This window comes from Lepidochelys kempii, chromosome 14 (assembly GCF_965140285.1).
Source record: "Lepidochelys kempii isolate rLepKem1 chromosome 14, rLepKem1.hap1, whole genome shotgun sequence".
Lineage (NCBI taxonomy): Eukaryota > Metazoa > Chordata > Testudines > Cheloniidae > Lepidochelys > Lepidochelys kempii.
In genome coordinates this window covers 916,983-983,927 of record NC_136393.1, presented here as the reverse complement: position 1 = coordinate 983,927, position 66,945 = coordinate 916,983, and the positions used below count along the sequence as shown (strand labels likewise).

Below are 66,945 nucleotides of genomic sequence, written 5' to 3'. Positions count from 1 at the left end.
TTTTCTCCAGACTACGCAGGCCCAGGGTTGTAACCTTTCCTCACAGGCTCTCTAAACCTTTGATCATTTTTGTTGCTCTCCTCTGAGCTCTCTCCTTTTTGTCCACATCGTTCCTAAAGTGCAGTTCCCAGAACTGGGCACAGGACCCAGCTCAAACCTCACCAGTGCCAAGGAGAGCGGGACAATCACCTCCCATGCCTTAGATACACCACTCCAGTTAATACACCCTAGAATAAATTAGCCTTTTGCACAACCGCAACACATTGACTCATAGTCTATCTGTGATCCACTATAACCCCCAGATCCTTTTCAACAGGACGACCACCTAGCCCAGTGGTCTCCAACCTTTTTAAGCCCAAGATAACTTTTTTTGAATTTAAGGGCAATCCAGGATCTTCCCTGCCCCACTCACTCCACCCCCCACCCCGCATCACTTGCTCTTCCCCCACCCTCATTCACTTTCCCCGGTCTGGGGCAGGGGGTTGGGGTTAGGGAGGGGGTGCAGGCTCTGGGCTGGGGCCAAGAGGTTTGCAGTGTGGGAGGGGGCTCCGGGCTGAGCCTGGGGCAGGGGTGCAGGAGGGGGCATGGGGTGCTGGCTCTGAGAGGGGGCTGGGGCAGGGGCTTAAGGTGCAGGAGAGGGGTTGGGGTGCGGGCTTCTGCTGGGCGGCACTTACCTCGGGCGTCTCCCAGTTGGCGGCACAGTGGAGCTAAGGCAGCCTCCCTGCCTGCCGCAGCCCCACACCACTCCTGGAAGGGGCCAACATGCCCCTGTGGCCCCTGGGGGAAGCGGGGGAGCACATGGCTCTGTGTGCTGCCCCTCTCTGCAGGCATCGCTCCCGCAGCTCCTATTGGCCACAGTTCCCCGTTCCCAGCCGATGGGAGCTGCAGGGGTGGTGCTTGCAGGCAGGAGCAGCATGTGGAAACCCCCCCGCCCCCGCCCAAGCCGCGCTGTGACGAGGGGCCAGAGCAGGCAGGGGCCTGCCTTGGCAGCAGCCCCGCTGCACCACCAAAGATCGCGAGCGACCGGTTGGTGATCACTGACTGAGCCCGTACTCCCTGTTTTGTAATAGTGCATTTGATTTTTCCTTCCTGAGTGTAGTACTTTACACTTGTCCTTATTGAATTTCATCTTGATTTCAGACTAATTCTCTAATCTGGCAAGGTCGTTTTGAGTACTAATCCTGTTCTCCAAAGTGTTTGCAACCCCTCCCAGTTTGGTGTCATCTGCAAATTATATAAGGATACTCTCCGCACCAGGAGTAATCAATTAGTTTTTGTCAAGGTCCAAATTTCTTGGCCAAGGTATAGTCATGATCCACACTCCAGAGAAAATAATACAAAAATAATAAAAATAATGATAATAAATAAATAAAAAATATTTCTCAGTCAGTTCAAAAGTGTCTGGTGGTCCGGATTTGGCCCGTGTTCTGCCTATTGCCTACTCCTGCTCCACACCATTATCCAAGCCATCAGTTAAAATGTTCAGTAATACCAGACCCAGGACAGAGCCCAGTGGACGCCCACTAGCTATGCCCTCCCAGTCTGACAATGAAACATTGACAATGACTCTGAGTATGGTCTTTGAACCAGTTATGTACTCACCTTATAGCAACTTAATCTAGAGTATATTTCTCTGGTTTGCTGATAAGAATGCCATGTGGGACCATGTCAAAAGCCTTACTAAAATCAAGATTTATCATATCTACCACTTTCTCTCATCCACTAGGCCAGTAACCTGTCAAAGAAGGAAATTAAGTTGATTTGTCATGATCCATGGATGGTGCCTGATCCCCCCACATTTGGGGAGGCTGGGCATGCCTAGACTGTGACCACGCCCCCATTCAGTGTCCTCCCCCCTGAGGCCTCGCCCATGCTCCATCCCTGTTCTACCCAAGACCCTGCTCCAGCTCGTCCCCCTTCCCCCATGGCGCCCCCCGACACTACTCGCAGCTCTCTGCCTCCTACCCTGAAGCCCCCACTGCTCATGCCTTTTCACCCTCTCCCAAGCCACAGGAAATGGGGGGAGCACATGACCCTGGGAAGCCATAGGGGGTGTGCATGGCCCCGACTGCAGAAGCCACAGGGCAGGGGCACACAGCCCCGGATGCAGCCCCTGCTGCAACCTGGGGCTGGAACCTGGACTTCTATCATATCCTCCCTTAGTAGTTTCTTTTCCAAGCTGAACAGTCCTGGTCTCATTAATCTCTCCTCATACAGAAGCTGTTCCATACCCCTCATCATTTTAGTTGCCCTTTTCTGTATCTTTTTCAATTCCAATATATCTTTTTTGAGATGGGGCGACCAGATTGACCTGCAGATACAAGATGCGGGGATAGCATGGATTTATCTAGAGGCATCTATTATTATCTATCCCTTTCCTAATGATTCCCAACATTGTTAGCTTTTTTGTTCCTTGGTCAGGAACAAGTCTAAAATGGCTGTCCCTGGTTCCTGTCTCCTCTTTCTGAAACCAAGAGCTGTGCTCTGTATGTTCCAAGAACTTACTGGACGTTTTGTGTCCTGAGAATGGGACAAGGTGGCTGTGCCTGGAGTGGCGAGGGAACTCGCCAGCACAGTCGCACATGCAGGAGAGCAGTGAGAATCCGACGGAAGAGCAAGAGGGACTGGAGAGCAACTGCAGACAGGCAGGGACAGGATCTCTCTGCACACATTGCATTAGTGTTCGCTCCATCCATCCTTTCCTGCTGTTTCTTTTGCATTTGAGCGACGGCTGGGGAGGCCATGGGGACATTATGGGATCATGACTGTGGGAGGGGAGGTGGGCTGCTGTGTCACCAATGGGAGGGGCATGCGTCCACCAGAATCCTGTTCCAGAGTCCATCTCTACTTTTTACCAGATGCTGCACGCGATATTCTTCTTCGGACAAATACATGTGACTCCCATAGAGCCCAGAGAGTTTTTACCTGAGTCTCATCAAGATACATTCAGATGTCTCTACCTAGCACCATTTCAGCAGTGTACAACTCACCTTCCCACCAAAACACCTTACTCCATCCTTCTTGATTACGTACGTATTCTCTCCCCATCTCTGTGTGTGTCCTGTGTTTGTGCTAGGCACCTGAGATACAGGGCCAGATCCTCTGCTGGTGTCATTAGCACAGCTCCATTGAAATCAGCGTAGCAGATGGGAGCCGGGCCTTGACTTCAGGCTGAAGCAGTGGCTGTGAGAGGAGAGTCAGTGAATGAGGATGGGTATGGTGTGGCTGTAAGGACCTGAACAGCCTGGTTCCAAGTGTAAGTTCATGAGCATATTGGCACCAGGGGAATGGCCAAACTGGCTCAGATCCTTTGTCTCCGAATGGGGCCAGCACAAGCCAGAACCCCCAGAATGGATAATTAAAGGAATAGCCTGGCCCCCAGCAGAAGTTCTTTCCTGACCTCTAGCAGCTCATGGCTGCTTGCATGCTGAAGCAGGAGTGTTACTATATAGGAATGTGTTTCCTAGCTAATGTAACGGAGTGTTCTCATTATCGATATCTTTGAATCCTACTAACCTCCTGGCCTCAGTGAGATCCTGTGGCAGTAAGTTCCACAGGCTAATTATATGATGTGTAAAGAAGTTTCCTTTTGTCAGTTTGCATTTTACTGACTTTTCATGCAGTTAGGGTAGGTCCCTCAGAAACGCTTCAGTCTTCAATAACTGAAAAGTTCTGGCTCCTCCGCAAATGCTGCCCCCTCATTGCTCTTCTGTATCGATTAGTGTTACAAACAGCACCGATACGACTCTTGAATCTGGGGCCCTGCTGATGGCCTGAAAGTTGATTTATTCCTACTGCTCTGCAGAACTACTGACTGTGGTCTGTAACCTCTCATTGAAATCAGCTTCTGTACCCGACGACTGGAGGACAGCTAATGTGACACCAATTTTTAAAACAGGCTCTAGAGGCGAGCCCAGCAATTACAGGCCTTAAGCCTAACTCCAGTACCAGGCAAATTGGTTGAGGGCTTTTCTTCACTAACGCGCTAAATCAGCACCGCTGCCCTCAGTGCAGCAGCACTGATTTGGCAGGTCTGGTGAAGACGTGCTAAGCTGATGGGAGAGCACTCTCCCTTTGACTTCTGTACTCCATCTCAACAAGAGGCGGAAGTTACATCGACTTAAGTTACTAAACTTATGTAACTTAACCAGTGTAATTTACACTGACTTTCAGTGGCAGTGTAGACCAGCCCTTAGACTACAGTAAAGAACAGAATTATCAGACACATAGATGAACACAATATGTTGGGGGGAAGAGTTTTTTGTAAAGGGAAATCCTGCCTCACTAATCTACTAGAATTCTTTGAGAGGGTCAACAAGTATATGGACAAGGGTGATCCAGTGGATATAGTGAACTTAGATTTTCAGAAAGCCTTTGACAAGGTGGCTCACCAAAGGCTTATCTTAAGCAAAGTAAGTAGTCATGGGGTAAGAGGGAAGGTCCTTGCATGGATCAGTAACTGGATAACAGATAGGAAACAAAGGGTAGGGATAAATGGTCAGTTTTCAGAATGGAGAGAGAGAGAAATAGCAGCGTCACCCAGGGGTCTGTACTGGGACTAGTGCTGTTCAACATATTCAGAAATTATCTGGAGAAAGGGGTAAACAGTGAGTTGGCAAAAGTTGAAGACAATACAAAATTATTCAAGATAGTTAAGTCCCAGGCAGACTGCGAAGAGTTACCAAGGGATCTCACAAAATTGAGTGACTGGGCAACAAAATGGCAGATGAAATTCAATGTTAATAAATGCAAAGTAATGCACATTGGAAAACATAATCCCAACTATACATATAAAATGATGGGGTCTAAATTAGCTGTTACCGCTCAAGAAGGATCTTGGAGTCTTTGTGATAGTTCTCTTAAAACATCCACTCAATGTGCAGCAGCAGTCAAAAAAGCAAACAACTTTGGGAATCATTAGGAAAGGGATAGATAAGACACAAAATATCACGTTGCCTCTACATAAATCCATGGTATGCCCACATCTTGAATACTGCAGGCAGATCTGGTTGCCCCATCTCAAAAAAAAAAAAAAAAAAATTGGAATTGGAAAAGGTACAGAAAAGGGCAACAAAAAGGATTAGGGGTATGAAACTGCTTCCATATGAGGAGAGATTAATGAGACTGGAACTTTTCATCTTGGAAAAGAGACGGCTAAGGGGAGATATGATTGAGGATATTGTGAAGGCCAAGACTATAACAGAGTTAAAAAAAGAACTAGATAAGTTCATGGAGGATAGGTCCATCAATGGCATCCCTAGCCTTTGTTTGCCAGAAGCTGGGAATGGGTGACAGGGGATGGATCACTTGATGATTCCCTGTTCTGTTCATTCCCTCTGGGGCACCTGGCATTGGCCACTGTCAGGATACTGTCACGTTACAGACAGGATACTGGGCTAGATGGGCCATTGGTCTGACCCAGTATGGCCACTCTTATATTCTTAGGTTTCTGTTTTGTAGCCAATCTGTGCCCCAAGACAGCACTTTCCCTCTCGCCCCGACGACTACATCATGTCTTTAAATGACTCCTATGAGGGACTTTGTCACAGACTTCTTGAGAGTTCCCACCGATATAGTGACCAGCTGCTGTTTAACTACTCTGTGCCTGACACAGGCGCAACATTCTGGTTTTCAAGAGGTGCTAGTTCGTCCTGCTGCTTTGGTAGTTTTCTTCTGCTGAAGAATGATGTCATCCCCTGGGGAGTGGAACATGGACCAAATACTGGATGCAGAATCTTAGTGACTAATGATGTATGTTCCAGGTGACAGAAGTGAAACGATTCACTACCCCCCAGGAGCTAATGAGCTTTCTGCAGAGCTTTAATGCGCAACTGTGGAATCAATTACCGGAGGGACCTCATGCACTGAATGCCACTGAATTCACATTTACAGCCTCAGTTATCGCTTGCTGCTTCTATAGTGATCCGTAGGGTGGCACTGACCTCCACCACTTCTATGGCGCTTCCCTCTCATGTAAGGGGGCTCCACGAAAGACGCATCATGATTGAGTTGTCCTCTATAAAAACATGGCACAAGGCCATGGCCTATGCAGTGCATCATGGGGACACTGGCCTGGCCATCACCTTCCCTGAGGGGGTGTGGAGCCAGGCCTTTCAGTTTAATGTTGAAGAACAAAAGTATCAGGAGAAGTCCCCCTGTGGGAAGTGTCAGCAAATGTTTAGGAATGTGAACTTTTGGCCCCCTCCCAACACCCCCGCAACCGGGGACAAGTGGCAGTATGGGAACTGCGCTGAGGTGGAGTCCTTGAGCAAGCTCCTGCTGGGGACCAGAGTGGTGGAGGAGGGGGTTTGGTCAACAAGGACACCCCCTCTGCCAAACAGCTATGAAGCCATAGAGAGGGACTTCACAAATAGCATTGAGGAAGACATTAAAAAAAGTCTTATTAACAGGCTGCGGTCAAGACAGTTCAAGGCCAAGACATTACAGTTTTTCAATCTCCAGTGACTGCGCATGGCAGTGATGGGGGAGTCAGGCTGACATTCTGTGCAGCTCCGGCACCCTCCTGATTGGGGGTTGTTGCAGGGAATCATAGAATCATAGAATATCAGGGTTGGAAGGGACCCCAGAAGGTCATCTAGTCCAACCCCCTGCTCAAAGCAGGACCAATTCCCAGTTAAATCATCCCAGCCAGGGCTTTGTCAAGCCTGACCTTAAAAACCTCTAAGGAAGGAGATTCTACCACCTCCCTAGGTAACGCATTCCAGTGTTTCACCACCCTCTTAGTGAAAAAGTTTTTCCTAATATCCAATCTAAACCTCCCCCACTGCAACTTGAGACCATTACTCCTCGTTCTGTCATCTGCTACCATTGAGAACAGTCTAGAGCCATCCTCTTTGGAACCCCCTTTCAGGTAGTTGAAAGCAGCTATCAAATCCCCCCTCATTCTTCTCTTCTGCAGGCTAAACAATCCCAGCTCCCTCAGCCTCTCCTCGTAACTCATGTGTTCCAGTCCCCTAATCATTTTTGTTGCCCTTCGCTGGACTCTCTCCAATTTATCCACATCCTTCTTGAAGTGTGGGGCCCAAAACTGGACACAGTACTCCAGATGAGGCCTCACCAATGTCGAATAGAGGGGAACGATCACGTCCCTCGATCTGCTCGCTATGCCCCTACTTATACATCCCAAAATGCCATTGGCCTTCTTGGCAACAAGGGCACACTGCTGACTCATATCCAGCTTCTCGTCCACTGTCACCCCTAGGTCCTTTTCTGCAGAACTGCTGCCTAGCCATTCGGTCCCTAGTCTGTAGCTGTGCATTGGGTTCTTCCGTCCTAAGTGCAGGACCCTGCACTTATCCTTATTGAACCTCATCAGATTCCTTTTGGCCCAATCTTCCAATTGGTCTAGGTCCTTCTGTATCCTATCCCTCCCCTCCAGCGTATCTACCACTCCTCCCAGTTTAGTATCATCCGCAAATTTGCTGAGAGTGCAATCCACACCATCCTCCAGATCATTTATGAAGATATTGAACAAAACCGGCCCCAGGACCAACCCTTGGGGCACTCCACTTGATACCGGCTGCCAACTAGACATGGAGCCATTGATCACTACCCGTTGAGCCCGACAATTTAGCCAGCTTTCTACCCACCTTATAGTGCATTCATCCAGCCCATACTTCCTTAACTTGCTGACAAGAATACTATGGGAGACCGTGTCAAAAGCTTTGCTAAAGTCAAGAAACAATACATCCACTGCTTTCCCTTCATCCACAGAACCAGTAATCTCATCATAAAAGGCGATTAGATTAGTCAGGCATGACCTTCCCTTGGTGAATCCATGCTGGCTGTTCCTGATCACTTTCCTCTCATGCAAGTGCTTCAGGATTGGTCACAGGCTGCTCTGGTTCTACTTCCCCCTCCAACACAGACCACAACAGCAGAGACTGCCCAGAGTGCATATGCTATACCTTCAGCCCTGCCCCTCCCTGGTGCTTAAGCTTGCATCTGGTGTACAGGGTCTGTGTGCTGGAGGGAGCATGCCCCCCAGAGACTAACTGGATAAGGATTGTGGTAGAGGGGGGCACAGCTCATGGGTCTCTGAAGCTGTTTGACTGGTAATTCAGCCTACGCCACCTCCTGATCCTCTAGGAGAAAAGAGAAACAAGGTGGACTTGCTAAGGCTTTAATGCAGCTCCTGGGTCCAGGCTCTCCACTGAGACCCCAGTTACTAGCCTATCACACTAACACTGGCAGCTGCATTTTCTATGGAGCCTGTCAGTGCTTGTGGGAGGCTCCATTTAGAACTGGTCCCTTCCTGCAATAGAGCTGCAATCTTGGACCCCATCTAGTCCATCCCCAAGGCCCAATACACGACTGCTTCTTATTGCACATTCTCTAGTGCTTCAACCAGCCCTTTGCTTGGGGAGGGGGCTATTCCACAGCCTGAATAATTTCCCTGGCAAGAACCTTTCTCCCAACTTTCCCTTTTCTTAATATCATCTCCTTCCCCGGTGTTTATTCTGCATGGGTCCCCTGGGCACAATTCTGCTCCCTCCCAGATGTTCACACCCTTCAGACATTTAGCTGGTGATGCTGCTTCGCACCTAATCTAACACTCACAGCTCTCACTTGGCCAGCGGCACTCTCTGAGGATACCGTAGCTAACAGAGCCATGGGGGGACAGAGTTCAGAGACGGTCAGTGAATGACACCCAACTGTGAATTCCCCATTACCAGAAACTGTCATGAGCCTGGAGTGAGACCTCCTCTCTTTGCACAAACTGTCCCTTGGGCTGCAGAGTGTCCAAGCCCCACCTCCCTGGACAAGATCACCAAGTATAGTACACCCTCACTATAACACCCTTCGCAATAGCAAACCTGGTCCCTGGATCCCACCTCCAGCCCCGCCCAGGGGGCAGAGAGCTCCACTTGCCCTGGGGTCACAGCAGGGCAGATTGCTCCTCCAGCCTCAGAGCCCCAGGTGTGGTTCCGGGACCAGAGGAGCTCTCAGCAATGCTGCAGGGCTTGAGGTGTCAGCCCCTTCCAGCAGGGCTCTTCCCCTATAACAAACCCCTAGCTATAACGACCAAATGGCTTGGATTCCCAGGGGTTCATTATAGCAAGGGTGTACTGTATGCTCCCACTTAAGACCAGGCTCTTCCTCCTCACTTGGTGGATGATGCTTCCCCTTCTTACACAGAAACAGAGCTCTTGTGTGTCTGGCATCTCGGGACTGCAGCCGGCTGTACTGGAAATGCAGGTGGTGGGCATGAAGGTGGCTTTATATTAGACTGTAAACTCTTCTGCTGAGGGACCTGTTCTTCTGAGCTGTCGGTACAGCACCCAGCCCTTAGGTGCCAATGCAATGCAAACAGTACAAGTTTGGTCTATCGGATATGGGTTTGGAGTCCTGTGCAGATTGAATGTTTTTGCGTATGTAAATAAACTCACCTGGTTCTACCTAACCTATCTGAAGTTTTGGGGCAGGGACCTGTGCATCTGGGAAGCCCCTCACACACCTTCTGGGGCATTATAACAACAGTTTTGTATTTGTGGCCTGCCTTAAAGTGGCCTGCCCTCGGAAGACACAGCATTAAACCAGAGGGAGAAGGAACTACATTCTGCTCTTTAATAAACAGATAGCAATGTTTAGTCACTAACAAACCCCTCCCCAGAGCTCCTGCCTGCAGATGGGCTCCAGTGGGCAGGCCCATTACCTCCTAGCCTAGGAGCAGCAGCCCAGGGCCAGCAGTCAAAGCGGAAAAGGATGGGGCAGGGGTGCTCTATCAGCAAGGCTTCCAAGGACAGGGGAGTCATGGGACAAAGGTACCCTAGTAAACACAAGGCTGTGGTCTCTGCACATCCCAGCCCCCACCTCGGCAATATGCTCCTCCCACCCCAGGGGGCAAGCAGGCTGACTGACAGTCTGGAACGAATGGGAGAAAGTCCTGAGTTCATAGTTTACTTTGCAATTCAAGGTTCCAAAAGTCTGGGGCAGCTCCATTCCTACCACCAACCTGATAGGGGCACACTCTGGCTTGCTGCTGCCCCCCTGCTCTCATTCCCCGATGGAGGGCTGATGAGACTGCTGCTCAGCTATCTCTACTGCTCCTGGATCCTAGTCTTGGTGACAGAGTAGGTATGAGCTGCCTGGAATCAGAGTCAGCCCCGTCAGCTGGCAGAATACACCAAAGCTGGACACAGCAAATTCAACTGGGATCCTTGAGGGTGGAGCGAAGCCATTGCAGCACGTCGGGCAGCCCCGTGCCATCACGGGCGCTGGTCTCCACCACAGTGATGGGCCGGTTAGCACAGGAAATGATGTCTTGAATCCGGAACAGCGATTTCATCTCCACCAGGGACATGTAGCAGGGCAGGTCACTGGAGCCACATTTGGGGATGGGAAGAAAGGGAGAGAGAGAGAGATTGTGTTAAACCATCAGTGACCCAACTTAGAGCAACTGGAATTTGCCATTCCTGTTGAGCCATCCCAGCAAGGGGCTGCACAGGGTGACTGGCCTTTTAGAGAGTATTAGGGCCAATTTACCCACAACTAAGACTGGTCAGCCAGCCTTGGGGTTAACTGATTGCTCATGTGGTTGATTAGTCTTCAATTAGGGTTGCACCTGTCTGTAATAAAATAACCAGAATTCAGTAAGGAAGGGAACACAGCAAGGTGATCAGGGGGGAGGCTCCTGGACAGAGGAGACCCCAGGCGAGAAACAAGGGGAGCATTCCTAATACAATCATGGGGAAACGGATGAGAGCCGAATCCCAGCTACAGGGAGTAGAACTGGGTGAGATCTTTATGCTATGTTAGCCAAGGGACTGGTGAGAGTACTGCCCAGCTCTGGGGAGGACTGGGAAGGCCTTGAGGTAGTATTTCATGTTAAGGGCAGAAGGACCAGTGAGACCGATACTCCAGATCTGGGGAGGAGAGATGCGGGGATGGAAGTTGTGAACAAGGAAGATACAGAAACCATGTAAGAGACTCTGGAGCTAGGAGTGGGACCCAGGACCTGAGTGGAAGCTCTTTCCTTGTTTGGGATTTGTTCTGTTAATTAAAGGGATATTCTTCAATGCAAGTTTGTTTAGACTTAATTACAAAGAGGTTGGGGAAACTGAAGCAGCACCTCTAGTGCTGCAGCTGGTCACAGTGGGATGGCCAGAGGCCCTCAGTGGAACCAGATGAAATGGATAGTCTGAAACGGGCAGCGTATTCCCCCCCAGCCTACCTGCCTCTCAGGAACTTATTTGGCTGCAGATGATGATATAGGCAAGAAACAACTGCACCAGGAGTCCCAGATTTCCTCCCTTTGCCCTACCCCATGGATACTGATCACTTTCAGCCTGGAGGAATCCTTGCCTTACATCTTATTGAACAATATCAGGACGGATGCCGAGGCAAGCTGCTCTGCGGAGAGGAGTGACAGGAGCTGGACACAGGATGAAGAGATCTGCGTGGGGTTAGCCGCATCAATCATGAACTGGGAAGAAGCAGAGTGAAAGATCCAGGTTGGAAATTAATTAAAATGTAAGACAGTCACTTGGGAGATGTGGGTTACGCCACAGACCTGCTCCAGAACAGGGAGTGGGAGGAGATTAAAACACGAGGGAAATGAAATGAACCCCCATAAGTGAGAGACCCTGGTGTAGAGTTCTGGGGCCTGGAGGCCCTTCCCTGGATTTGGAGCCTCACTCCACAGGCCACTTGATGGTGATGTGTCCCCCAGCCATGCCTATAAACACACAGGGTGCCAGTTGCTCACGAGTAGCACAGCTCGAGATGATGGAGTCACCCTGCTGTAAAATGGGTGAGTGAGTTTAGAATCAAGCCCACAAGGTGGCCCAGAGGGATCTCATGAGCCCTGAGTGATAAGTTGCAGGGAGGAGCTGAGGCATGAAAAATGGAAGGCCAGTGAAGTCTGGCCCTGAGGTGAGGCGTTCCCTCACTCCATGGCCATTTCCATTCATGTGAGGGCTTTTGGCAGGGAGAGTAGGACACTGCTACTGTTGAGGATTAGATTTTTCAATAAGTGTCAAATGTCGATTTCACTGTACACACAAACGGGTGAAAAATTATTTCCATTGATAAGTCAAATTTACAGATAGACAAAGTAAGAAAAATGTTGTTTGAGAATGTGAGACTCAGAATTGTCTGACCCCACCCCCCTGCATTTAAACCAATAAAAATGTGAAAAAATGCTTAAAAATAAACAGTGATATTATCTGCTGAAATTATTTTAAAAAGTCAACTTCTGTCAGGCCTAATTATGTCTAAACACCCATGATTTCCCCTTAAGTGAGAGTGACAATGCAGAGACCTTTACACAAGAGGCAGCATGGTCTGAACATGGCCAGGACTCCTGGGTTCTATTTCATTCTGCCAGTGACTTGCTGTGTGGTCTTTGGGGAAAGTCACTTCCTCTCTCTCTCTACCCAGCTGTACAATGGGATGTATCTCCCTCCCCCAAAGGGAGCTGTTACCATTACTCGTACATGGTGGATCACTCAGCCCTCCACATGCAGTGCAAGGCAGTTCCAATGTAGCCTGAGCCAATGGAACGTTGGGTTAGATGTTGGTGATGGGCCAGGAAAAGGTCACATTCAGAATCCAGACCCAAGGGATGTGCGCTCACCAGGACAGAGCTGCAGTCTCCATAGTAACTAGACCAGATAGGGCCCATGCAGCCCCCCAGCTCCCGAATTGTGATCTTCTTCTGGATCAGAAGGTCAGTCAGATTTGTGCCCACCTGCAAGGTTAGAAGACAACAACAGCCAGAGTCAGTCTCTGTAGGGACATTTGTGTTCCTCACAACCGAGTCCATCTCCTGTTAGTACACCACTGAGCTGCTAGTTAGAAGTGACCCTTTGGGGGCTGTCTACACTACGAAAGAGCACCACTGCGTGGGGGTAGTTGTGCTGTAAATGACTCTGTTCTATTCATAAGGGAGAACCCTCAAAAGCAAGGGGATTGCATTGGACTACTAAGGCTGCAGTCAATCAAAGAACAGCGGAAGCTATGGGAAAAAACTTCCCAGAAGTTCAGTCAGCAGTCACCTGTAGGGGACCCACCCACCATTCAGGGTTTAAGCTGGTGTCACATAGGAATGGGATTCCCTGGGACTGACCAAGTGGAGCAACATTGGCTGAACTGGTATCAGAAGGTTTCTGCTGATGTCTTCTGACACGTGCGGCTTCCTCAGGGACAACCTTTTGTTCTGTGTAGCTGCTAGCCAGGCTGAGTCTCCCTGGTTCTGTTAACACCTTACTAACAGGTTTCAGAGTGGTAATCGTGTTAGTCTGTATCAGCAAAAAAAAAAAAAAAAAAAAAGGGGTGGGGGGAGGACTTGTGGCACCTTAGAGACTAACAAATTTATCTGGGCATAAGCTTTCGTGGGCTAAAATCCACTTAATTGGATGCATGCAGTGGAAAATACAGTAGGAAGATATATATATATATAAATATAATCTTCCTACTGCCCACGAAAGCTTATGCCCAAATAAATGTTAGTGTCTAAGGTGCCACAAGTCCTCCTCGTTTTTTTAACCTTACTAACACAAATGCAACAGAATCCTGGCCACACTGACCCACCCACCCAAAGAGCAGCAGCCTGGCCCCTCATAAGGTTGATCTACAACTAGCTGAGTGATGCTGGACAGAAGTCCTGGTCTCGCCTGAGCACTCAGCCGTGGCCGCATCGGGCCAGCAAACGGCACTGAACACGTTGACCCTGTGAAATGCGGACAGGCCCAGTGAGCCAGAGCGTTGCCCCGGCCATACCGTGGGCAGTGTGGGGGGAGGCTCCCCAAGCTCTCTGGACCCATCCTTGGAGCACAGCTGTGCAGGAAGCTGTTAAGGAGCATGGGGGGAAGGAATAATATCACCAGACACCCCCAGGCGCATAGGGACTGGAGCTTGGAGTGCTGTGCCCCCCCGGCTTGAGGTGGTTTCCATGTATACAGGGTTTGCAGTCTGGTTCAATGGCTCTCAGCCCCCCACATCCCGCATTGCTCCAGCGCCTACCCAGGGGACCCCACAGCGACAGCCAGAGACTAGAGCCGGGCATCGCCGCCCCCCAACCCCGCTTCGCGCACCCCTGGGAACAAGCTCCCTCTGCCCCCCCCCCCGGCTCCGCCCCTCCCCCCCCCGGGAACAAGCTCCCTCTGCCCCCCCCGGCTCCGCCCCTCCCCTGCTCTGGGCACCCCCCGGGAACAAGCTCCCTCTGCCCCCCCCGCTCCGCCCCTCCCCCGCTCTGGGCACCCCCCGGGAACAAGCTCCCTCTGCCCCCCCCAGCTACCCCCCGGCTCCGCTCCCGGCACCCCCCGGGAACAAGCTCCCTCTGCCCCCCCCCGGCTCCGCCCCTCCCCCCCGGCTACCCCCCGGGAACAAGCTCCCTCTGCCCCCCCCGGCTCCGCCCCTCCCCCCCGGCTACCTCCCGGGAACAAGCTCCCTCTGCCCCCCCCGGCTACCCCCCGGCTCCGCTCCCGGCACCCCCCGGGAACAAGCTCCCTCTGCCCCCCCCCCCGGCTCCGCCCCTCCCCCCCGGCTACCCCCCCGGGAACAAGCTCCCTCTGCCTCCCCCGGCTCCGCCCCTCCCCCCCCCGGGAACAAGCTCCCTCTGCCCCCCCCCGGCTCCGCCCCTCCCCCGCTCTGGGCACCCCCCGGGAACAAGCTCCCTCTGCCCCCCCCCGGCTCCGCCCCTCCCCCCCGGCTACCCCCCGGGAACAAGCTCCCTCTGCCCCCCCCGGCTCCGCCCCTCCCCCCCCCGGGAACAAGCTCCCTCTGCCCCCCCCCGGCTCCGGGCACCCCCCGGGAACAAGCTCCCTCTGCCCCCCCCGGCTCCGCCCCTCCCCCCCGGCTAACCCCCGGGAACAAGCTCCCTCTGCCCCCCCCCGATACCCCCCCCGATACCCCCCCCGGCTCCGCTCCCGGCACCCCCCGGGAACAAGCTCCCTCTGCCCCCCCCCGATACCCCCCCCGGCTCCGCTCCCGGCACCCCCCGGGAACAAGCTCCCTCTGCCCCCCCCGGCCCCGCCCCTGCGGCCGAGGCAGGGTCTCCCCGGGCGGGGCCAGGATATTCTGCAGCCGCTTCACCAGCAGCGTCTTGCCCACGCCCGAGGCCCCGAGCAGCAGGTACATGGCGGCGGGGCCCGGGCCCGCAGCGCCCGCCCATTGCCATGGAGATGCGCTGCCCCGCTTCCATTGGCGGATGCAGCCGCGGAGCTGAGCGCTCACTGGCTGGCTGTCCTGTCTCTCTGACCCTCTGGGATCCAACCACGACCCGTTCGGAGGAAGCCCCGCCCCAGCGGAAGGCGGAAGCGGAAGTGCGGCCTGTGGCGATCTGAGGCGGAGCGGAGCCGGGGCGGCGGGTTCCGGGGGCACCATGGGCAGAGGCGGCGGCACCTTCGAGCGGCTCCTAGGTACCGGGGGCGCGCGCGCGCGCGAGTCGGGGCACTTGACCTCTGACCCTCGACCCCGGGGGATTCCAACCCCCCCGGCGCCGATGCCCCCGCAGGCCCGGGGCCCGGGAGCCCGCGCGGCGCTCGGGGCTGGGCCCGGCCGCGTTCGGAGCCCGGGGCCAGCGAGTCCGGCTGGCGCCGCGATGAGCTTCCCCGGGGCAGCCGGCGAGGGCGTCGGCCTTGGTCACCCAGAGCCTCCGGCGGGCGGGGGGCCGCAGACCCGAGTCCAGCGGCTCCGGCAGCCGCCCTGGGGGCGGGCCCCGAAGGGCCGCCGGGCTGGAGCCGGCGGGACTGAGCTGGGGGTGAATTACAGCGGCCGGGCCCGAGGGACCCCTCCCCCGTCTCGGGGGCCTGGGCCTGGCCTCTCCCTGTGAGAGGGGCCGGTACCGGGCCCGAGGGCACAGCGCGAACCCAGCTCTCTAGCCTGAGCCCGGCCAAGGTGGGGTGAACTCTGTGCCGGCTTCTTCCTCCTCTCCCCGCGCCGTCCTCCAGCTCTGGGGACAGCCCTCTGCACAGGGAATCACTGTTTCCCTCGAAGCCCCGTGACCGTGATTTAAAGATCAACATCCATCATTTCACTGCTCTTCATAACCGACGTCTCCAGCCCATGCATCAGGGTGGGCAGCGCTCGTGTATCTCGCCATTCTGCCCCACCGCCGAGCCTGACGCCTGACTCCCACGCTACCTGTGAGCAGGTGTATGGGTATTCCAATACAGGGCTCCCGATGCTCACGGCAGAATGGGACCTCTGGTTTCTGGCCCCTTTGTTCTCCCTTACCTTGCAAAACCCACCTTGCTCAAGATCAGGTTCCGCTATGTGACTAACAGCCTGGTGGCAGGGTGGGCCGAGAGGTTCAAAACTGTGTCAGGGAGCGTGACGCACTCAGGAAGCATAAAATATTGTTAACTAGAAAAACGGGTGTAGCTGTCATGGGATGAACAGAGTCTTGGTGTGGTGTCTAAATCATTCTTTTGACAAACCTGAAAATAACAATTATGACTGAAAGATTGAGAGTGTGGGTTATGGACATCAGCTTGGACAGCTGCAGTGACAGGGTGGTAAGACTGCCGCATAGAAACCTGGATAGGTACAGAAAATAGAAATCCTGAGTTATGCTAGCAGTACCTAGGAACCTCTTTCTGCAGCTTCATAGCCCTAGCTGTGGGGGTCATAACTTGTTCCTAAAAACTTACTGCAGACTGAAATGTAACAAGTTTGGGGATTGAGTCCTTACATTTTCAGAGGAGCAGGTTAATTTTGGTGAGGGAGCACCATAAAAACCCTGTACTCACCCACAGTGCATCCACACTGAGTGGATGTGTAAGAACAACCTTTGTTTTGCTTTATGGGTTTTGAAACCTGTGGTACCTTGAAACCTCAAGGGACTTGGAGGGAGCCAAGCAGTTCTGATTAGCAGCACAAAAATACCAAGGATTGTGAAGAATCTGTGCAGTTACAGAGCATCTCAGGGTCTGAATGACTGATGGGGAGTCACTTCTCATCTGAGGGAGATCTCCTATGTGAATATAACTGAGAGGGTGGAACAGGGGCAGGCCAGTTCCAAACTAGCTAATGGGTATTTCAATTCCTGCAGATAAAGCTACCAGTCAGCTTCTGCTGGAGACAGACTGGGAATCCATTCTACAGATTTGTGATATGATTCGTCAGGGAGACACTCAGTAAGTGCCATATCGCTTCCTGATATGTTCTAAGCATTGACATCCTTTTCTGCCCTGCTCACTGAATGAAGGCTAAGAACATAGGACTAGGTGCCCTGGGTCAGCCCACTGGTCCACCCAGGCTGTTACTTTGTGGTACAAGTGACAATGCAATTCAGCATCTTGAGATAATGTTTCTGACCAGGGAAGCTGCAGCTCATGATCTGCCTCGGATCCTGAGAGAAAGTGGGCCTTGATCATCACTGTTCTTCCTCTTTTTCTGCTGGGCCTCTGGAGTTGCCCATGCAATAAATTGTGTTCTTTCCCACTGCAAGGATGGGGTTAGTGGACTGTTAAGAGACAGCTGGACTCTTCCTGCAGGTTCTCATCTGCCTGAAAAATGTACATGCTCTCTCTCTTTTTCCAGAGCTAAATATGCAGTTGGTGCTATCAAGAAGAAAGTCAATGACAAGAACCCCCATGTGGCTCTCTACGCACTAGAGGTAACCTGAAGCCAACCCAGCAAAGTGAAGTCTCTCCAGGCCTCTAGTAACATGTAGCCCAGGTGGACACTCGCTCTTTCACAGACTTTTCTCTGAGGAATGAAGTCTATGCAAACTGTCCCCCCAGGAGTGCAGCTGACAGCTGTGCAGCGCTCACCCTCCTCTGATGTTGTAGCTTAGAGGGCCTCAACCCATGTCCTGTGATCTGCTGACCATGTTTCTTTATTTCCAGCTGCCATACTGAATTAAACCTTTAAAAAAAGACATGAAATCCTGTCTTGCTGTTGTTCTACCAAGCAGGTGGTTGCTTTAACTGCAATTGGAACGTTATGGGATCCTAAATTGCAGGGAGGCAAAGGCCACCAGTAAGTTTAGGGGATGTTTCCTGTTATATCTCTACATTAAAGTGTGACCCTACTCTTACCAAAAAGTCAAGACCCCCAGTTCAAGATGCTGCAGGGCTTTTGGAAGTATCAGATGTTTCTCTGACTGAAGTTGGCACGAAGTGCCCTGGGTTAGGTGGTGCCCCCTGGCTTGTGTGCAGGTGACAGGGCCCTGCAGCCAGGCGCAGTCCATGCTGTGACTCTGCTCTCATGCTTGACTCTGTAGGGTATTATTCTAATCTACTTCTTTTTCCTTGCAGGTCATGGAGTCTGTGGTCAAGAATTGTGGCCAGACAGTCCATGATGAGGTGGCCAATAAACAGACTATGGAGGAGCTGAAAGAGCTGTTCAAGGTAGAAGCACCTTGCTCCTTGTTTCCCTCTGGATGGGGTTGAGAGAGAAAGGTGGAGGCATTGAAACTTAAATGCAGCATCTTTCTAGGTCGCTATTAACACACAGATCCTTGGGGATTTGGAAATGGGGCAGCAGGAGGACATGGGAGAAGCAGAGTGGGGAGCCCCTGTGTAGAAATCCACGTCAGAAGGAACGAGCTGAACTGCTCAGTTGCACCACAGGATCTGTGTGGAATTTCTCATGAAGCATCATGGGCAGCTCCAGGAACCAGCTGCTGGGGAGGGAGTATCATGAGAGCAAAGCTGCTGTCAGACTGTGGAAGGAATGATGGCTCACGCTGCAGCACATACTACACTGCTCTTTGGGGCCATTTGATGGCAAGTCCTCACCTTGCTATTGGGCTTGGTTTAGCCAGAGCCAGCGAAGGCAAATGAAAATACCCATCTGTGGGGGTGGACACGCAAGGTGGGGGGGCTGGTAGGGAGAGGTGCTGGAGGGGGATGTGGGCTCTCTTCCCATAACCCAAGATGAGATGGAAAGTTTAAAATGGATAGAAACCCCTTTACTCTGAGTGCATAACTAATCTATGGGACGAGCTGCTGCAGGATGTTGCCATCAAGCCAATAGCTGAGCAAAATTCAGAACTAAGCTTCAATCAGGTATGAACGAGAACACCACGTTCAGTGACACCGGTGGGATGATGCTCACTTTCCAGGGCACAGGTGCCTCTCCAGCTGGGTGGAGGCAGGAAGATGTTCTCCTCCTGCTCCATCTCCAAGGCACACAGGAGTACGCAGTTGAGTTCAGTAAAGGGATTTTTACTCCTTCCTCTGTAGCATCTACCACAGGCTGCTATCCAAGGCAGGTGACTGGCCATGTCTAGCAGCACCTGTATGAGCTTTGCTAATTCTGTCATCTCAAACACTGAAGCAGGGTCTCTTCTCCTACTATCCTCTTCCTAGGAAGAGGCTGGCCTAGTTCAACTATAGATGTGGCCTGACATAGTAACTGCTGCCTTGAGCCTGGCTTCTCTTGATTTACAATGGCAGACGCTAAGTTAAGTGGCGGGGGCTGGTTTTCTGACAGTCCTGGTATCCCCGAGTTCAGTGCGGCTTGAGTGTACCTTCTATGCTGCAGGGGAGGGTGTGTGCTTATGCGCTTGGGGTTCCCCAGACCTGTGCAGATGCGGGGCTCTGAGTCGGTCCATTTGAGCCCTGGGGCAGCCTCTCCTCAAGGGTGCTTTCTGTCTGGCTAAGCACTTAGTGTGTACCCCGGGCTCCGTGAATTGCTAATGCAAAGCATCTGTTATGTCACAGTCACTGCCTCTCTTGTGACTGACACCATACTGAACACAGGCTCATGGACTGCTCAGAGGAGCTTTGGGGTAGGTATTGAGCTTCCCAAATATAGGATCAGATCAACATCTCTGATTCTGCTCAGGTTCTTATGTGAGCAGTGCTCAGAGCTCCCTATATGCCCAAGGTGCGTTCTTGCTCATTACTTTAGGGACTTTCACTCTTCTGAATCCCTTGGCTGTGGGGGTTCTGTTGTCCCTCTCTTTGTGGTGCAGGCTCCTCTCAGGTCTGTCTGAGTTTGGAGCTGCAGATGTCCCTACAAACCTATGCTGAACTCTCCCACAATTGAATGTGAAGCTTGAGAGTGCTTGGAATCTGCTTCTCAGCTTGCTGAGGGAATTTCCGGAACAGTCAGTCATGTGATTTGGTGATGACATGATCAGCTGATGGCCAGGCCCCTCCTGCTTGCTGAAGGTCAGGAATTCCTCCTGTTGCTGGGGTATGTTTGGAGTGTTCCTGGCAGGGTAGGGTTGTGAACTGGAGTTAGTGTCTGTGAGCTGGAGGATGCTGGGACCCAGAGCCAAGGGTTGCATTTCTCAGCCTTTGTGGCTAATGAGAAGTGATTAGTCGTTCTCGTGAATTGCTGTGACTGCATGGTGACAGTTCCTGCTGGTGCGAGTGAATCGAGGATGCTTGGATACCCTGAGAAATTAGCCTGGCCTTCATAGATGGGGAGCAACTAGGAAAGGCCTTTGGGGGCAAGTGGGGTGCAATCAAGGTGCTTTGGAGAAAGATCCCATTCTCCATGCTGAGCCCTGCTGCCCTGGGGAACACCTAGGTCCAAAGGACTTTGGTCTCATGTTCTTTTCTTGGGTGGTGTTCAGCCATCCTGTTAGGGGAGGAGGCGAAGTGGGCCACGGCATTTGCCTCTAATACAGTGCTCTTCCATTGTTCGGTGCCTTATGTGAGTGGGGCGAGTCCTCCCCAGTATCCTGCTCTCTGTGAGCAGTGCCTTGCTGGCCTGTTTCGTGTTGGCCCCTCACTCCATGGTATGCGTGTCTCACCAGGACACAGTGGAGGGTGAGTATCACAAAGATCCCCCACAATAGCCCATGCTGGGCTCAGATTCTTTCCCCTCTGTGCAGAGACAAGTGGAAGTGAACGTTCGCAATAAGATCCTGTACCTGATCCAGGCCTGGGCTCACGCCTTCCGCAACGAGCCCAAGTACAAGGTGGTGCAGGACACCTACCAGATCATGAAGGTGGAAGGTAAGGACTCAGTGGGGAAAAAGGGGCAGGTGAGTCTCCCATTGCGCTGACAGCCAAGCACAGAGGATGAGCCATGGGAGGGCAGGGAGCAGGCCGCAGTGCCAGCCAGGTGTGGGAAAAGGGCTGGTACAGACGGGGTTACACACAGTGACCTTCCTGCTACCTGATGGACCCGTCGGGGTGACTTGAATCCAGTTCCTGTTGCAGAGCAGCCTCCACCAGGTGGCTGCCTCACTCTGGCCCTGCAGCCCCCTAGGAATGATGTGGTTTGGCAGCAAGTTCCTGGAAGCCAGAGCTGGAATGTTCTCCTAGGAAACTTGCTGTAGATGAGCACATCCTCCTGGGAATGGCTCCGTTGCTGGGCACTGATCCTGGGGTGAGAAGCTGAGACCTTGGCTGTGTGTCTGGGTTTCCTAGCAGTGCGAGGTGCATTGGAGGTAGTGCCTGTGATGTGGGGCATGAACGCCCCTGATTCTGCCTGGGGTGAGTGCGAATCCGCAGAAGTGGCAGGAAATGCCTCATTTCTCACCCTGATCTCAGGTTCCAACATACGTTTTACCAAAGGGCCCCAGTTGCCTAGTCTGAGCGCATGGGGCTGGGGTTGTGCTCTGCATTCAGAGTAGACTTGAGTCAGACCTGGGAGCAGAGTGATGCCCTAGGATCCCATCACCCATGTATGGACACTCGCTCTCCCAGCTCCCCCTGTGAGGCAGGTGACTGTGGCTCAGGTTAAATGATTGGTTGGAACTCTTGCACAAATGGCAAAGCAGAAACTAGAACCCAGGAGCCCTGCCTCTGTCCCCAGCTCTGAGCACTAGGCACCACTGCCTCCAGTGTGATGGGACCACACTTTACAATGAGATCTTGTTCCATTCTTCCTGCAGGTCATGTGTTCCCAGAATTCAAGGAGAGTGATGCCATGTTTGCTGCAGAAAGGGTGAGCTCCCCAGTGCAGAGCGGTGGGGAGGAGCTCTGGCATTATGGAGGGGGCCGCTGCTATCACGTCTGTCCGACCCTTCAACTGGTGGTGAAATAACACCAAATCCCAGAATCCCAAAGCGCCTTACGTGTGTTGTACAACTGCCTGGATTCGGCAGGAGACACGGTTCAGGAAAGGAAGTGCAGAATCCCCTCTCCCCTGGAGATCCCACATGAGGGCAGCCTCCTCGTCCTGTGGCTTGCCAAGGGCTCCTCCAGCAGCGCAGCCTGCCCAGCACGCGAGGGCATCACTGGCTCAGCACAGGGGCATCCGACCGTGACTCTCTTCTGCAGCCAGTGGTCACTGGAGGAGACTTGCTGGGGAGAGCACCTCCTGTTGTGGGGGTCTCCCCATCCAGGGAATGGCCTGGCTTGGGCTAGCCAGTGGGAGCTCTAGGGTGGCAGGCTGAGAGGCTCTCTGGAGCCAGTGTCAGGGTTGTGAGTGCTAGGCCCTGGTCCTTTCCTTATGCAGGTTTCTGTGCTCTGTGACAGGCCCCTGACTGGGTGGATGCTGAAGAGTGTCACCGATGTCGAGTGCAGTTTGGGGTCGTGACCCGCAAGGTGGGTGCTGCTGCTTATTCCTCTTTAGTTCCCTTCCCTGCATGACACCACTGGAGACTTGGTCTCCTCCTTGGCCCTGCAGGGTGGGCTTGGCTGGGAAGCTGAGCTTTAGGGGAAGGGGGTCAGCAAGCACCCTGTGCAATGGGCATGGAGGGGCACAGCCCTGGGTATTGGGAGGGTGCCCCGTAGTGCCAGCTGCCAAGGCTGACCTCATCCCCCTCTTTGTTTGCAGCATCACTGCCGGGCTTGTGGGCAGATCTTCTGTGGAAAGTGCTCTTCCAAGTACTCCACCATCCCTAAGTTTGGCATTGAGAAGGAGGTGCGGGTGTGTGAGCCCTGCTACGAGCACCTCAACAAGTCAGTATCTCTAGGGGGTTCTGCACACTGCATGTGGGTTGGAGCAGCGGGGGCTGGTGGTTGGCATGGGGTTGGCCTTCTGGAGCAAGGAAGGCTCCGTGTACTGGAGCCTCTCTTGAGTCGGATTCCCCAGGGGCTGGGCAGCCTGGCAGGAGAGCTGCCCCCTTTGGAGATGGGAGGGATTCAGGAGATGGGCGTGTACAGCTGACGCTCTGCTGCCTCCATTGCGGCCATCTACTGACTGCTAGCTGGGAGCCGTGCTCCTCACTGGGGATGGGGGCAGGGGCGGGGTCCCTCGCTGGGGGTGAGGCTGTGCCGTGCCCTGGGATGGGGGCTGGTGTGGAATGGGGCCAGGCAGGACTCAGGAATGTTGCCTGTAGGCCCTGGTCTCCACTGTCACCTCTATCTGATTGTAGGAAAGCTGACGGCAAAACGGCTGCCACCACTGAGCTGCCACCTGAGTACCTGACCAGCCCCCTTTCTCAGCAGTCCCAGGTAAGCGGCTGGCTATCCTGACTGCCAGGGGTCCAAGCTGGGCTGCAGGCAGGGTTAGCCCCAGCAGTTCCCTTCCCCTCCTGCTCACTGTCCCACTGAGCAGCCCCCCTCTCCATCTGCAGCTGCCCCCAAAGCGTGACGAGACAGCCCTGCAGGAGGAGGAGGAGCTCCAGCTGGCCATCGCCCTCTCACAATCAGAGGCTGAGGAGAAGGAGAGGATGGTTTGTACCCAGTTCTAGGGCTGCGGGAGGGAGCACTGCCTGGATCCTCTCCAAGCCTCTGGCGGGCTACTGCTCTCGGCTTTGCACCAGCAGGTCCCCAGCCCTGGGCTGGACGGAGCCCTTCCCTGGTGCAGAGTGGGTCGAGGGGGGTGCTGTGCTGCAGGTCTAACCCCTCCCATGGATCTGGGGTGAGGGTCTCTTTCACAAGGATAGTGAGGGCTGGTGCTGATCCTGCCTGCGGGGCAGGCCCCATGCAGACAGTAGCAGCTCCTGCCTCCCAATGGCTAGTGAATGTGCAGTGGCTGGGCCTGGCCCCGTGCGAGGTGCCTCGCCCTCCAAGCCAGGCTTGTCTCATGCTGTTGAGCTGGACAGTTCTCAGGGCTGATCTTGTACCTCCCTCTGCAGAGACAGAAAACGACCTACTCTGTGTACCCGAAGGCTGAGCCCACACCTGTCACCTCAACCGCACCCCCTGTCAGCACCCTCTACTCCTCCCCTGTGGTAAGTGCACAGCTGCCCTGTTGGGTCAGTACCACCCTGCCAGGTCACCAGGGGTCAATCCTTGCTTGGAGGGAACTATAGCCATGAGAGTATGGCGCTGTGCAGCCCCTTCCTGAAAACACTGCTGTGCTGGGGGCACTCAGGAGACCCTGCTCTGAACACTGGGCGCGCTGTTCCTCTGCTGCATGAACAGGAGGTGAACCACCACCGGGCTGAAGGAAGGAAGACAGATGTGCCCGCTGTCCCTCCCAGTCCTGCACTCCTGCTGTTGCCTGGCACTGGGTGGCAGGATATGCACAGGTCTGGGCAAGGTATCTGTCATAGCAGTGAGTTGTGTAGTGGGCTGCAGAATCCCCATGTGTCTCTAAGATCTGATGTCCCCCCTCCTCTCTCTCTCTCTCCCCAGAACTCCTCTGCTCCGCTGGCTGAGGACATCGACCCCGAGGTAAGGACACAGGCCCCTCTGGTGCAGTGTAGGCTGGTTCCTAGTCAGGCTTTGGCGCTGATCTTCTCCCTCTGCTTTTCCCGGCAGCTGGCTCGATACCTGAACCGTAACTACTGGGAGAAGAAGCAGGAGGAGGTTCGTAAGAGCCCCACCCCATCTGCTCCACTATCCCTCTCAGAGCCAGCCACCCAGCCTGGGGAAGCTCATCCCATCCCGCTCGGTGTCGTGGAGGTAAGATACCCATCTCTCTGAGGTCTGGCGGGGTTGGTTTGAATCAGTGCTCCCTGGGAACTGCCTGGCACCAGCCTCACCCCAGTCATGAAGCTCAGGTCCGGCTCCGGTCTAGGAGTGGGTTCTGGATCCCCACTCCCGAGAGGGTGGGGCTCAGGGGCTAACTGTGCTGCCCTGTGTCTCCAGCAGCAGTACCAGAATGGGGAGTCCGAGGAGAACCACGAGCAGTTCCTGAAGGCTCTGCAGAATGCTGTCACCACCTTCGTCAACCGTATGAAGAGCAACCACATGCGGGGCCGCAGCATCACCAATGACTCAGCTGTGCTCTCCCTCTTCCAGTCCATCAACAGCATGCATCCCCAGCTGCTGGAGCTGCTCAACCAGCTGGATGAGCGCAGGTGTAGGTGGCTTCTGCTCCATTCCCCGGGGAAGGACACGACTGCTCCCTGCCAGTGGCTTGTGGGCAGCTCTCTGGGACTGTGTGGTAGACTGCCTGGGGGGTGGTCTCTGTGGAAAAGTATACCCCATCGAGGGTCTTGTTGGGGGCCACCTGCTCTAGCTGGAGGCAGCTGATGCGCAGGCCTGGATGCTGCCTTGCCCTGCAGGAGCCTGATGCTGCATTTCTCTTCCCCAGTGTACTATGAGGGCCTGCAGGACAAGCTGGCACAGACCCGGGATGCCCGCGGGGCCCTGAATGCTTTGCGGGACGAGCACCGCGAGAAGCTGCGCCGGGCGGCCGAGGAGGCTGAGCGGCAGCGCCAAATCCAGCTGGCGCAGAAGTTGGAGATCATGAGACAGAAAAAGCAGGTGAGGCAGGGACGCCTTTTCCAGGTGCCTCGTGGAGGACGGGCGTCATGCCAGCGCCATTCCCAGGGCTTTCTGGTGGCCATGGCAGCTGTTCCCAGCTCCTGCCCTGGGCTGCTCTGTTGTTTGCTGGCTGGAGGCAGCCCTGTTCTGTGGAGAGGGTGGAGTCCCTGGGGCTGGCCTTGGTGTATGAGCTGCACGGCCAGGCTCCTGATGTGGGTGGTGCCGATCCCTGCAGGAGTACCTGGAGATGCAGCGACAATTGGCCATCCAGCGGCTGCAGGAGCAGGAAAAGGAGAGGCAGATGCGCCTGGAGCAGCAAAAGCAGACCATCCAGATGAGAGCCCAGATGCCAGCTTTCTCTCTGCCCTATGCCCAGGTACAGCAGCCATGCCAGGGAGCCCTCCCATGGGCACTCTCCTCAGAACACTCCCCTTCACGCTCTCTCCTTTCTGCAGCTCCAGGCCATGCCAGCAGCAGGAGGGGTGATCTATCAGCCATCTGGTCCCACCAGCTTCCCAGGCACCTTCAGCCCCGCAGGCTCTGTGGAGGGCTCTCCCATGCACAGCGTGTACATGAACCAGCCAGCTCCAGGCAACACTGGCCCCTACGCACCAATGCCTGTTGCAGGGGCAGGTGAGAGCCTGGGCCAAGCAGAGGTAGGCAAGGTTGGAATGCAGCACCAGTCACCTCACTGTGCCCTCTCTGCTCCAGATCCCAACATGGTGAACGCCTACGTGTACCAGGCAGGCGCAGGAAGCGGGCAGGCAGCGCCGCAAGGGCAGGTGGTTCCCACCACCAACCCAGCCTACTCCTCGTATCAGCCGACTCCGACGCAGGGCTACCAGGCAAGTGAGCAGAGTGCTGGGTCCCCCTTGCCCGTAGTGTGCCAGACTCACGGTAAATCTGGAACGCGGGACTCTGCAGTGCGTGGCACAGGCTGTCCGCTCCCGGGCTCTTGGGATCCCCTGCCGCACAGTGGGGATGGGGATCAGTCCCAGATTGCCTGGGTCGCCCCTGGTGTCCCCTGTGGGATGGGGGGAGCCAGCTGCTCCCTGGACCCTGAGGGTGTTGGGGGAGAGCTGTGGGGCTGCTCCACGCTCACCCTGTGCTCTTCACCGTAGAACGCTGCGTCCCAGTCGCAGAGCATCCCTGCCATCTCGCAGGCCCCACAGTCTGGCACCATGGGCTACATGGGGAGCCAGTCTGTCTCCATGGGGTACCAGCCCTACAACATGCAGGTGAGCACCCACCAAGGGTGAACTGCTTGGTGCCCTCTTGCAGCCTGGCTTGGGGCTGGGTGTTGGTTGCTGTGTCAGCTGCTCACCAGCCAGGGGGTGAGGGTAAATGGGGCCTCTGCTGGCACTTGTGGGGGAAGGGCTATGGGGCTGGATTTTCTGTATCCCCTTGACCCATGTAGACCTACCCTGGCTTTTCACTGCTGCTGTTCTGAGCCCCAGATCCTTGGCAGCATGGGCCCACTGGGCCTGGCTGGGAGCTCAGGGGTCTTTGCCCCCGTGGTAAGGGGCAGAGGTCTAGCGGCTGGTCTGATTGCTCTCCCCTGCCCCCACTCTAGGGCCTCATGTCGACCCTTCCTGGGCAGGAGCCGGCTCTGAGCAGCCTGCCACCCCAGCAGACTTACCTCTCGGGACAGCAGCCCGTGTATCAGCAGGTGAGATGTCAGCCCTGCACGAACCCGGCATCTCCTTGTCACCCTCACTTCAGCTCCCTCCCCAGACAGTCGGTCACAAACTGCGCTGATACCGCCCCCCCCTCCGCCCCACACCCTTATCGCCAGGAGCCTTGGCTGTCGCCCTGCCTCCCCCATGCAGGGTGCTGAGACCTCCAGATCCAGGTGTATTCACCTGGGGGCTGAGCATGGGTGGGAGTGACCAGCTGGGGCCCTGTGCTTCCACCAGCAGCCCTCTGGGTAAGCTGTGGGGGAGGGGGTACCAAGGGAGGACTGCCTCCTAACAAACAGTTTGTCTGTTCCAGATGCCACCCCCAGCAGGCCCCCCCCAGCAGCAGCAGCCTCAGCAGGCCCCATCGCAGGTACAGCAGGCCCAGGGCAGTGGCGAGGCCCAGCTCATCTCGTTCGACTGATCTTGGCGAGGGGGGCTTCCCAGTGTAACACTATTGTCTGCAGGAACCACTATGTACTTTAACTAGCCATTTCTGTCTCTTCCCCGCCCCCCTCCCTGGGGAACGGCCCTGCTCAAGGGGAGGGTGGGACTCTGGGGCCCTACCAGCTGGCATGCACCCTCTGGCCTGGCAGGGACCTCCCTGCCGCTCTGGCTCCCTGTGGCTTTTTCCCTGCCCTGTCCCCACCTAGCTGAAACGTGCCATGATTGCTGGAAGTTGTGAACCCCACCCCCACCCCAGCAGGTGGAGAATGAATGGGCGCTTGGCCCTTCACGAAGAGATTTCCGCAAGTCAGAGGCTGCAGACTGGCTGCTAGGCTTCCCCTCCAGGGCTGTTTGGGCAGGATGGTGACTGGGGCCCACTGGGCACCCGGTGACTGGGACCCAGCCCTGAGAAGAGCAAGCAATAATTGCACAGTCCAGGGACTCCCTTCCCTGCTCTGCAGCAGGCAAGAGACTTAAATGTGCCCCAAGAACTTGCCTTGACCTTAGGGCAAATGGGGCAATGAGATCTGATGCAGAGCTGCCCCGTGCACAAAGCATGGCCTCTGCCACTATTCCCCTCTGCACAGTGCACCATGGGGGCTCCTCCTCTGCCCTAGTAGGAGCCTGGGCCCCTCACCACAACCTGCCCCCACCCTGATCCCCTGCCCCTTCATGGGAGCCTGGCCCTGTGCTTGCATTCCATGCTCCTGGGAGCTCAGGCCATTCCGCATGACCTATGCCTATATCCTCCACCCCCTCCTTGGGAGCCTGGGCCCTCCCTGCTTTTTGAACACTCATCTCTCCTACGTAGTGGTGGAGTAGGCAGAATGGAACCCGTGACAATAAAATGTATTTAAAGAGCTGTTGCTCTGGGTCTGGTGCTGCTGTTCCCGTGAGAGCAGGGCCACTGCAGAGGGGTTTGGTGGAAGGTGCTTGGCAGGTAGTGAAGCAGGGCTGTAACATGCTCCAGTGTTGATGCCCTCAGTGCCAAGCAAAGGCTCTGCAGAGCCAGATTCACTGGCTTTAGATAGGACAGCAGGGCCACTCCTCCTCCCCCACACGCTCTTAAGAGCGGTCAGGGTCACCCGGAAGGGAAGGAGGATCCCTGCCTAGGACCCTCTGCAGGAGCTTGGATGCAGTGCTCACCACCCCTAGGCTGCTGGCCTCAATGCCAGCCCCAGGGAGCAGCTACCCTCAGCCCACAGGAGGAGACAGATTAATTTAAAAGCAGTTTATTCTTGGGTGTCCCTATCCCATCAGCTTCAGGCAGCCACGCCTAAACATCCTGCAGCCTAGCTGGGCCTACGCCAGCTCCAGCTCTCTCCTCCAAAAAATCAGGCATTTGTGGATTCTGGCATTTCCAGCTGGCAATGAGGAAAACGGGCATGAAGGTGAAGAACCACCAGGCTTCTAAAGGGCTTGAGAGCAGTGAGCAAGGCCCCCAGGCATGAGCTGCAGTAGAGCTATGTGTGTGGAAGGGGGCTGAAGCGCTGGGGGTGGGGGCCGCAGCAGTCCTGTGGTTGGAGAAAGTTTGCCAGTCCCTTGTTTTCATAGGAACTAATGTTCAGCAGCTTAGCCCCAAGTCTTGAAACCTGCCTGTTTCCCACACCACCTTGAACCTTACCATGCGTTCAAGGCGCAGCGCGTTGGGGGTGGCCATCTGCCACAGCTCCTCCACATCCCATAGCCCTCAGGCTGGATTCCTGCCAGTCAAAAAACCAACAGAAAGCTGGAGAGGCACAGAGCAGCATGTGAGTCTCAAGTGACTATGGCTGCCCTAGACTTTCCAAGGGGTGGGGCTGGGCTCATCTCCAGCTGCTGCCATGTGATGAGCTCCAGCCAGCCCTGGGATGCAAATGGAGTATGCTCTCTGGGGAAGAGCCTCCCGCAGAGCACAGCCTGTGCCTGTAAGGGGGAGCCCATCCTGGGGAAACTGCCACAGGTGACTTATGCTCTCCCAGATGGGAGAGACAGTTGCACCTGGGAACAGGACAAGTTATGTCTAGCCTAGAGCCCATCACCTGTGGGCTGGATGCAGATTTGGCCCCTTCAGGGCTTTCACACGGCAGGCCATCACCTAGCTACCACAATGCAGAATTGCTGGAGCCCCTGAGAAGAATTCAGCTCCTGGGGCACACCTCACCTCTCCTGGAGCTCCTCCTCCAGCTCATGTTGCTCTCAGGGCTGATGATCCCACTGATGGCAAAGGGCTGCGGGCACAAAGTGCAGCCAGATTCATTCCTTGCCCTTCCCCAGTCCTCCCTTCTGTGCCCTGAGGAGCTGGCAGCAACAGCTAGTGGGTGTTTAACCCCTAGGCTCTATTTGATTTCAAGCCTCTCCCATGGGGTCTGGACATGGCATTGTTAGACCCAGCAAGCAGGACCACAGGAGCGGGAAGATGTAGTACAGCATCGACTAGGACAATAGCAGTTGCTGGAGGAGCTGGGCAGAGCTCTGGGGACTTGCATCCCCATGTGCTGCTCAGCAGATTGCACAGCCTGTCCTGCGGGGGGAGGGGAACACACAGGCTCCTGGAGATCGTGCAGGGGTCCCAAGATCTCTCTGGTGGTTCACAAAGGGCTTCAGATTCCTGGAAAGACCTAATACCCTCCTGCTGCTTGGGGGTGGGGGGACAGAGGTTGGTGGTTAGGATTCTATTCTGCATACTTACCCCATAGATCTGGCAAACTCCCCCAGGCTTCAGCAGCTGCCCCACACCCTAGAATAGTCCCTGCAACACAAAGGCAGGATGTCACCGAGTTGGGCACTGGGGGTGGGGGGTGAGCCAAGGCCGGGGCCTGCCCCATATCCCAGTAGGAGCAAGACAAGGTGCCAGCACTGTTCCTCCAGAGCAATAATCCCTTGGGGCGGTGGGCGGTGCAGGCCTGAAAGGGCCACAGGCTCCTTCTGCCAGCGGGAGGAAGGATGTCTTTCCCACAAGGGGTTGCTTGCCACAGCACCCCCTTGTTCCCTGCAGGGCTCAGTTTGTCCACATGCACACCTCCAGGCCTTGGGCAAGGAAGTGCAGCAGGTTGATGATGATGACATTGCAGCAGCCTTGGCTCAAGCCTGCCCACTGGTCCCAGGGCTGAGACACATCAATGGCCAGTGGCTTCTTCACGTTCGGCACCTTGGTGGCTCTGATGTAGCTAGAGATGCTGGAGGAAAAGACAGGCAGGTAAACCAGGAGAGGCTGCTGGTGTCTGCCTAGTGGTGCTGCACTGCACCCAGACAGAGGCTGCCGCCTCCTGCTCTCACAATGGGGGATGCTGCAGGAGCTGCCCTGAGGTGCCAGCCTGGGATCCATTTAGCAACTGCCAGGGCCACAGTGCTGCCAGCATCACCCTACAGTGCAGGCAGTGGCAGTCTTGCTGGTTCCAGGTGGGGAAGAGGTGCATTCAGCTAGATCCTTCCCCCTCCACTAAAAGCCAGAAGGGGGCAGGAAGTGAGGCCTTGTAGCGGGTATATGTGGCTGCTCTCACGCAGACCACGGGCAAACACCTTCTCTCTCCCTGTTGTGCTGTAAGCACTGATGCTTGGACCAAGAATCACCCGGCATGGCAGCTGCCTCCAAGGGAGTGCAAGAGGAGGGATAGGGCTGCAGGAGAATTGCAAGTGAGGTGGCCATGCAGCCTAAGCCCCCCAGCTCTACAGATGTGTCTCCTTGCCCTTGGAATTTGTCCTGCGCTGGGGACAATGAAAACTGTTACAAGCCCATGGGGGTTTGTAGAAGATGGCACGTTCCTAGACGCCCTCCCCCTGCCCCGATGCGGTGTTATATGTTCTGATTAGCCTAACCCTGAACAGCCTAGAAGGACTTAGCAGGGTTTGTGCAGTTTCCTAAGGCGAAGTGAGCACAATCCCTGCTGAACACTGACAGAACCCTCTTCTCACTGGAGCGGTGGTGCTTGAGAGCTGCGGCCTAGCCCTCCTGTGGGCTGGGGGAGCTGGCAATGCTGTGGGCACAGCAGGTCAGGGCACTTTGGGCTCCACAGCCTGGTCCAGTCCACACAAGAGATCCACTTCCTGGACACTACAGTGCTAATAAACAATGGTCACATAAACACCACCCTATACCGGAAACCTACTGACCGCTATTCCTACCTGCATGCCTCCAGCTTTCACCCTGACCACACCACACGATCCATCGTCTACAGCCAAGCTCTGTGATACAACCGCATTTGCTCCAACCCCTCAGACAGAGACAAACACCTACAAGATCTCTGTCAAGCTTTCTTACAACTACAATACCCACCTGCAGAAGTAAAGAAACAGATTGATAGAGCCAGAAGAGTTCCCAGAAGTTACCTACTACAGGACAGGCCTAACAAAGAAAATAACAGAACGCCACTAGCCGTCACCTTCAGCCCCCAACTAAAACCTCTCCAACGCATTATTAAGGATCTACAACCTATCCTAAAGGATGACCCAACACTCTCACAAATCTTGGGAGACAGGCTAGTCCTTGCCTACAGACAGCCCCGCAACCTGAAGCAAATACTCACCAACAACCACATACCACACAACAGAACCACTAACCCAGGAACTTATCCTTGCAACAAAGCCCGTTGCCAATTGTGCCCACATATCTATTCAGGGGACACCATCACAGGGTCTAATCACATCAGCCACACTATCAGAGGCTCGTTCACCTGCACATCCACCAATGTGATATATGCCATCATGTGCCAGCAATGCCCCTCTGCCATGTACATTGGTCAAACTGGACAGTCTCTACGTAAAAGAATAAATGGACACAAATCAGATGTCAAGAATTATAACATTCATAAACCAGTCGGAGAACACTTCAATCTCTCTGGTCACGCGATCACAGACATGAAGGTCGCTATCTTAAAACAAAAAAACTTCAAATCCAGACTCCAGCGAGAAACTGCTGAATTGGAATTCATTTGCAAATTGGATACTATTAATTTAGGCTTAAATAGAGACTGGGAGTGGCTAAGTCATTATGCAAGGTAGCCTGTTTCCTCTTGTTTTTTCCTACCCCCCCCCCCCCCAGATGTTCTGGTTTAACTTGGATTTAAACTTGAAGAGTGGTCAGTTTGGATGAGCTATTACCAGCAGGAGAGTGAGTTTGTGTGTGTATGGGGGTGGGGGGGATGAGAGAAAACCTGGATTTGTGCAGGAAATAGCCCAACTTGATTGTCATGCACATTGTGTAAAGAGTGGTCACTTTGGATGGGCTATCACCAGCAGGAGAGTGAATTTGTGTGGGGGGGTGGAGGGTGAGAAAACCTGGATTTGTGCTGGAAATGGCCCACCTGATGATCACGTTAGATAAGCTATTACCAGCAGGACAGTGGGGTGGGAGGAGGTATTGTTTCATATTCTCTGTGTGTATATAAAGCCTGCTGCAGTTTCCACGGCATGCATCCGATGAAGTGAGCTGTAGCTCACCAAAGCTCATGCTCTAATAAATGGGTTAGTCGCTAAGGTGCCACAAGGCCTCCTGTTCTTTTTGCGAACTCCCCACTGTGTCCGTGATCGGAGCTGCAGGCAGCCCCGCGCCATGGGCGTGAAACCCTCAGCGCCCCAAATCCTCCCTAGTGGGAAGCAGTCAGCAGCCGGGTGGGCACACGAGCAGCTCGCGTGCCGGGGGGTGCGGTCCCGGCCCCGATCCCCGGCCCCGGCCCAGGGCTCCTGGCAGGCCCGAGCCCAGGCGCGCCGCCCGCGGGCAGACGGGCTGGCTTCCCAGGCTGCCGGGTGACATCGGGCCGGGCTTGGGCAGAATGCGCCGCGCGGCCCCGGAGCCCGGCTGCGGCCCCAAGGCTCGGCCCGGCCCGGGTCGCCCACGCAGCCAGCCAGCGCCTCCCGGATCGGGCCGGGGCCGGGGCGCCGGCCGGGGCCTGCTGGGGCGAAGCGGGAACAGCGAGCCCCGCCCGCCCCGGGAAGGCCCGAGCGGCCCCTCCGGGCCTGGGGGCCGGCAGCGTGGAGCGGCCCCGGGCAGGCCTCGCGGCTCCACGCCGGGCCGGGAACCCAGGCGTCCTGGCCCCGCCCCTGTCTGCGCCGCCGCCGCCGCTGCCGATAAAGTTGCCCTTGTTGCGGACGCGGTGCATGCTGGGTAGCGTGCAGTCCTTGCTCGGAGGACCCGCCCGAGCCATAGAGACGTGGGAGGCGGAGGCTAGACTGTCACCCTTTGCCAGCGACATGGCCTGGGCAGGGCTAGAGCGCCCCGGCGACCACAGAGACTGGGGGGCAGAGCGCCGCCGCGTCCTCTGCCTGCTGCCGCCCGCCTCCGAGGCCGGGCGTCTCCTTCCTGCTGCCGGGACCCAGCGTGCTCGGTGCCGGCGCCGCCATGCTGCCCGCCGCCCGCCCCCTAGGGGGGCCCTGCCTGAGGGGGCTCCGGGCCGCCGCCCGCCTGCTGCTGCGGTACCCCCGCCGCGCGCCCCCGGGAGCCCCGGCCCGCGCGCGCGGCCTGCGGGTCCCGCCACCAAGCTCGCGAGGCGCGAGCCCAGCACGGCCCCGTTCCCGGGGCGGGGGGTTGGTCTGCGCGGGGCTCCCCCGATCGCGGTCTGGGGCGGGGCGGGGCGGGCGGTGACCGGGCCCCTCCCGGGGCGGGGCCCCCCCACGGCGCAGTCCGAGCCTGACGGGGCCTCTCTTTCCATGGCGACAGGCGGCAGCCGCCGGGAGTCCGTGCTGTGAGGATGCTGAGGACCAGCTGCCACCCAAGGACAGAAGCCCTGGCCAGCGCCCCCTTAGATAACGCCCCGAAGGAATATTCCCCCAAGATCCAGCAGCTGGTGCAGGACATCGCTAGCCTGACCCTACTGGAGATCTCGGACCTCAATGAGTTACTGAAGGTGGGCAGGACTTGGGCAGCCTGCCCGCTCAGACTAGCCTGTGCTCTGCCCCCTGTATGAAAAGGTTTGCCCCTCAACAGCTTGAGTCATATCTCCTTGCCCCCCCCGAGTCTCCCCTCTTCCCCTCACCAGCTCCTTCACGAGCTCCCAGCCGTTTGCTGCTGCCTCTCCTTGCACAGGAAGGAGGCCCAGCTAGCAAACCCTAGCAGAAATTGGGGGGGGGGCACATGTGATCCCTCCCCCCCCATCACCTCTGGAAAGTGCCCCACTTTGTATAGTTGGGCAGGGTACATGGCCTGGGCTGTACTCAGTTGGGGCATGCATGCTCCCAAGGTGTGGAGGGAAGGCAGGATACTGGGGTGGTTGATTGTCAGGGCACAGAATGGAGCGGTTTCTCTGTCTTTTGTCTATGGCTGGGGTGTTCTGTGGTGGTTCCTCTTCTTGCTGGGAACACAGGGTAGGCTTGAAGTGCTGTTGATTACACTTTGTCATCTTCTGCAGAAGACACTGAAGATCCAGGACATGGGGCTGATGCCAATGGGTGGAATGATGCCACCACCTGCAATGCAGTCAGCCACTCAGGTAACTCCCAGTTGCTCTGCTAGGCTCCTCCTCCATGCCCCTGGACAAATGCCAGGGGAAGGGAAGTGCTGTCCAGGAAGATGGGCATTTGTTTCACCTTGTACTTTGGCAAATTTAGTTCTAGTGAGTCCAAAAATGCCCTGTGATTCTGAAGGTTGGTTCTGAGCTAAACAAACCTACTCCTGGTTCTCCTAGGGGTCTTTATATCTATAGTGATCCTAGACAAGGAACTGGAGTGTTGGTAGAAGTTTATATAGCTGCCTATCAGTCTCGAAGCATCTTTCTCTTTGTGAATGCTGTGCCCCTCTGCAGGTTTGCCAGTTGACCAGAAGGGGCTGTTTGTCAAGTCCTGTGTGTGGCAGGGTGGAAGGGTCCTGAATGCTGCTGTACTTGGCCTCACTAGGCTTGTGTTGGTTCCAGGTAGCGGAAGAAGAGGTCCCCAAGAAGCGGGAGAAAATTCATTTCACTGTCAAGCTGACTGAGGTGAAGGCTGTGGAAAAAGTAAAACTGATCAAGGAAGTGAAGAACTGCATGCAGGGGCTTAACCTTGTCCAGGTGAGGAGATGGCACTTACCTCTGCCTGTATGATCTTGGTCACTGCTTGAGCAGCACCTCCCTGGGGCTGTGCTGGAAGCTCTGAGCCTCTTCCCCTCTGCCCAAACTATGTTCAAAAGTGCTTTTTAAAACTGAGACATTGGCTGTACTTCAGAATAGCCGCTTGGATTCCTCAGTATCCTTGAACCACAGTTTGTTCATGAAAAGAAAAGGAGTACTTGTGGCACCTTAGAGACTAACCAATTTATTAGAGCATAAGCTTTCGTGAGCTACAGCTCACTTCCTCAGATGCATATCGTGGCTTTCCTGTGCACAGCTGTGTCCCAAGTGCATGGGGACTGAGCGTGAGGCCTCCAACAGGAAGGCTATGTCTACGCTACCATAGTAAGTCGACCTACGCTACGCAACTCCAGCTAAATACCGTAGGTCGAGTTACCGTGGGAGGTCAATGGGAGAAACTCTCCGGTCTACTTGACTTACCTTACTCTTCTGGTGGAGGGTAGAGTACAGGGGTTGACTGGAGAGCGATCTGCTGTTGATTTGAAGGGTCTTCACTAGACATGCTAAATCGATCTCAGAGCATGGATCCTGTAGTGTAGATATAGCCCAAGTGTCTGCACTTGTCTCCACTGCTTCCTTCAAAACAAGTGTCCCTTCTTCCCAGGATTTTGGGGTGGTTGGTTTCTAGAAACAATAATGCACATTCTCACCAGATGGTGGCAGCAAAAACCTAACCTAACCATGGGTTTCAGAGTGCACCTGTGTAAGTCTGTATCCGTAAAAAGAAAAGGAGGACTTGTGGCACCTTAGAGACTAACCAATTTATTAGAGCATGAGCTTTCGTGAGCTACAGCTCACTTCATCGGATGCATCAAAAGCTTATGCGCAAATAAATTGGTTAGTCTCTAAGGTGCCACAAGTACTCCTTTTCTTTTTAACCTAACCATGTGAGAGAGCTGAGCCCCACATGAAATCTGCAAGAGAAGGGGGGCCATGGGAGGAAGACTCCCCCTCCCCTCCCTCACTTTAACAGCAGAAGAGTTTATTTATCCTGTTAAGTACAGAAAATCACAATCAACAGCTTAACTGACAGGCACAGGTTAAACAAGCCATGTAAAGCATTTTTTACTGAACACGTGAAAATCAGGGCCTAAGAGTCCAAAGACAGAATTGTCAGAACAGTTCATATGAGAGTCAGAGCTTATTTATCTTGAACTCTTCTGATGTCGCTTGTGTACTGGAGGTGGGAATAGTTCTGCAGAACTGTTTAAATTGGCCAAACCAGCTGCATTTAGCAAGCAGTGAAGCAATGAAAGATTTAGAGACTCCATTTACTGCTATTGGATTGCCTTCCTTCAACTCCCTCTTCAGCGTCTCATAGAATATCAGGGTTGGAAGGGACCTCAGGAGGTCATCTAGTCCAACCTCCTGCTCAAAGCAGGACCAATCCCCAACTAAATCATCCCAGCCAGGGCTTTGTCAAGCCTGACTTTAAAAACTTCTAAGGAAGGAGATTCCACCACGTCCCTAGGTAACCCATTCTAGTGCTTCACCACCCTCCTAGTGAGAGAGTTTTTCCTAATATCCAACCTAAACCTCCCCCACTGCAACTTGAGACCATTACTCCTTGTTCTGTCATCTGCTACCACTGAGAACAGTCTAGATTCATCCTCTCTGGAACCCCCTTTCAGGCAGACTTGCACAGAGTCACAGCAGAAAAGCGAACTTCTCCTCTCTCACATTCTGTGAACTGTCTGCAGATCTTGGCAGAACTCTTCATTAGAAAGTCATCTGAACTTTCTCCATGATTTACAGGGAATGGCATGCGTCCATCCAATTCATAAGGTGTCCATCCACACTGACAAACAGAATAAAATGGAAGTTCACATTATCCTCCTCTACTTGACATTGGCCTTCTTGTGCAACAGCATTATGGACTTCCTGAATAGCCTTGTTATTTTCAAGGTGCTTTCAGTCACCAGTGCCTGTGGATGCAGTAAATTGGCATCACCACACATTGTACTCAGGTGCACTCTCCCCAGCAGGCAATGCCACAATTTATCCTAAGATCCCCTGCAGGGCTCTCTGGACTAGCTAGGGCTTCTCATTGCAGCTGGATTCAGTCCAGCAATGGCATCTCTCTCTAAGGAGTTTTGTTAATTGAGTTACTCAGGGATGTATCCCTCTCATTCACCAGCCTCTGTGAGCTGAAATTCCAGCCCTGGCCTGCTTCCCTGCATACACATGGCTGTGGCAGGGCACTTTGTTCTCTCAGAGGAGACTGTTGTCTCATTCTGGGTTTCTCACACCCTTAGAAGCAGGGATGGTTTCTGTTCTGCATGCCATCTTTAGTAGCCATGTTCAAGACCCAATATGTGCCAAGGGTGGTTAAAAACTATCAGGATGTAGAAAAGGTAGAAATCTATAACACTTCTGTTTTGATTGGGAAAGAATCAGAAGGAGCAAAACTTAGAAAAAAGTGATTTTAAAACAGCAGCTAGCCTACACAAATGTGTATCTTACCTAAAGTCCTGCCATCCCATAGTGGTGATGGATCTGGCTATGTCTAGACTTGCACTTCTGTCGGTCAGGAGTGTGGGGTGGGGGGGAAACCTGTCCCTGACTGACATACTTTTCATCGACAAAAGTACCAGTGTGGACACCGCTATGTTGGCAGGAGACGCTCTCTCCCCAGCATGGCTACCGCCACTGGTTGGGGGTGGTTTGATTATGCTGGTTCGAGACCTCGCTCCCACGGGCATGGAGCAGCTACGGGGAAGACCTTTCAGCAGCGCAGCTATGGTGGTACAGCTCTGCTGCTGTAAGGTCTGAGTGTAGACATAGCCTAAGCCGAGCTTCTTCTGACCTCTCTCCTCCTAGTTCCTGTATCCATCTTATATCAGTCTTTTCCCCCTGCTCTCCTGAGGGAGTGCTCTTAGTAAACCTGGACTTTGGCCCTTCTGGCCACACCTGTTCTGTAGGCTCAGCAGGAAATCAAGCAAGATTCATTTGAACCAATTGTTTTGGCATTGTCCATTAACAGTTCTTAAGTGTCAGTTAATAGGTGACTATCCTGGGCCATGTCCTCTTTCCTGCCTGTAGAAATACTTACACCAAGCCACTCTGCTTCCTTTCCCAGACCTAAAGAGCTCTGTGTAGCTCAAAACTTGTACTTTCCACCAACACACATTGTTCCAATAAAAGATAGTACCTCACCTACCTTTTCTCTCTAACTCAGTATATTCATACAGGAAACTACAACCCCTCTAACCAGGCCAACATACAATATTAATACATTATTAAAATTCAGCTTCATAGTCATCACATGCGTTTTTACACAGCCTAATCCAGGGACACACATCTAGGATCAAAGTGCACGTTATGATTATAAGATGGGGGACCATGTCCTTTGAAAAGAACTTAAGAATCATGGTAGAAAATCAGTTGGAAGTGAGCTCCCAAGTCATTGCTGTAGAGGATGAACTCTTGGATGTTTAAAGTGGAGAATATCCATCAGGAGCAAGGAGGTGGCATTACCTCTGTAAACAGCTTTAGTAATCCCATTGCTGGGATACTGTGTCTATTTCTGGGAGTTCACACTTCAAAAAGATTGTTGGCAAATTGGAAAATGTTTGGAAAAGAGATACAAGTATGATTTGAGGTCTGAAAATCCTGCCTTAGAGTGAAAGACTAAAGAGGCCCAGGGTATTCAATTTCACCAAGAGAGGGTGGACCAATGACTCTATGGCAGTCAAGTACCTATAAGCAGCACAGATCTCTAGTTGCAGACAGCTCTCCTGTCTAGCAGAAAAAGGCAGAACAACATCCAGTGGCTGGAAAATGAAGGTCGGCAAACTCAGGCTAGAAACAAGGTGAATATTTTTAGCAGGGAGGATAACTAACCATTGGAACAGCTTTCCTAGGGACATGGGGGATTTGCTATTGCTTGAAATACTTAATCAAGACTGAAGGGCTTTCTGAAAGAGTTGCTGTGGTTCAGACAGAAGTGATGGGCTTGATGCAGAAATTATTGGGGGTGGTTCTCTGGCCTGGGTTATATAGGTGTCACGGAATCCCTGGGCGATGCTGTGGAAATGCTCACTGCGAAGCCAGTCAGGACTCTGGGGCAGTCGCCTTTCTGTGAGCAGCCTGTCTGCAGGACACACAGCTTCCACCTTCCTGGGTCTGACCTCAGAGCATTCAGGCTCCTCTGCCCCTCCATGCGCTTCCCACAGCGAGTCCGCTCAGGCAGGGCTCCTGGGGAAGCCAGAGGGTCCTGCCCCCCAACTTCGCAGTCAGACATGACTCTCAGCCAGCCAGTAAAACAGAAGTTTATTAGACGACAGGAACATGGTCTAAAACAGAGCTTGCAGGTGCAGAGAACGGGACCCCTCAGCTGGGTCCATTTTGGGGAGCAGTGAGCCAGACAACCACGTCTGCACTTCACTCCATGTCCCAGCCAGCCCCAAACTGAAAACTCCCTCCAGCCCCTCCTCCCCTGGGCTTTGTTCCTTTCCCGGGCCAGGAGGGCACCTGATTCCTTTGTTCTCCAACCCTTTAGCTCTCACCTTGCAGGGGGGAAGGGCCCAGGCCATCAGTGGCCAGGAAACAAGGTGTCCACCATTCTCTGTGTCCAAAGACCCCTGCACACCCCTGCCCTCTAGGGCTCTGCAATGATCATACACCCTTACCCCACCCCCTAGATACTTAAGAACTGCCTAGGGAAAACTGAGGCACCCCCACACTATTCAGAGGAAGCATTAAGAACAGTGCCACTTCGTCACAATAGGACATAGGTGATAATAATGGTCCCCTATGGTTTTAAAATTATTAATCTAGTTAGTGAAAACAGCTAGTTTGACTCTCTCTCTCTCTGGCAGGCAAAGAAACTGGTAGAGTCACTTCCACAGGAAATCAAGGCCCATGTGTCCAAAGAGGAAGCAGAGAAGATCAAAGCCGCGCTGGAGGCAGCAGGAGGGACTGTGGTTCTGGAGTAGATGGCCCACGCCCCTGGCTGAGGGATGCTTGTATCTCCTGTCCGTGCCCATGTGGGGCCCTGTCCACTGACTGTCGTGGGGTTCCTGTGCATTTCCAGGGGGCTGAGATCTGCCCTGTTTTCTGCAGTGGGGCTTTGCTCTGTTAGGATGACCCTGCACCAGCTGGGTGTGTTCAGTGGGGAGCCTGACATTTGTACCAACACCATAATGAACTCTGAATCTATTAAAAAAAAGTGTGGGGGGAAGTCTGTGAAGCAGTGATGTGTAAGAGATCAGTCCTCCCCAAAACCACTTGCCAGACTGCACACCAGCCAGCAGAGCTGCCTAGGGGTGGAGTGCACCCATGCACCAGTCCATGTGGCTTTGTGTCACTGAACAGGCCTGTCACTAGGCTGTGGTCATTGATATTTTCACCCCATGTATCTACTCTTTCTCCTGTCCCCCTAATGCACTGGTTTGACCTTTCACTGCAACTCAGAATCTCAAACTAGGCTGTGGCTAATTTACAGGTGAATGGATGTGGCCCACAGGAGCTAAGGGAAAGGGTATTTTTTTTGCAGGGTGACCTTCCGGTTGTGGTGGATCCTCCTCCCTAATGGGAGGAGTCTGAACAGCATGGAGGCTTGGACTCCGTTCTGCTCAGCTGCCTGCTGTGAAGGGTGGGCACCTGGCGATCCAGGTGACTGGTGTGCGCCTGGAGGGAGGATTTGCCAGCCCAAGCTAAGTCCATGTCTACACTTACCGAGGCAGAGCTGTACCCATGCAGCTCTGCTGCTGTACGAGCGCTTGTGTAGCTGGAAGGGAGAGAGCTCTGTTGTCAACATAATAAAACCATCTCAACGAGCGGTGGGAGAGTGGCTCCTGCCGCCATAGCGCTGTGCACACCAGTGCTTATGCCAGCAAAACTTATGTTGCTCAGGGGCATGTTTTTTTCACGGGCCTGAGCGACAAAAGTTTTGCTGACATAAGTGCTAGTGTAGCCATGGCCCAAGCCCATGATCTCTACAGGGGCCCTCATGCCAGTTGGTACATCTGGGTGCTTGTGCAATAGTGCACAAAGTCTGCATGAGCTTTGTGGGGGGGTTGGCTTGGTGCAGATAAATATGGGGGTTGGCTCAGGCAGCAGGGAACCAGAGCCTGTGGGAAAGTCCCCCTGAACCCAGGGCAGCACCTTGTTTCCATGACCCTCCCTCCCGCTCCAGTGTCATTTACTAATCCTGGCTACTTCAGTGGTTACCTTCATTCAGAGCCCCTCCCTTTGCCTTACCTTTCTGAGCTGTTAATAATCCATGGCCTGCAAGCCCAGCCCCTCACTGCCCCTGTTTGCCGAGCTGCCACTCTGCCAGGCAGAGGGGCATCCTGGCCGAGGGCAGCTCTGTGTTCAGGTTATGGATAGGCCAGGATCTAAAAGGGGTGTTACAAGCTAGCCAAGGTGCCGGGGAGTGGGGCCTGGGCAGGATTACTCTCCGTTTGAGAGTTTGGAGCTGAGCTTTCTCTCCAGCTGTTGGCCAGCCGCTAGAAGGCTGCACATGTTACCGCAAGGGAATTAATGGTTTTCAAACTTTCTGTGCTGGTGACTCCTTTCACAGAGCAAGTCTCTGAGCGTGACCCCCCCTTATTAATTGAAAACAGAGTGGGGTAATTTAAGGGGGGCTTTGGGCTGTCAGCCCCACAGAGCTGACATGTCGTGATCCCTGTGTAACCACCTTGCAGCCCCTTGAGGGGTCATGACCCCCGTTTGAGAACCCCCTGGCTTAGAGAGCTTCTGACCCTGCCTGAGCCCACACCCTGGCCTGGCCTGTGGATTTTCCTTGCTGCTGCCTGTCTTGTGCATTGGGAGGCGACTAGTCTCCCTGCCCTAAAAGCCCAGGTACCGGAGCTCAGGCCGTGTCTGCTTTGAAAGGTGACCAGCTGGAGCAAGCTTGGGCTCCAGGTCCAGCGCCACATCCCTGAACCCCGCGCTGGCCCTGGCGGGATTAGTCACAAAGCCCTGAACCAGGCCCAGGAGCACCCCGCTCAAGCCGTGTGCGCAGCCCTCGCCGGCCCGTCCGTACTCGCCTTTGTCGATGCAGCATGGCAGGTGCCCTGCCTCGCCCCGGGGTGCAAAGGGGGTGACCCACAGCACTGCGTTCTCAGCGGGGGGGGGGGGGGGGCTGCTGCGGCCCCGGCCTGCCGAGGGGGAGGGGTGGGTAGGCAGGCCCCCCCCAGCCTGGCCTGGGGCCTGCTCTGGGCCCTGCTGCCGTCGCCCTTTGAAGCCTCCCTGCGCTGGCGTTGCCCGTTGAAGGCGGGGCGGGGCGGGGCTCGGCCGCACCCCCGGGGCCGCGGATCCCGGCGCGCGGAGCGGCCCGATGGCGGAGCGGCGCGTGTCCCGCTGGTACTTCGGGGGCCTGGCCTCGTGCGGCGCCGCCTGCTGCACCCACCCGCTGGACCTGCTCAAGGTGCGCCGGGCCCTCTGCCCCCCGGGACCCCCTGGGACCCCCACTGCCCCCCGGGACCCTGCCCCCCCGAGCCCCCCACTGCCCCGGCCCTCTGCCCCCCGGGACCCCCACTGCCCCGGCCCTCTGCCCCCCGGGACCCCCCACTGCCCCCCGGGACCCCCACTGCCCCCCGGACTCCCCCCGGGACCCCCACAGCCCCAGCTCTCTGCCCCCCGGGACCCCCACGGCCCCAGCTCTCTGCCCCCCGAACCCTCCACTGCCCCTCTGAGCCCCCCACTGCCCCAACCCTCTGCCCACCGGGACCCCCTGGACCCCCCACTGCCCCAACCCTCTGGGTCCCCCACTGCTCCCCGGATCCCCTCCTAGGCCCCCCACTGCCTCCAGCCCCCTGAACCCCCCTCCCGCCCCTTGGACTCCCTCTGCCCCCTGGGCTCCCACTGCCCCGGCAGGCAGCAGGGTTGGCTCTGACCTCCCCAACTGCCTGTTTGGAGTCTCCACAGCGCCCCCCGCCCCCCGGAGCTGGTCCCTCAGCGCTGCTGGGTCTGCAGGCTGGCACTGTCCAGGGACTGGCTTCCCAGTAAGGGCCGAGGCCGTGCTGGGGCCTGGCTGCTGTGTGTTTCTGGGGGCTGCTCTCGGCTACATAATCTCTGGCTCGGGCTGGTTCCTGCATAGCTGGGCCATTTGCCCAGCTCCCCAACATCATCCCAGTGGGCTCTGGCCTTGTCAGAGCAGCTCCCAGTTAGCACCTGCCTGGCTCTCGCTGGAATCCCAAGGGCACAGGCCTGCATAGGGAAGAGGGAGGACTAGTTCCCCATGCCACCTTCCCCACCACAGGCCCCATATTCCTGGGCCTCTCTGGCTGCGTTCCAAGGCCCATGCTCCATAACTCCACGAGTGAAGCCTGGTCCCCAGCACTCGTTAATCTTCTCTCCTGAGGACTTTGGACCCAGGCTTGGCACAGCACGGCCACAGGCTGTAGGCGCTGGTGTGTGCTGGGGCTCTATGGAGGGCACGGGCGGCTCGGATAGGTGTAGGGGATCCCCTGGCTCACAGAGCCCCATCTTGCAGGGGGCCCTCTGTCACGGAGTCCCCGGGCGATGCTCTGGAACTGCTCCCCATGAAGCCAGGCAGGACTCTGGGGAAGTCTCCTTTCTATGAGCAGCCTGTCTGCAGGACACACAGCTCACCCGGCTTCCACCTTCCTGGGTCTGACCTCGGAGCATTCAGCCTCCTCTGCCCCTCCGTGCGCTTCCCCCAGCGAGTCGGCCCAGGCAGGGTCCTGGAGAAGCCAGAGGGTCCTGCCCCCAACTCTGCAGTCAGACGGGACTCTCAGCCAGCCAGTGAAACATAAGGTTTATTAGATGACAGGAACATGGTCTAACACAGAGCTTGCAGGTGCAGAGAACAGGACCCCTCAGCTGGGTCCATTTTGGGGGGCGGTGAGCCAGACAACCACATCTGCACTTCACTCCATGTCCCCAGCTAGCCCCAAACTGAAAACTCTCTCCAGCCCCCCCTCCTCTGGGCTTTGTCCCTTTCCCGGGCCAGGAGGTCACCTGATTCCTTTGTTCTCCAACCCTTTAGCTGGGGGGGGGGGGGGCACCAGGCCATCAGTTGCCAGGAAACAGGGTGTCAGCCATTCTCTGTGTCCAGACCCCTGCACACACCTGCCCTCCAGGGCTCTGCAATGATCATACACCCTTACCCCACCCCCTAGATACTTAAGAACTGCCTAGGGGAAACTGAGCCCCCTCCCCACCCCCCTTTAGAGGAACCATTAAGAACAGTCCCACTTCGTCACACCCTCTGATACTAAAGTGGAAGATGTACAGTTACCCCGGGCTGGGGCTGGGGACTGGTCAGGACTCCTGGGTCTGTTTCCTGGCTCTGCTTTTCCCCCAGGCTGGGCAAGCAGAGAAAGAGAGACGGTGTTTCTCGCTGGAAACGCTAGGGAGATTCCTGCTGCCAGGTGCTGCGGCCACTGAAAGCTGGGACGTGGCGTGGGGGCACCCCATGCTGGGAGGGGGGTTCACTACTTACAGGTGCCCTCTAACTTGCTTTTGTATCCCCCCAGCCCCTTGCCTGCCATGGTCCCTGCTCCAGGTGACGGGCTGTTGGGCTGATTCCCAAGCTCCGGTCGCGTGGGGGAGCTCATGGGGCTGTGGTCACTTGCTGAGGCATCCCAGCACATGTGCTAAGGATTAACCTCAAGAAGGGTCAGGACCATTGTCCCCGATGTGCAGGAAAAGGGTCACAAGCAGCTGTCCCAGTCTTGGCTCCTCAGTGGATGGAGGGATCAGCCCTACAGTGTGCTCAGAGCTGGGGGAGCTGGGTCTGACCCTGGCATCTTTCTCCCTGACCCAGGTTCATCTGCAGACGCAGCAGGAGGTGAAGATGCGCATGACAGGCATGGCGCTGCGCGTGATCCGCACGGATGGCTTTCTGGCGCTCTACAACGGACTCAGTGCCTCGCTCTGCCGCCAGGTGAGTGCCAGGGGCCACATCTGCCCCACTTCTGCCATAAGGGGGCACTCCCCATACTGGGCCCTGCACCTCCCGCTGCAGAGCGCACACCCCAACCTGTTACCCAGGTCCTGTGCCTCCTGCCATGGGGGTCACCCTCTACCCAGTCCCTAAGCTGCCTGCCATGGGGGTCACTCCCCTCCCATTACTCAGGCCCCACACATTCCCCCCAGATCCAGGTGCTGCCCTTGGTTGTGCAGCTGCAAGCATGCTGGCCCTTTCCAGGGAGCAGCCCCTCTGGCTGAGCTGGGGAGCAGCAGCCCAGCCCTGGAGCCAGGGGCTTGGTGCCAACTGAGGCTCTGTTTACGGGCTCGATGCCACGTGCTGGGCAGCACCTTTGGTGACTGTCTGGGGAGGGCAGGGAGACCCCTGGAGTGCAGCACTTGGGCCATGCTCTGACTCTCTTCTCCTCAGATGACGTACTCCCTGACCCGCTTCGCCATCTATGAGACCGCACGGGACCGCTTGAGCCAAGGCCCTCAGGGACCTCTGCCCTTCTACCAGAAGGTGCTGCTTGGTGCTGCGGGAGGTGAGCAGGGGCCGGGGAGCCCAGGCCATGGGCTGTGGCCAGGCTTGAGGAGTCCCTTGACCCTGAATCTTCTCTGGTTGCAGGTTTCACTGGTGGGTTTGTGGGGACCCCAGCAGACATGGTGAACGTCAGGTCAGTTCCATGTGTCTTGGATGCTCTGCTCGCTGGGGACGTGGCTGGAGGTGCGCTGGGCAGAGGGAGTTGTGGGGCACCCCGTCTCAGCTTGTCGTGGACTCCATGGGTTGGTGGCTTGATCCAACGTGGCAGATCCTACGTCCTGCACCTGGAGGGACCGGAATTGCCCCAACTGTGCCTGGGGCTGCCCCAGGCCAGGGGTTCCAGATCCCTGGGGGTGGCCCCTCCTGACATCACAGGAGCTGGCAGTGGAGAAGCCCAGCTAGGTCCCCGTCCCCACGGGTGCAGGGCTACACCCTCTGCGTGGCCCCATCTCCCCAGGGAGCACCGGTCATAGTCACATGCTGCGTGAGCTCGGGCCTGCTCAGAACAAGAGGGCCAGAGCCCTGCCCCAAGGGCTGCTCAGCCTTAGGAGATCACAGGGGCAGGTCGCTCAGTCTGTCTTGGTCTGTCTCCCCTCACCTCCCCCACTGCTCTGTCTCTGTAGGATGCAGAATGACATGAAGCAGCCGATGCATTTGAGGCGGAAGTGAGTGATGGTGCAGTAAGTGGGGGGACCCCCGGGACTTGAGACCAACTGGCTTGGGTCCCCCCCCCCCGAGCATGTGATGGGGGGAGAGGGGGGTAGCAAGGATCCCTAATAGGATGCTAAGGGGCTGCTCACATGATGGCACTGAGGGGATCCTCTCCCTTTGTGCCATCCCTGTCCCATCTCTGTGGATGGGAGCTGCAGTGAGGTGACGTGGCCACAGGGGGGCAGCATTGCTCCAAGCACCACCCTTGCTGGCTGGAGGGAGCCAGGCTGGGGAGCCGGGTGGGGGGCAGTGCATTGGGTGACCCCAGCTCTGCTCCTCAAGCAGAAATTCCCAGCAACGCTGGACACCTTGAGTAGGGTGTCGGAGACGATGAGGGCTGATGGGAAGAGTTCACGGCTTTACCTCTTTCCCTTCTTGTCCCTCCAGTTACTCCCACGCCTTGGATGGCATGTACCGAGTGCTTCGTGAGGGTAGGACTCTGCCAAAGGCCTGGGGGCACACGGGCTTGGCATCTCCTCTGGCCTGATCGGGGGCATCCTCTGCTGGTGTTGTGAAGCCTCAGAGCAGGAATTGTTTCTGGGGGACACCAGGGCTGCTAAATGGCTCGGTTTGGTCAGGAGCCACATGGCAGCTGGGTGTGGGGCTGGATCTGGCAGGGAACAGGGGCAGCCTGGCTAGCAGCCCTGTCGTGGTGTGGCTGGAGGCCAAGGGCAGGGCTGGGGTCCAAATGGCCAGGTAGAGACGGTGCTGGAGAAGAGCAGGGCCCAAGGGGCAGGCTGGGTTGGGGGCGTGGTTGGGATTGTTCATCCAGATGCTGCCTCTGAAGTGCAGCAGCCATAGCAGCCCTCTGGGCAGTTTGGGTTTGTCCTGTGGGATGACACAGCAAGGGCCAGACCAGACGCTGCAGTGAGAGGCACCAGCCCCGAGCCCTCCGGGGTGGGAATGAAACACTCCCCTCGCCCCCAGCTGGGAAGGGGGAGCCTGAAAGGGGAGTTGTGTTTTCAAAGAAAGGAAGAAGAGGCAGACAGACAAGCAGTGGAGAGGGAGAGTGCCAGAACAGGCTGAAAGGAGCCAGTGGTAGGGTGAGTGACTTCTCGTCCCTTGGAGCCAGAGCCGGGGGGGGGGTTCAGAAGGAGCCCCTGGGGAGTTCCCCCGCTGCGTGGTGGAGAGTCTAGGGGCTGGAGTCACAGCCAGGGCCTGCCGCCCTGCACAAGCCCCAGGCCGTGGTGGGGGCGGCTGCTGGGGGGTGGGGGGCAGGGGTGCAGGACTGATGGGACTGGGAGTGGCAGCTCCCAGCTGGCCTGGGGCCGAATTCACACACCTGAACTGTGCGCTGATTCCCCTCCCCAGAGGGCTTGAAGAAGCTGTTCTCAGGCGCTACGATGGCGTCGAGCCGAGGGGCCCTGGTCACTGTTGGACAGGTAGGAACCCTCCCCCCCGGGCACTGGGGGGCAGCTGGGACTGGCTGTGCCCTGAGGGCCACCTCCTGGGGGTGGGGGAGCCAGTCCCTTGGGGTATGAGGAGACATGGAGGCAGGGTGGGCCAAGCCGCTAACTGCACCCCCCCCATACCTGCAGCTCTCCTGCTACGACCAGGCCAAGCAACTGGTTCTCACGACTGGGTTTCTCTCCGACAACATCTTCACTCACTTCCTGGCCAGCTTCATCGCTGTGAGTGGGGGCAGGGCAGGGGGGTGGAGGCTGCCTGATGGTGCTAGAGGAATTGCAGCCAGCTTGGCGTGCATCCCACAGGGCTTCTGGCTTCCCCACAGCCTCAGGCTGCTGCTGCGGTGCTCCTGCCCCAGTGAAATGAGGCAGTGGTATGAGGAGACCCCCCACCACAGGCCTGCAGGTCTCTTCTGTTCACAGCATGTAGGTTCTTTCCCTGTTCCCCTCTGCAGATTAGTGACCCAGAGCTGGGATCCGAACCTGGGACCTTCCACACTACGTGCATGAGCTAGTAGTATTCCCGGAGCTAAAGGAGCCGCTCCACTATCTGGCAGCAGTAGTAGACTCTCAGCCCCATGTGGAGCAGCCACTGGAGAGCAAGATTTCAGAGGAGCAGCCGTGTTAGTCTGTATCCACAAAAAGAAAAGGAGGACTTGTGGCACCTTAGAGACTAACAAGAGACTCCTACTCTGCTAGCATGGGTGGGTTATGTAGGCGGCTCCTGTGCTCGTTCACCTGCCCTCTGCTGCACAGGGACTGGAAGGGAAAGGGCCGGTGGCACCAGTCCCAGGGACTCCCTGTCTGTGACCTATCTTTGTCCCTTCCCCCCAGGGTGGATGTGCCACGTTCCTCTGTCAGCCCATGGACGTACTCAAGACCCGCCTGATGAATTCGCAGGGAGAGTACCGGGTGAGTAATCCTGCCCTGGCGCACTACAATTTGTCCTGCTCCTCCCCACCACTGGGTCCGTGTCACCTCAGGACAAAATGCAGAGTCAAAATGTCTCAATCCTTTAAATGTCTGCTTCTTGGAGCTGCTGGTCCAGGAACCCCCCAGGGGAGAGGCAACTCTCGATCTCGTCCTGAGTGGGGCGCAGGATCGGGTCCAAGGTGTAGCTATAACAGGACCGCTTGGAAATAGTGACCAAAATGTAACAACATTTAACATTCCTGTGGTGGGCAGAACACCTCAGCTGCCCGACGCTGTGGCATTTAATTTCAGAAAGGGGAACTATGCAAAAACGAGGAGGTTAGTTAAACAGAAATTAAAAGGTTCAGTGACTGGGGTGAAATCCCTGCAAGCTGCATGGACCCTTTTCAAAGACCCCATAATAGACGCTCAACTTAAATGTATACCCCAAATTAAAAAAACACAGTAAAAGAACTAACAAAGAGCCACCGTGGTTTAACAACCATGTAAAAGAAGCAGTGAGAGATAAAAAAGGCATCTTTTAAAAAGTGGAAGTCAAATCCTAGTGAGGAAAATAGAAAGGAGCATAAACATTGCCAAATTAAATGTAAAAATGTAATAAGAAAAGCCAAAAAGGAGTTTGAAGAACAGCTAGCCAAAAACTAGCCCCTGGACGATCAAGATACAGAAGGAGCACTTAAAGACAATAAAGTCTTTGTAGAGAAGTTAAATTAATTCTTTGCTTCAAGTCTTCACGGCTGAGGATGTTAGGGAGATTCCCAAACCTGAACCATCTTTTGTAGGTGACAAATCTGAGGAATTGTCACAGATTGAACTGTCACTAGAGGAGGTTTTGGAATTCATTGAGAAACTGAACAGTAACAAGTCACCGGGACCAGATGGCATTCACCCAAGAGTTCTGAAAGAACACGAATGTGAAATTGCAGAGCTATTAACTGTAGTTTGCAACCTGTCCTTCAAATCAGCTTCTGTACCTAGTGACTGGAAGATAGCTAATGTAACGCCAATATTTAAGAAGGGCTCTAGAGGTGATCCTGGCAATTAGAGACCGGTACGTCTAACATCAGTACCAGGCAAATTAGTTGAAACAATAGTAAAAATTGTCAGACACACAGAAGAACATAAATTGTTGCGCAAAAGTCAACATGGCTTCTGTAAAGGAAGATCATGTCTTACTAATCTATTAGAGTTCTTTGAGGGGGTCAACAGCCATGTGGACAAGGGGGATCCAGTGTACTTAGAAAGCCTTTGACAAGGTCCCTCACCAAAGGCTCTTACGTAAATTAAGTTGTCATGGGATAAGAGGGAAGATCCTTTCATGGATTGAGAACTGGTTAAAAGACAGGGAACAAAGGGTAGGAATAAATGGTAAATTTTCAGAATGGAAAGGGGTAACTCTTGTTCCCCAAGAGTCAGTCCTAGGACCAATCCTATTCAACTTATTCATAAATGATCTGGAGAAAGGGGTAAACAGTGAGGTGGCAAAGTTTGCAGATGATACTAAACTGCTCAAGATAGTTAAGACCAAAGCAGACTGTGAAGAAATTCAAAAAGATCTCACAAAACTAAGTGACTGGGCAACAAAATGGCAAATGAAATTTAATGTGGATAAATGTAAAGTAATGCACGTTGGAAAAAATAACCCCAACGATACATACAATATGATGGGGGCTAATTTAGCTACAAGAACTTAATCAGGAGTAAGTTCTTGGCGTCATTGTGGATAGTTCTCTGAAAACGTCCCCGTTTGCTTTTTTGACTGCTGCTGCACACTGCGTGATGTTAGGAATCATTAAAAAAGGAATAGAGAATAAGACGGAGAATATCTTATTGCCTTTATGTAAATCCATGGTATGCCCGCACCTTGAATACTGCGTATAGATGTGGTCCCCTCATCTCAAAAAAGACATTAGAAAAGGTTCAGAAAAGGGCAACTAAAATGATTAGGGGTTTGGAACGGGTCCCATATGAGGAGAGATTAAAAAGGCCAGGACTTTTCATCTTGGAAAAGAGGAGACTAAGGAGGGGATACGATAGTGGTCTATAAACTCATGAGTGGTGTAGAGAAAACGAACAAGGAAAAGTTATTTACTTGCTCCCATAATATAAGAACTAGGGGCCACCAAATGAAATTAATTGGCAGCAGGTTTAAAACAAATAAAAGTAAGTTCTTCTTCACTCAGCTCACAGTCAACCTGTGGAACTCCTTGCCTGAGGAGGTTGTGAAGGCTAGGACTATAACAGCGTTTAAAAGAGAACCTCCATGAATTTATCCAGTTAAGTCCATTAATGGCTATTAGCCAGGATGGGTAAGGAATGGTGTCCCTAACTCTGTTTGTCAGAGAGTGGAGATGGATGGCAGGAGAGAGATCACTAGATCATTACCTGTTAGGTTCATTCCCTCTGGGGCACCTGGCATTGGCCACTGTCGGGAGACAGGATACTGGGCTGGATGGACCTTTGGTCTGACCCAGTATGGCCATTCTTATGTTCACCCCCCCTTCCCTGCCACAGTCTCACCAGCTGCCTGTGTATCCTCCCCACTGCCCCATGGCTGGATCCCTGACTCCTCACTCCCCATAGCTGCCCCTGCCCCAGATCTCAGCCCAGACACTCTTGTCTCCACGGCAGCTGCGAGCCAGACCAGTTCCCGGGGCGGGAACTGGCTTATTTCCCTCTCTTTTGTTTCAGGGTGTTGTCCACTGCGCAGTGGAGACTGCCAGGCTTGGACCTCTCGCCTTCTACAAGGTACTGGGTTGAGGCTGGGGGGTGGAGCGCACTGGGGGCCGGTAGGGAGTGGAAGAAGTGTGAGAGCAGGAGGGTGCTCACGTGGGAGCTGGGGGGCAGAGTGTAGCGTAAAAGGAGCACAGGGGGCGGGCGATGCGGGGGCCTGCTCTGGCTCTAGCTGGCTGCTCCGTGTCTTGGGCTCACCCTGGGCTGACGCAGTGGCTCCCGGGGCAGGGTTGTCTGGAAGGGCAGCCCCAGGACCTCCCTGCAGGGTGGGTGAGGGGCTGTGGGGGTGGAGCCCATGAAAAGGCCTGTAGGGGCTGGGGCCCTGGCGCTGGCTCCCGCTGGGCCTGGGCGGTGCTGACAGTGGCGCTGGGGACAGATTCGTCAACCGTGCGAACCCCACGCACCCTGGCACCCTGCGGCACCTCTCCCACCCCTCCTGCTGCCCCTCCCCTTGGACCCGGCTGCTGCTCCCCTGCCTGGCCCCTTCTGCTCCCCGCAGCCTCCTCCTGTCCTTCTCCTCCACCCACCCGCCTCACCCATGGCCCCCAGAGGGATGAATTGCTCAGTGCCGGAGCATCCTGGCTGGGGAGGCCCCAGCAGGACAGAGACTGACCCTCCTCTCTCCCCTTTCTTGCCCGTCCCCTTCCAGGGCTTCGTTCCTGCTGCCATCCGCCTGGTGCCTCACACCGTCCTCACCTTCGTCTTCCTGGAGCAGCTGCGCAAATACTTTGGGATCAAAGTGCTGGCCTGAGTGGGGAAGGGCCCTGCCCGCCCAGACCCGGGGGATGAGAGCCAGCAAGCCGCCACTGAGGTCCCAGAAGCCCCCTCCCCATCCTCCCTGCCCCCCACTAACCCAGCTGAGCCAAAGGGCCCCCCTTCCTGCCCCTGGACTGGGCTCACAGTTCCCATAGCAATAGGGATGGGTCCTCTCCTCCCTGCACTTTGCAGGCCCCCTGGGGGGGGCGTGCCCTGGGAGGCCAAGGCTCTTCAGAGCCGGTCCATCCCCTGCTCTGTGATGGGCCCAGAGTCCCAGGGCACTCTTGTTGTTTACAGCAGAACCTGGAAGGTTCTTCAGCAACGGGGCTCAGGTGCGGCCAGCTCCACCAGCCCTCAGGGCAGCCGGGTCTAGTGGCAATATTACCCGTGGCAGCTGGGGAGGGGATCGTGGGCTTCCCCAGAGGCTCTCGTGGGCAGAGAAAGGAGACCCAGGCTCAGGGTGCTGGGGTGCTGAACCAGTTGGATTTGGCCCCTGCCTCCATTCCCATGTGATCTCTGCCCCTGTCGGGCTGATGGCACCCCCCTCCCCTCCTTCCTGAGCCCTGCAGGTCCTTGGCTTGCTGTCCACGGGTGCCCCTGTTCTGGGATGGGTCTAGTGCCGCCCCCGGTAATACTCTCCCCAGAAGCCTGGCTCCCTCAGCCCCTCTCCCCACCTGCTGCCTCATGCTTTAAAGATCAGTTTGCTCAGCCAAAATCTCCCAGACACCCAAAGGTTGTTGGGCTCTTCAGGGATCTGTGCTTTGTACCAATGATGGAGAAAGGATCCTCCCCCGCTCAGCTGCGCCAGGCAGAGGGTGAAGCGCTGGCTAGGGACCAGGAGAGGAAAGTCCTTCTCCCACACACAGCCCAGCTCCTGTCCTGGGCCGGGCAGTGCCTGACCCGCTGTGTCTGCCTCAAACCCACCCGGGGCGCACGATGCCTCGGGCCACAATGGGGACTTGGCGGGAGTCACCTTGGAAAGTGTCTTACGTAGATGAAAAGTAGCTGTGGAAACCAGTCCAAACTGACCATGCTGTCTGGCCTGCACCCAGTGGTCCGGATGGACAGACTGTTGGGTGTGAGCTCTGCCTGGCACATGGGTGCCCCGGCATGTACCCAGGGAGCTGGAGCAGTTCAGGAGAGATCTGACCTGTTTACACCCAGCGCTCATCCCATGGTGTGCAGCAAAGTGGGACCCCGACATCTAGCACATTCCAGCAGAGCTGCCTTCTCCGGCAGACCGGGCCTCCAGCTGGGAGCTTCGCTGGGGCTGCTCTGCGCTGGCCTTGCTGGGTGAGAATCCGCTGTGGTGTCTGTCTAAGGGTCAGAGTGAGTTGCGGGGGCTGCTCCAGGCCAGGCGATGGACCCCGCTTGTGAAGTGACCCTGTTTGTATCTCATGCCTGCTCCTTGCTGCTGCCCCCACGGGCCGCCACTTCTGCAGTGTTGCTGCTGCCCATGGGCCCCTAGGCAATGAGCCGTGCGCCAGGCGTCAGGCCCGTGTGTGGTGCCCCGTGGGATCAAAGAACTGGAGCATTTGTAACCTTGATAATAAACCAATGGAACCGCTGCAGGTCTGTGACTGTTGCTTCTTCCACGGGGGATGGGAAGGGATGGAGCTGACACCCCAACTCCCCAGAGCCTTGCAGACAGGCCCCAAAGCCACCTCATCCCCACCGCCCGGGGCCCTGTCCCTCCGCATGGTCCCCTCCGTGGGGAGGGGAGAGCCTCACTGCGGGGCCTTAGCCGGGCACTCTCCTCTCCCCCGGTTCCTGGCCTCGGCACAGCTCCCTCCCAGTGGCAGTGTTTGGAGCGTAGAGCGCTCCCCGGGCTGTGTAGCCTGGAGCCCCCAGGACAGGCCCGTCCAGCCCATACCCCGCTAGCTCCCATTCCACCCCCCGCTTTGCGCTCAGGGATCTGGCCAGTGCCCCGGCTCATTCCGGCTCGGCTGGGGCACTGCAGGGGCGGGTGAAGCTGCTAGCAGTGGGGTGTTCCCACATTGCTGCCCCAAGGGGCCCCCGCCTGGAGCGGTGGAAGAAACTGCCAGGCAGAGGCTGTGCCATGGGCACCCGCCGACTTCGCGCATTTCACTTCCCACCGCAACCGCGCCCTGGATGTGACACTAATTGGGCTCCAGCAAGTGGAATGCAGCCAGCCTGGGATGGGGAGGCAAGGAAAACTCGTCACCTTAACGAAGCCTAATGATGCTGTCTGGCCTCACGCTTTGTTCCTGCCCCTGCCCCCCGGGGTGGGCTCAGGCACAGCCCAGGTGAGCGGGAGGAGGGAACCACACCAGTGGTCCCTCACGATTGTTGCATGTTCGGGGGGAAGGGGAGGCTGGGGCATGTGGGGTGCCCGCTGCTGCCCTGGGGACCAGGCTGAGCACTGGGACTGGCCTCTGCTCCCTCCTGCAGGCTCCATGGCAGAGGCCTGAGCCGAGCCTCTCACGCCCCCAGTGCCACCCGTCGCTGAGCAGCACTTCCATGGGTTTCACCCTGGACCGGCGGAGCCCTAGGCTGTGTCTGTCTGTGCCGTCCGAGTTTCCAAGGACCTGATTAACGCGCAAGCAGCAGGGCTCCTGGTTCTGCTGCTTCTGGGCCTGACACACCAGCTCCAGGGGCAGCGAGAGGAAGGCCAGGACTTCTGCTGAGATGCCGGCTGTGATGCCATACGCAAGGTGAGAGAGCAGGGCACTGCTGTGAGGCTGTTCGCAGCACGGGGGCCCTGCACTGGGCGGGCAGGAGGCCAGGCCATTGAGCATTGGTTCCATGCCAAGGGGGCAGATGTTCAGAGTCCCTGGGATTCTACTGAACCTCCCCGGAGCCGTGAGGGTCAAGCACAGGGTAAACCTGTGTGTGCCCAGCAGCCTGAGGGGACAGGAGGTGGGGCTGAGTGGAGCTGTCAGTTATGCGCCAGCCCCAGCCATGGGCTGGCCCTTCTCCCCAAGCCATCCCAGCACCCCAGCTCAGGCAGCGCCCCTCAGCAGGGCTGTGGCGATGTTTGTGGGCTGCTGCCGACGGTGTTTACCTGAACGCCGCGCTCTCCCTGTTGGGCCAGCACAGGACAGACGTGGCCTGCTACCCGCTGGCAGAGACTGGAACCAGAGGGTCGGTGCAGCTCCCCACTGCATGGGTCTGGGGCCATGTGGGTGCCTGGCCTATGGATTGCACACAGGGAGACCTGAGCACTTAGAAGACAGGCTAGAGTGGGGTTTCAGGGCACAAAACAGCAAATGCAGGTCTAGACTCTCCCAGCAGGGGGTGCTGCTGGGAGCAGGGCAGATGCTCAGGCTGCGGCAGGAGCTCCCAGCTACTCCAGCCCCAGCCTCTCCCAGCAGACGCAGTAGCTGGGAGCCGGGACGTGATGAGAGATGCTGGAGGCTGGAAAGTGAAATCGGAGCCAGCAGCCAGCGTGGACAGTAACTCAGGCCAAAGGCGGCAAAGGGACGTTGGCCAGCGCAGGGCCCTGTGTGCCCAGAAGGGTCCTGCACCCATGGGCAGCGCGACACGCCAGTGCCAACCCTGACCTGCCTCAGTGCCTGGCAAGCAGGGAAACAGCCTCCTCCCCTCCGACAAGTGGAGCGTGTAGCAGGGCTTGTCTGGGGTATGGTTCATGGCCAGAATTGCACACGCTGTGTCTCAGCAGCCACACTGTGTGTACACATGTGTGTGTTCCCAAGGGCCTGCCGGGGTCCCCTTGTACTTTTCCCAGAAGGCCCCAGCACACTCTCCCTCTAATGCCCGATTGACACCAACTCCCTCGCTCCCAGAGCAGCTGCTCTCTGGCCATGGGCACCCTGGACGGCTGGTTCTCTGGAGCCTGGGCTAGGGTGCAGAGCCAGGAAGGAGCAGCCTGGGCAGTGAGTGAGACAGTCCAGGTCATGCTTGGATGGGATCATACCCTGTACCCTGCCCTACAGACGCCTCCCTCAGCCCCACAGCCAGTGCGCCCCCACCCCCAAGCACCGGGCAGGGGAGAGGAGAGGCATGCCCTCTGCCCCTATGGGTGGGTGTTTGTGCCCCCAAGTCTTGTGCCGTTCCTCTGTCTCCTCAGGGGGCTGAGCCATCCCTATGGTCGCTAGGGAGGTGACGTCCCTCCCAGCCAAGGCTGAGGCCTCTGCCTCCCCCAGCAGGACACTAGTGCTGTGTGGGGCTTGCCGTGGCCGTGGTTCACTTGCACATTGGGGTGCAGGAGGGAGGATGCCCTCACTCTCTTGCAGCTGCGTGGGGCAAGGTGACTGGCAGGACCCGGCTCTCAGCTACGCCAGCAGCATGCGTGGCCTCCAGTGCGGGACTCTGCATTGGCAGGGGGCTTTCTGAGAGCTGCGTCCGGCCCCAGCTGTGTCCCTCCCAGCCCTAGTTGTCCCACGATGGCTCAGGAAGCCTGAGCTGAGGCTGCATGAGGCTGGGACTTGGGCAAAACGTTCAGCTGCAAGCTAGTGACCAGAAGGCAAAGCCAGCAACCAGAAGGGCTCTGCACTTTGCAATCACCCTGGAGGCAACGCAGTCGTTCCCAATGCCTTCCCAGACCCAGTCCCTCTCCCCCTCAGCCTGCTGCCAGCAGGCCCCTTATCTAGGAGTTTATCAGCTGAGCTGATTCCACAACAAACGCATGTTCAATCCTGCGCCAGGGAAAGGGCAGCTGCTTCCCGCTGCTCACTCAGAAATGCTTTGTAAAGAGGAATTAGCGTCTGCCGCTTGGCCAGGGGCTCAGGCCTGGGCCCCACGTTTCCTCCCTGCCTGTGCTGAGGGATTCAGGGTCTGTATTTCTGCTGCCAGTGTGAGCAGCGCTCGGTATTGACAGAATCAGTGGCAATAAGCAGTTTAAAGGGTGACAGATTCTAAGTGTGCCAGCCGTTAGCAGGGGGCCAGGAGCAAGGAGAGGTTGTGGCAAGGGAATTGTTATTCTCTTTTTAACAGCAGACTCTGTTGAACAGTGACATCCCGCCCCCCGCCAGGAGCCCGGGCCGCAGGTTCCATGCCCAGCAGCTCCTTGCACAGAGCTTATGGAGCTGTCACCAGGGCCTGGGCTGTTTGCTTTCATTAGCCAGACTTACTCTGGAGACCCCGCAGGGCCGGGGATGGCCCTGAGGGTTAATTTAGGCTTGGGCTACACTTAAAAGCTAGATTAACACAGCTCCATTGCTCAAGGGTGTGAAACGAGCCCAGCCCTGAGTAACAGCCAGGCAGGCTAACCCCGGTGCAGACACAGAGGTCCGGACCAGGTAACCGCCTTCCGGTGGGGAGGTGGGTGCCCAGCCCAGCCCTGCCATCGTGCAGGCTGCACAGCTCTGCGGTGAGGCTCTGTGGTGCTGCACAGCCTTGGCACAGTCGGAGCGTGCAGGGAACGGAGGTTCCATCAGGGCCACTGGACGCAAGTGGAGATCCCAGGTGCTGGAACTAATCCCAGCCCTTTGCCTCCACACACCCGCTCTTCGTTCCCTTCCGCCCCCTCCCACCCTAGCCTTGGCTCCTCCTTGGCTTAGACGTGACCTTTCAGCCTGGGTGTTCACTGTCTGGATGGGCTGATGGGAGCTGGGCTTGGGGGCCAGGCCTCTTGCTTCTATAAGCAGGTTCTCCAACTGGAATCCCCCAACTCGTTCCCCTACCACAGCCCCACTTCTAGGAGATCCCCTGCTTTCTGCAGAGGCTCTTCGGATCCCCCAGTCCCTCTCCACCTTCAACCCCCCTCCCCCCAGGAGCGGGGCAGGAGGATCCTCTTGCCCAGGAGGATGGTTTGGTCTGTGAAGCAAGATGTCCCCGGAACAGCCAGGGTTAGGACACAGCCACCCAGCACAGTGTAGCTGCTCAGTGGTGTATGTTCTCCTGTCCCAGAGGGAAGGTCGAGATGCTGCAGAGCTGTGGGCGGGGTGGGAGAGGACTTGGCTGAGACCTGGGGGCTGGAGACAGACAGTGTCAGAGGCCAGGCCAGGCTGGACACTGGCAGACTGGAGAGGTCACAGTGGAGACACTTGTCCGGAGTCTCTGAGTGGCTACTGCTGGTGGCTGTCTGTGGGTCCGTGTCTGACAGTTCTGCTGGCTCCCTCGTGCCTCCAGAAACTGCCGTATGCTCAGCAGGAGGCCAGCTGCAGCCCCCTGCCAGTTCCGTGTGGCCAGGGGGCTGGTGAGGTGGGGTGAGCACTGGTCAGTTATTGGTGGTGTTTTCTCTCTCACTTGCTGCCCAGCCCAAGCTGCTCTGGAACTTTCTCCTGCAGATTTCACAGGAAAGTTTTCAGACTTGCTGCACCAGGCTGTCCCGCCTTGTCCCCTGCTGACCCTGGAGCTAGTGCTGGATGGATTTCCTCCACGTGAGCCTTCACGGCTCAGCACCTCAGTCCCCGAGAGGGCCAGGCACCTGGCGCTCATTATAGGCAAGCCACAGTCCCATCCTGCTCTCTCACACTGGTGCGTCCTGGAGGGACTTCCCTTTGCATTTGTCATTTGTAGGGCCCTACCAAATTCACGGCCATGAAAAATGCTTCTTGGACTGTGAAATCTGGTCTTTTGTGTGCTTTTACTCTGTACTATACCGATTTCTCGGGGCAGACCAGTGTTTCTCAAACCGGGGGTCCTGACCCAAAAGGGAGTTGCAGGGGGGCCCAAGGTTATTTTAGGGGTGTCACGTTTTTGCCACCCTGACTTCTGTGCTGCCTTCAGAGCTGGGCGGCCGGAGAGCGGCGGCTGCTGGCTGGGATCCCAGCTCCGAGGCAGCACCGCCGCCAGCAGCAGCCCAGAATAAGAGTAGCAGAACCACAACCCCCCCTACAATAACCTGGCAACATCCCCCGCCCCCCCCCCACACACCCCTCCTTTCTGCGTCAGGATCCCTTCAACTACCATACCCTGAAATTGCGGATGTAGCCGAAATCAGGAAATTTACGATTTTTAAAATCCTGTGACTGTGGAATTGACCAAAAGGGACCATGAATTTGTCAGGGCCCTAGTTACTGGTCCCTGTCTGTGTTGCCCCAGGCCTCTGGCAGCCCTGCCACATCCCGCACTGGCCTCTGTGTGCCTGAGTGCTAATGACACCTTACTGGCAGTCACGCCGCGGCCGATTCCGGCCCCTCGGGTGCTGCGGCCGGGCCCTTGGCTATTAACCGAGGTGGATCCTCTCATTCCCCAAAGGTGGCCCCACCCCCCAGCTCTAGGGCTGGCGCAGGGGCTTCTCCACATCTAGGGGCTGGGAGTGAACCGGGACAAAGGGCAAAAGGAGGGGCAGAGGGTGGCGTGAAAGCCCCACACCTCCTTGGGGCCTTTGGGTGGGGAGTGGGGTTGGTGCTACCCCCCTCCCACCCTGAGCGTGTGGGGGGTGCCGTGGGGGGCTCTTTATTCTAGGGGAGGAGACCTGGGCTACCCTGGTGCTCTGCCTGGCCTGGGGAGCTTTGCTGCTCTGCGGGGATCTCCCCCTGCAACTGCTGGCCTGGGGGCCGCTCCTGCCTGGGAGGGGAGCAGAGGCTGCGGGGAGCGAGAGCTGCTCCGTGGCCAGCCGGTCCCTCCCCCGCCCATCGGTCCCTCCCCCTGAGCCGCAGCTCCTGCAAAAGTTGTCCGCGGAGCTGGAGAGGTAGGGAGGCGGACCGCGGCTGGGCTCCCGCCCGGGCACCTGGAGCCTCTCCTGGAAGATGCACCCTGGAGCCGCGCCCCACGAGGTACCGCCCCGGTCCTGCGGGCTGGAGAGGGCTGGACACGAGGGGACAGGTCCTGGGGGAGCAGGAGGGGAGGAGACGGGTTGGGGGCAGAACTGGCGGGAGACCCTGCGCTGCGCTCTCCCCAGGGGCGCACGGGGAGGGCTGGTGTCGCTGCGCTCTCCCCAGGGGCGCACGGGGGGGGCTGGTGTCGCTGCGCTCTCCCCAGGGGCGCACGGGGGGGGGGGCTGGTGTCGCTGCGCTCTCCCCAGGGGCGCACGGGGGGGGGGGGGGTGTCGCTGTGCTCTCCCCAGGGGCGCACGGGGGGGGGGGGACTGGTGTCGCTGTGCTCTCCCCAGGGGCGCACGGGGGGGGGGACTGGTGTCGCTGTGCTCTCCCCAGGGGCGCACGGGGGGGGGCTGGTGTCGCTGTGCTCTCCCCAGGGGCGCACGGAGGGGGGGGCTGGTGTCGCTGCGCTCTCCCCAGGGGCGCACGGGGGGCGCTGCGCTGCGCTCTCCCCAGGGGCGCACGGGGGGCGCTGCTCTGCGCTCTCCCCAGGGGTGTTTTGTTCCGTGGCTGTTCCCCGTATTAGTCCCGGTCTGGGCTCCTGGGCACGTCGCTCTCCCTGGTCTCTGGATGGTTTGTTTCTCTCACCCGGTGCAGCCCCCCGCTCCGGTCCCTGGGTTAGGGGCAGGTGAAGAGGATGGGGCAGCCCAGGGTTCCGCCGCTATGACCGGGGTATCTTTTGTCTGTACCCGGGGAGATGCCGGGACTCTGCCCTGGCTCTAGCGCCCGTCACCGCGGTATCCAGGCCCGCTGCCCCACCCGCCCCTGCAGTGCAGAAGCTAAACTTTCCTTCAAAACCGTGTCGCCGTCCCGGCGGGGAGGGGGGTGAGGCAGAGCCAGACAAGAGGCTCAGAGGCGACCCAGACCAGTAGCAGGGGGAGCGCAGGCCGCGGGGTGGGGGGGGCGGGGAGAGGTTAGTTAGTGGCCGAGGAGCAGCACAGGAGAGGCAGGAAAGCCCCCTGCTCTGGCTGTTTGGGTCAGAGAGGCAGGATTCCTTTCCCCCCTTTTTCCTTGGGCCATGTATGACCTGGGCTGGGCAATAGCACTAGCCCCTGAGACAGGTGCCACTCAGCTCAGGGGCCTTAACTCTGAACCCTAATGATGAGGACTAAAAAATAACTTGGTTAACTGTTTCACTGCTGATCATTGTGACAAACGCCCGGATGCTCTGAGCTAGCAGGTCGGTGGGTATGCAGCAGCCCATCCCTCCAGGCCTGGCTCGTGGCTGCACCATCCCCTTGGCCCTGGGACCTTGTCATGCTCCAACAGCTGATTCTCGCTGCTTCCCGTCCCTTAATGCTGAGTGGCTGCGGTGCCGCCCCCGGCAGGCAGCCCCGACCCGTGACCCCTACTTGTACCACGTCTCCACCCGGCCCCCCGCCTGGCTCTGGAAGCGCTTCCAAGCAGCAAGTCCCCCAACAGCAGCAAAGCTTGAGCCTAATTAATGCTAATGGCGGGCCGCTGGCTGGGCTCAGGAAACCGCTCAGCAGGGCCGGGGAGCCACTGCAAGAGGAGAGGCAGCGTCTGAAGCGTTTGTGCTCAGAGCTCCGGCTCCCCTCCGCTGGGCTTCTCCAGGGCACCAAGGGCAGCTACTCCCCCAACCTCTCGCTCTCCCTGTAACTAGAGCAGTGGCCAGAACGTCCCTCCTTGGCGAGACTCGGGGGGGCGGGGGTCAGCGCTGCCCCACGTAGCTGGTGTTAATAGTCAGGACAACGGTGCTGGAGATCCAGCGCCCCCAGAAGAGGTGGGGCAAGGCCTGGAGCAGGAGAGGGCTCCTAGCAGAGCCCCCACCTGTCTCTGCTGCCCCTCTCCCCAACAAGATCTGGTGGGGCCCAGATCCATGGGGGTAGCCAGAATGGAACAAAAGATGGTGACTCTGGCCCGCGGCCTGTCCCCATTAGTAGGGAAGGAGGAAGGAAGTGGCCCCTGTGACACCAGACTGTGCAGCATGCCAGAGAGATGCTGCAGGGCACATGCAGCGTTGACCCCTGTGGTGTCTGGGAGGGACCCCAGCACCTTCCTGACCTCTGTGAGTTGAGAGGGAAATTACTTAACAATGTACCTCATGGGGCAAACTAGACGGGGGGGGAGGGGTTTCCTCATGATCCCAACTGGTTGGCAGCTTAGACTCTGGGCCATGTCAATCCACAGCTGTTTATCGTGGCTGGTGTTACTGCAAATATTTAGTCATCCTACTGTCTAATCTGATTTAGAACGCACTGAGCTCTTTCACTTACCGGTACCCGGCAGCAGTGAGTGCCATGGGTTAATGATCCATTGTGTAAAAAACCAAAACCCATCCTGGGGTTTGATGCTGTGGTTTTAAAGGTTAAAAAGCATGGTCCAGTGCCCCTGCTGGTGCGGGAGGCTTTGTGCGGGCGGGAGCTGGCCGCATCCTTGCCCTGTGCCACAGGGCATGCAGGAGACAGCTAAAACGGCAGGGACGGGCAAGCTCTCCCTGGCCTTTGGCTCGGTGCTGCTTGTTACCTTTCTGCATTTCTCCCAGCTGGAGAAAGGGAACCAGCTCCCTGCTTGGCAACCACTCCCAGAGCCGGTTCTGTGCTCTTGGGCCCTACGGAATGGCACAGCGGGTGGGGGCAAATAGGGAGTTTTTCCTGGTCGAATGGGGCTATTTTGATTTGTCTGGGGCACCATAAAAGGTTGGTTGTGTGACCGGACAGCTGTGCCACCTTGCTTTAGTATTATGGGATGGTGCGAATAGCAGCATCTCCCTCCAGAACCTCTTCTCTTCCTCTCCTGTCCACGTGAGCTAGCCCATGCCTCCAGCACTGCCCCCTCTCCTCATGGTGTGTGGCCTTTCTCCGCACTCCCCGGTTATCTGCCCTTTCGGAGATGCTGATCATGGTATCGCTGGTATCACCTGCTCCCCCTGGGCTGGGAGAAAGGCCACGGCAATGTCCATCCATCTTATTCTCTAGCCCTTTCTCTGGGTCCTCATTTCGACCTAGCTGCATGTTGATCAGACGGCTTCCTGCAGTGACGTCAGACCTCTTCCCTTTGGTTTTACAGCTGTGACCTGAGCAGTGTACTGAGAAGCGAAACTGTCCCTCACTATGGGCTTGGCCATGGCTTTCCCCTGCTGGGTGCCCTCTGCCATCTTATTGCCTAGGTACCTGGTTCTCCCAGGGCTGAGTCCCTCCTTTTCTTGACTGGCCACAATAATTATGTGTCATTGGCATATCCCCAGGCAGTGGCTGGTGAGCGCACTTCTCTCTGCAATCCTGGCAGCCTGTGACAGTTGCCCAGGCCCCAGGCGCCTCTGGGAAGGGGCTTTTCAAATGACTTTACTTTTGCTGTGCGATGTAATGGGAACAGTTCATGTAGGGTCCCACCCACATGAGGGGAATGACCAGTCAGGGCGTGCCCTGAGCTTGCATCAAACTCTGGGGAAACGCTAGTGTAGATGGGCCAAACCTGGGAGAACTTGGTGTAAATCTGATGTTCTCAAATGGGGCTGGAAACAGCCAGTGGTTACACTGCTTTTCACACCAGTGTGGGGGAACCTGTGCTGACTTGAGAACCTGAGTGAAAGCTCTTGGATTATTCCTACAGGTGAATCTGACCTGGTGGGTCACCCCTGACCCTGGAGTGGAGGCCCCAAGTCCTATCTTTGTGGGCTACATAGCAGCACCCCTGCGAGTGCCCTTTGTGACTCTGTTCTGAACTAGGCTGTGTCAACAGAGTGTTTGTAAAGCTTTTGTTTAACCAGGTCCTTTGAGTCCGTGACCTTGTTGCTGCATGTGCATTTGTGAAGCCCGTGCAGAGAGTTCACCTTTGCTCTCTCTGGTCCTGACACGTCACTTCCTGAGCAAGGGACTTCTTCAGAGCTGAGCCCAAGCTCTGGGGGAGGAGGGGGACACAAGAGGGCTTTGGCTTACAAATCATTGCCCTCCCGTAGTTTCCTTTCTGCCCTGCTGTTCTGTAGCCAGTGCTGGGGGTTGGGTGTTTGCTTGTGCCCAGCCTGGGGCCTGTCCTGCCCAGTGAACGTACTCTGCTGCTTTCACCCAGGTTCAGCACAGCCCCTGCAATTCCTTCTGCTTCATCTGTGTGTCTGCAGGAAAATGTGAGCACCTGCAGTCTCCCCGGGGCCGTGTTGGTGCTGCCCCAACAGTGAGCCCTTGTGAACCCTCCCCACAACCTCCTCCCCGAAACTGGCGCTGCCCTGCTGAAGTCAGTATTCTGGCTTCCATTGCGTCAAGAGAGAAAAATAGACTGAGCAGGAAAGAGACAAAATGTGGATTAAAAATACATAACAAGAAACCTGTAACCTGCAAACTTCAGCCAGCAGCACGAGGGTGAGAGCATGCAGCCCTCGAGTTCTGTCCCCCAGATTGGTTTTGCACTGAGCCTTGGGGGAGATCAGGCCCAGTCCAGCAGGGGTGTTCCTACATACCAGGTCCACAAGCCAGTACCAGCTTCTCCGCTCCTCCCCTCCCTGCTGCTCCTGTGCCCAGTTCTGCCCCGATGCTCTGTGCACTCAGCCTGTCAGCTCTCCTGTCATGGCTGTGAAGCCCTGCATTCTCTGGGCTCCATCTCACTATAAGGCCCAGTGTTTGGAGAACCAGTCTGCAACTGATGGCTGTGTGCAATAGCCAGCATCCACCTAGCAGTGTCTGCTTCTGAGATCCACATGGGTGATGCAGGAAGGAACCATCGTATCTGGGGAAGCGTCTCCCCTCGCGATTCCTGTGCAGCCAGGGCTGACATGTCAGCAGTATCTTGCTCTAGTGGTCTCATTCCCTCGCTCTCTGGGGCATGGGCACTTGTGCTGCAGGGAAGGGGGATGATCCCCTGCACTGTGACTGACCAGCCAAGTCCTCAGCACAGTGCGGTTCTCAGCTCGTGCTCCTGGTGACAGTCCAGGAAATGTCTTCCAGCTCTGTGAGACCCAAAGCGTTTGTTAGTTAAATGGGCAAGATGGGATTTGAGGGTCTGCAAGCCCATCCTCACAGCAGGGAGCTGTTCCCAGGCCCTCCCAGGTACTGAGCTCCCAGTCCAGGCGGGACATGCTAACCACAACCATGCCACTTGCCTGCTCTGAGCTTTGGCGTATCTGCCCTAGTTCCCCGAGTTGCATGGTTTTTCATTTCCTGACTCAGACAACTCGGTGAGCCCGACTGCCCCACCCGGAGCCTCCCTGCAGGGCACCTTATCCGCACCCCAGAGCTCACCCACCTGCGCAAGGGGCTCTGTTTCTTGCTGGGACTCTCACCCCCAGGGGGTTGCTGGAGCTGAAGGTGGCTGCTTGGGATGGTTTGCTTTTTGCAGTTCTGAACAACTCATCCTGGAGGAGAGATGCTGACCGCCAAAGAGTACTCAGTTGATTTATGTAAGAGTAACAGCCGTGTTAGTCTGTATCCGCAAAAAGAAAAGGAGGACTTGAGGCACCTTAGAGACTAACCCATTTATTTGAGCGTAAGCTTTCGTGAGCTACAGCTCACTTCCACTGCGTGCACCCGATGAAGTGAGCTGTAGCTCACGAAAGCTCACGCTCAAATAAATGGGTTAGTCTCTAAGGTGCCACAAGTCCTCCTGTTCTTTTTACAGTTGATTTAGTTCATTTGCATACTGCATTCTTACTGGTGGAAAAGCTATAACAGTTGCTTTGGGTTTTCTTGGACCACTGTGATGTAAAAGCTGATGTCACTGAGGCCTTGTGACATCATAACCTCTCCCTGTGCAATGACTACAGCATTTTAATCAATAGCAAAACTGTATGCAAATAAGTGTCAGTCCACTTGTGACATCAGCGGTGCCTCAGCCAATTGGATGGCTCCTTGCGTAAATATGCGCTGTTATACCTCTTTTATATCCAAGGCTGGACTAGCTGAGCGCTGTGGGTCAGGGCAGCGCAGAGCTGGGGGGGAGCCCGGGGCTGTGGGTCAGGGCAGCGCAGAGCTGGGTGTGGGGGGAGCCCAGGGCTGTGGGTCGGGGCAGCGCAGAGCTGGGGGGGAGCCTGGGGCTGTGGGTCAGGGCAGCGCAGAGCTGGGTGTGGGGGGAGCCCAGGGCTGTGGGTCGGGGCAGCGCAGAGCTGGGTGAGGGGGGAGCCCAAGGCTGTGGGTCGGGGCAGTGCAGAGCTGAGAGTTGGGGAAGCCCAGGGCTGTGGGTCAGGGCAGCGCAGAGCTGGGGGGGAGCCCAGGGCTGTGGGTCGGGGCAGCGCAGAGCTGGGTGTTCGAGGAGCCCAGGGCTGTGGGTCAGGGCAACGCAGAGCTGGGTGTTGGAGGAGCCCAGGGCTGTGGGTCAGGGCAGCGCAGAGCTGGGGGGGGGGGAGCCCAGGGCTGTGGGTCGGGGCAGCGCAGAGCTGGGGGGGAGCCCGGGGCTGTGGGTCAGGGCAGCGCAGAGCTGGGTGTGGGGGGAGCCCAGGGCTGTGGGTCGGGGCAGCGCAGAGCTGGGTGTGGGGGGAGCCCAGGGCTGTGGGTCGGGGCAGCGCAGAGCTGGGGGGGAGCCTGGGGCTGTGGGTCAGGGCAGCGCAGAGCTGGGTGTGGGGGGAGCCCAGGGCTGTGGGTCGGGGCAGCGCAGAGCTGGGTGAGGGGGGAGCCCAAGGCTGTGGGTCGGGGCAGTGCAGAGCTGAGAGTTGGGGAAGCCCAGGGCTGTGGGTCAGGGCAGCGCAGAGCTGGGGGGGAGCCCAGGGCTGTGGGTCGGGGCAGCG

At 56.4% G+C, this 66,945-nt stretch overlaps 4 protein-coding genes and 1 long non-coding RNA gene across 15 annotated transcripts; 3 read left to right on the top strand and 2 right to left on the bottom strand.

Annotated features, from left to right (window-relative positions):
- Positions 1-9,574: 9,574 nt before the first annotated feature.
- On the bottom strand, positions 9,575-15,162 carry ARL16 (ARF like GTPase 16). Of its 5 annotated transcripts, none has more exons than XM_073311837.1 (5): positions 15,042-15,162; positions 13,744-13,802; positions 12,599-12,712; positions 11,331-11,446; positions 9,575-10,340 (listed from the first exon to the last, which is right to left on the bottom strand). In XM_073311837.1, exons 1-5 carry the CDS (start codon positions 15,100-15,102, stop codon positions 10,169-10,171), a joined length of 522 nt encoding a protein of 173 aa, XP_073167938.1. In that variant the 5' UTR covers positions 15,103-15,162; the 3' UTR covers positions 9,575-10,168. The 5 variants fall into 5 exon arrangements, with proteins under 5 accessions (XP_073167938.1, XP_073167942.1, XP_073167941.1 ...); XM_073311841.1 differs by lacking the exon at positions 13,744-13,802 and adding an exon at positions 13,091-13,262 and having other exon boundaries at positions 15,058-15,078; XM_073311840.2 differs by lacking the exon at positions 15,042-15,162 and adding an exon at positions 13,091-13,262 and having other exon boundaries at positions 13,744-14,036.
- Positions 15,163-15,264: 102 nt separating this feature from the next.
- Positions 15,265-28,462, top strand: HGS (hepatocyte growth factor-regulated tyrosine kinase substrate). 5 transcript variants are annotated; one of them, XM_073311831.2, is made up of 21 exons: positions 15,265-15,383; positions 17,018-17,102; positions 17,509-17,584; positions 18,228-18,320; positions 20,762-20,885; positions 21,770-21,822; positions 22,356-22,424; positions 22,657-22,781; positions 23,198-23,276; positions 23,399-23,497; positions 23,903-23,998; positions 24,405-24,443; positions 24,531-24,674; positions 24,864-25,074; positions 25,309-25,481; positions 25,717-25,857; positions 25,937-26,114; positions 26,193-26,326; positions 26,603-26,719; positions 27,055-27,150; positions 27,474-28,462. In XM_073311831.2, the coding sequence occupies exons 1-21, from the start codon at positions 15,347-15,349 to the stop codon at positions 27,579-27,581; spliced, it is 2,277 nt and encodes a 758-aa protein (XP_073167932.1). In that variant the 5' UTR covers positions 15,265-15,346; the 3' UTR covers positions 27,582-28,462. The 5 variants fall into 5 exon arrangements, with proteins under 5 accessions (XP_073167932.1, XP_073167931.1, XP_073167935.1 ...); XM_073311830.2 differs by having other exon boundaries at positions 24,861-25,074; XM_073311834.2 differs by lacking the exon at positions 23,399-23,497 and having other exon boundaries at positions 24,861-25,074.
- A 372-nt stretch (positions 28,463-28,834) lies between these two features.
- Positions 28,835-42,983, bottom strand: LOC144929444 (uncharacterized). The gene is made up of 3 exons (XR_013634675.1): positions 42,618-42,983; positions 36,043-36,246; positions 28,835-30,762 (listed from the first exon to the last, which is right to left on the bottom strand). It is a non-coding gene; the product is annotated as an uncharacterized LOC144929444 (long non-coding RNA).
- Positions 33,797-40,804, top strand: MRPL12 (mitochondrial ribosomal protein L12). Its single transcript, XM_073311836.2, has 5 exons — positions 33,797-33,994; positions 34,239-34,425; positions 34,927-35,007; positions 35,428-35,562; positions 40,443-40,804. The coding sequence occupies exons 1-5, from the start codon at positions 33,921-33,923 to the stop codon at positions 40,557-40,559; spliced, it is 594 nt and encodes a 197-aa protein (XP_073167937.1). The 5' UTR covers positions 33,797-33,920; the 3' UTR covers positions 40,560-40,804.
- On the top strand, positions 42,850-54,154 carry SLC25A10 (solute carrier family 25 member 10). Of its 3 annotated transcripts, none has more exons than XM_073310440.2 (11): positions 42,850-42,997; positions 45,362-45,481; positions 45,935-46,049; positions 46,133-46,181; positions 46,672-46,713; positions 47,147-47,190; positions 48,071-48,141; positions 48,298-48,390; positions 49,000-49,077; positions 51,790-51,846; positions 52,481-54,154. In XM_073310440.2, the coding sequence occupies exons 1-11, from the start codon at positions 42,908-42,910 to the stop codon at positions 52,580-52,582; spliced, it is 861 nt and encodes a 286-aa protein (XP_073166541.1). In that variant the 5' UTR covers positions 42,850-42,907; the 3' UTR covers positions 52,583-54,154. The 3 variants fall into 3 exon arrangements, with proteins under 3 accessions (XP_073166541.1, XP_073166539.2, XP_073166540.2); XM_073310438.2 differs by lacking the exon at positions 42,850-42,997 and adding an exon at positions 44,137-44,349; XM_073310439.2 differs by lacking the exons at positions 42,850-42,997; positions 46,672-46,713 and adding an exon at positions 44,137-44,349.
- The last annotated feature ends 12,791 nt before the right edge of the window (positions 54,155-66,945 follow it).

Coding starts and splice junctions, on each gene's coding strand:
- ARL16 (XM_073311837.1), bottom strand. CDS start 15,102: ATGTACCTGCTGCTCGGGGCCTCGGGCGTGGGCAAGACGCTGCTGGTG. Junction 11,447..12,598: donor GAGACTGCAGCTCTGTCCTG/GTGAGCGCACAT, acceptor GCTTCTTCCCAG/TTCATGATTGATGCGGCTAA. Junction 10,341..11,330: donor CTGATATTGTTCAATAAGAT/GTAAGGCAAGGA, acceptor ATGTGGCTCCAG/TGACCTGCCCTGCTACATGT.
- SLC25A10 (XM_073310438.2), top strand. CDS start 44,152: ATGAGCAGCCTGTCTGCAGGACACACAGCTCACCCGGCTTCCACCTTC. Junction 48,142..48,297: donor CCCTGGTCACTGTTGGACAG/GTAGGAACCCTC, acceptor CCATACCTGCAG/CTCTCCTGCTACGACCAGGC. Junction 48,391..48,999: donor TCCTGGCCAGCTTCATCGCT/GTGAGTGGGGGC, acceptor CCTTCCCCCCAG/GGTGGATGTGCCACGTTCCT.
- MRPL12 (XM_073311836.2), top strand. CDS start 33,921: ATGCTGCCCGCCGCCCGCCCCCTAGGGGGGCCCTGCCTGAGGGGGCTC. Junction 33,995..34,238: donor GCCGCCCGCCTGCTGCTGCG/GTACCCCCGCCG, acceptor CCATGGCGACAG/GCGGCAGCCGCCGGGAGTCC. Junction 34,426..34,926: donor ACCTCAATGAGTTACTGAAG/GTGGGCAGGACT, acceptor CATCTTCTGCAG/AAGACACTGAAGATCCAGGA.
- HGS (XM_073311829.2), top strand. CDS start 15,347: ATGGGCAGAGGCGGCGGCACCTTCGAGCGGCTCCTAG. Junction 17,585..18,227: donor TGGCTCTCTACGCACTAGAG/GTAACCTGAAGC, acceptor TTTTCCTTGCAG/GTCATGGAGTCTGTGGTCAA. Junction 18,321..20,761: donor AGCTGAAAGAGCTGTTCAAG/GTAGAAGCACCT, acceptor CCCTCTGTGCAG/AGACAAGTGGAAGTGAACGT.